This window comes from Micrasema longulum, unplaced genomic scaffold (assembly GCF_059751315.1).
Source record: "Micrasema longulum isolate JH-2025_06_02 unplaced genomic scaffold, ASM5975131v1 h1tg002586l, whole genome shotgun sequence".
NCBI classification, from domain to species: domain Eukaryota; kingdom Metazoa; phylum Arthropoda; class Insecta; order Trichoptera; family Brachycentridae; genus Micrasema; species Micrasema longulum.
Window position 1 is genome coordinate 64,409 of NW_028279722.1, and position 53,155 is coordinate 117,563.

Sequence of the window (53,155 nt, forward strand, 5' to 3'; positions counted from 1 at the left end):
CAGTCATCAATAATAATGAAATCATAATTAAGAGCGGGATCTTTAAACATAAGCGGATCTTGTTATTGAGACGCAATCTTGCGTTACGCCGCTCTGATTATATTGAGTATGAAAATTTGAATTCATTACAATATTTTTTCGATCGTTTGAAGAGTTGTCCACCACGATTAAAGCAGCAGCATTTGTAGCATATAGTCATCATCAGTGAAAGAATTCGAATTGAGTGGGCTCTAGGACCGTCTTATAAAAGTATATTCCATAATCACTTTTCTTTTTGATGGCATGATTTGACGTATCCAGGGGACCAATGTAACTCTTATGTTATCCAGTTACGTTTGCGAGGCATCTGAAATTATCAAATAAACCTTTAAAAACTGTTCAAGGGGGATAACGAGAACAATTCGGCCGCTATTACGACAAACTTTAATTTTTAGGTTTATGGTTAAAACTTAGTCGATAATTTAAACGAAAAAGCTGTCATTACAATTTTTTAACGATTACTTTAGTGATGATTCTAAAAATCTATGGCAATAAGTGTTTTGAATACTCACACTTCGTACGCGAAGATCGGAGAAAATTAGAAGTTCGAAGTAATAAACTGTTGTCCGTCCTGTTTGAGCACGATATACCAACTAAGATGTGATGCAACATGCAACTAGATAACTTCTAACTTGCGTACAAGAGTATAGATCCCATTACCCCATGGCTCCTATTACCCCGTGCTCTCCTACATACTAATCAATAAGAGTAAATTAAAATAAATTTAATAAACCTGTCGGTGTTGACTAGTTGAAAAAAACAATTAAAAGGTGTTTTTAAACCAGAAGATATTTTGAAACTGGCACCTGAAGCGTAAAACTGATCATTTTATCTTCATATACAATAATAAAAATGTCACCATTAGGTGCGGAATGGGAATCATGATGAATGTCATTCTGCCTGTATTTCTCAGAATAATTAAATATTGATTCACTTTCGATAGACTTCTTTGTTCTTGATGTATTTTATGGTATTTCTTCGATAGTATTTTTATTTTAATTTTAATATGTTTCTCGATCTTAATTAGGTTTGTGGCAGCGCCAGCGTGGTCCACTCACCCTTGTTACAATGACTGCAAATGCTTTGACCACCATAAGGACTTAACAGGAGAGAATTTATTTTATTCTGTATCATTTATGCAAAATTCATTTCTTTTTTTCTTTCCTAGAAGTTGATTATTTTTTTATATTTTTGTTTTGTTTTTTAGTTCTTTTCTTGGAATTTAAAAAAAATAAATTAATATACTATGCATATAATGTGTAAGTTATCACTACATTGCTTTACGGAAATGAAATATGTTTTTATTTGTTTTATATGGTAGAATTGGCTCAGCACTCTTTAGCCATTTTACTGGAATAAAATATATATATTGTAATCGTATTTTGGTAAGATAATAAAATTATCAATATTATTTATTATACTAACAAACTATAAAACTAATATTTGTTTTCTTCTTGTTTATTTAATGGCGCTCTATAAGTCCACAGACATGGGTCGTTCCTAGTTGTGTCACTATAAGCTGAGCCTATGTACCTAATAAACGCAAATAAAAAACAAATTAGTAAATATGTTTCTTTTTCAGACATAACATGAATAAATAAATATAATATATAAATACCAATCATCTGTCATTTGCCTGGTGCTAAAGGTTAAATTTTATCAATTAAAAAAACTGAGTCGATATTGTATAATAAATACCAAACGTCGAACATAAATACCTAGATTGATTTGATAAAATCTTTAAGAGAGATTATGAATTTTCCGAAATAAATTATTGACCAATATTTATACAAAAATGCTCAAATCCACTTGTAAACTAATAAATTTACCACGGTGAACGAATTTAAGTATGTATTACATATATTTAGTATAATATAAACATATTTTTTCTGAAAATTAGTCGTATTATTAAGTATACCAATTAAGACGGCAAAGAGTGTTTACCATATTCAATTATAATCTCGCATAGTTACAATGCAGAGAGATAAACGTAATATTATATCATTCTATTATTGTACCTTGCTTTGAATCACCGATTGTATACCTTTCGGATTGACGAAAAATTGTATTTCGAAAACATAATTTTCGCAACGATTTTAACTGTAAAATTTAAATTTTGTATAAGGACTTCTATTTGATGACTTTCACTTGTAAACCAATTATTTGTCTGTTATGTGGATAAACGTTTATTTAAATGCACTCTTTAAAGGAATTCTATCACAGTATAAACGATGCTCATAATATTAAATATTTTAAAACACATTGAGTTATACCCTAGTCAAAACGTAAAAACAAACATCAACGAGAAATCATAATTTTGTAATAACATTGAAAAAGTGCCAATTAACAAAAATACCTTTAATCGATCATTTAAAAACTTAAAGTAATAAACAAAGATTTTATAGTTTTCTAAAGTTTATAGTTTTTTTATGTGAGGCAAGAAAACTACTGTATTGTACAGATGTATTTTTTAGGCAAAATAATACAGTTAATCAAATTAGATTTTTGGATTAAAAATGGATTTAAGTATTATTATTCTAGCTACATTTTTCAAATCACCTACACACATGGTGTATTTATTCACTGTAAAGGAACTCTTAATGCCATTGGAACTCCATATACTATGTACAACACAGCATTGGCAACATGCTCTAGGAAGAGACCAATACTGCGGATTTTTCCCATAAATTCATCAAACAACGGAAGTTTTGTTTTTTTCCTATTGATATTTTGACCGAAATCGTCGCTGTCATGTTTGTGTTTAACATGGACAGTATCCATTGTGGTATTAGTGTACGTGTACATGTAACTAGCTGGGGAGGATCCAACAGTATGTATCCTGTGGAAGGTTCCAGATTTCACTGCAGCACTTTCTCCTTCGGTAAGATGAATGGCCTTGCACTTCCCGGGAACCCGGCTAGAATCCTTTTTTTTGCTAATATGGGCTTCGTAGAATACTTGACCTCCTAGCACCGTCAGCGTCACATTTGAAAGCTCAGGAGCAATGTAATTCTCCAGATACAACCCTGTAATGAAGTTAATTAAAATGTGGAATGAAAATTTAACTAATTATCGACGGGAAATAAATAAGTGTGGCTAAAAAAGATACCTGGAAAATCAGCAACAAAAAAGACATCAGAATATTCATTCCACGAAGCAACGCTCTCTTGCACATCCGCCATTGTTCTCCTCCAGCTATTTAATTCCACTAAAAGTGGCATTAACCAATGCACTTTACGGAATGGTGACCAATCCACTTTTAATATATCGATATTTGGATCGAACATTCTCTGCTGAAACCTGCCGTTGAGCGAACACCAGACGTCGAAATAAATAGATATATTTTTTGAAGTGAATCCATCCGATTTCCTTTCATTGTCTTCTTCGAAGAATTCACAAGTTTTCTTATCCGAAGTACACGAAGTATCGAGTTTTTTATTGTACTTGCTGGAAAATGGTTTCCTCGACAGTTCATCTTTCTCCAGTTTATGAATTAGATTATTCTCCAGGCATTTGGCGTACTGATACATCATGTCACCGTGTTTTGACCATCTTTGATTTGGAGTCCATGCTTCGGGATCTAGAAACATCTCGTATTTCGACTCGTTGTCAACTATTTTAACCAAAACCAAAATGGTGTCCCATGTGTGCACCATCATGTCCCAGGAATAACCGTAGAGGCCATTTGTCCAATTATTGAATCCCTAAAAAATAGATGTTATTATTCAATAAAGATTATAGATAGAATATGCGCGATAAGTTTATAAAAATCAACACCTGCGTTATGAAATGTGAATATGGTAAAAATCCTTGAAGTCCCATATGTGTCATTAACAAGACGACAACAATTTTTTTCTTCAAGATCTTCTTACATTTGCAATCTACAAAATTGACTTTGCGGCTATCTTTAATGTCAACATTATCCAGTTTGACTTGATCTCTTACGTCATTATTAGTACTTGTTTCTGGGCGGAATTTCTTTACTGCCAGATCTTCATTTTCTTCGAGTTCATTTTCCGATTTATTACTCTCATTTCGTTTAAAAATTATTACTTTTGTCTTATCACAGGAAAGATCTAATCTTCCAGCCGTCCGAAGGTCGGCCAACCTTGAAGTCAGATATAATATTGGTTTTCTATATATCTTTTTGATGCGTGAAGCCGTTTGCAGCACGACGCTGATTAAAATTTTTGGCCAGTTTGGTGGGCAAAAGAGTGGCATCGTGGCCAGACAAACCCACGGAAACATGCCTGAAATGAAGTAACGAAGGGTATACCCAAAAAGGTTGTTTAAAAATGACGCACTTAAAAATAAAAACTTAAATTAGTGTATACCAATGCTGAAGAGTCTCGAGTTCATGAGATGAAAAGATGCACAGAAAATCATCGCTATTGGTCTGGTTGGGCGGTACATCATCCAAAAACAAATTGTCAAGTCAAATACAAATGCAAACCAGTGGACTATTAGGAAGTCGATATTATCGTTACTTAGAAATATCCTGGAAAATACAAATTTCGGAATTAAAATAACTACTAAAGATTTTGATGCTTAATTATATTACAATATAACTTACTTGATGGGATCGAAAACCCAATGGTGGCTCAAACTCACCATGGAGTATCCAGAAAGCCATTCGAATCCCGTTTTTTTAAACCAGCAATAAATATAGAATACACAGTTGGTATTTTAGTATAAAATAATTCCAATAAGGAACGGGCTTCTCTCTCTTGGTTGTGTCGACGTAGGCATCGATTGAGCTGAAATACAAACATTAGCGAATGTAGTTAATAATAATAATAATAATATTTATTTATTTTGTTCATTAACGCCCAAAAGGCATTTTAAAAAAATAAAAATGAAATACATGCTAACATACTTTTATAAACAAGCAAGCATATATTATCACGAAAAAATAAGAAATAAAAATATGTATCTATGAAATGCGTATTTGCCAATACTACAATGCATTTTGATATAATAGTAAAAAATAAAAAACAAGTATAAGGTAATAAAAATAAACAAGTAAGTATTTTTTTTAAATTTATGACATTGAATTGTCAAATATGCTGATAAGTTGTTCGTACAGATAGTTGTTGGCTTCAGTACCCAGTAGCAGTATACCAAACAGTCCGAAGAGGTAGCTATGATTGTTCCAGTAACTTTTGTCCATCAGTAGAATATACCAGAAAGGGAATGTAAACATAGCAGTACTTAGTCTAAATTTATACCCCAGAGTTATTCCGAGAGCACCTGAAAAATACACAGTCTCAGGTAAATAAAATATAAGGTTTATTGGACATTCGTACTATCTGTTTACCTAATTCTAATCCAGTTAATTATTATTTTAATAAATCTTGGTTCTTATGATTCACCTCTAAACATATTTCAAATTTGGGTAAGTTTTCAGTAGTTCCTAAATAACCGTGTTGCTAAATATAAAGGAGGTCGTGGTAGTACTGGTAGTGCAAGGGGCAAAGTTTGAATTGCGTACAATCTGATACGGATTTCGCAACACCACTGGACTTATCATATTTTTAAAAAGGAACACAAAAAACGGCCCAGCAATCGCAGCATTTATTTAACTATTTTTATTACCTTTCAACAAACTAATATTTTACATCGATTCTGATTCTGATTCCCGAGTCGAGCTGGGAAATATTTGTTTAGTAGATGGCTTTTCAATGCAGTAGTTTATATTCCCTGTTTTAGTTTATATTCTGTCACCTGAAGCGTTAGATTGATCATCTTTCTTTCTATATAATATATATGGCAAATTATAGTTAAAACGCTTGGTTTGGGAGTATCGATGCAGTGCCTTATGCACCGTTGGGTGTGGATAAGAAAACTATACAAACGACCTATTGTAATTGTTATACTTTTATAAACGAATACAGAAAAATAAAAATCGTAATAATAAATTCATAGTAAATAATTCTGAGTGATGCAGAGCCGATTTCACCATGTAAGCCAAACGAAACAAAAACGAAATAAGAGAAGAAATTAGAGCAAAATTATAAAGAACGGACAATAAATCCCCATTCAAATCCAGAGTTTTGTCGAAATAACAGTTTGAGTGGAACAGCATTAAAAACATAATATTATATTTATAATAAATAATGGAATGAAACTTTAATAAATGTACCTTTATTACTGTATTATATTACACAAAATAAAATACAAAACTTGCATGTATTTAAGGGGATTAAAAACGCTAAATTATTGAATCATGAGACATGCGTCGTATTGAAGCGGGACGCCCATATATCTTATTTTGAACATCGGCGTCGTAAGAAATTATTTCAAAATGAATTACATTCCAAACACGAAAAGAACTGCAAATCATAATAACGAAATTACCCAGTGTAGATTAAACAAATCAATCACTGGGGGGGGGGGGGGGGGTATCGTACTTTCGCTAATGAAAGTCAGTTCTTTGTTATCAGTTCTTAAATTCTCGACCCATATCAATCAGTGTTCACAATTTCACCCCTGCGAACCCAAGATCTTTATTTCTTATTTATTTCATAATTGAATACACCTTTTAAATCCCGAGAATAATTTGATTTCATAATTGACGCAAAAGAGTTGATATTTTTTTACAAAGTGATTGAAAAAAAACAGAGATTATGCATTTGTCGAAATGCAGATATTGTTACATTCTTTTTTACAATGCGCTTGTAAAAAATATCTGTAAAATATTAAGCATTATGTGTGTTGCCCGTTTTTGGAACTCCTAGATAATGGGGAATTTCTCGTGACGATTTGAGAAAATCATTCTCACTATTTTCTTCCAAATGCATAACTTGTTTCCGCGCCCCTGACTTCATCGCCAAATGTTCTAGAAACTCAATGACGAAATCTCAAAAACGAACAAAACGGAACATTTTTCTGTTATTGTCTACCAAATACTGATAATGTACGTAGTCTGGTCAAAAAGTATCGCGAATTTTGTGATTTTTCAAAAATAATTAATTTTTTTTTTTTTTTTTTTTTTTATTATTAAAAAGAAATATTTGCGTTCTTATAATTTACGCAAATATTTAATTTTGAGGGCCATTTTCAACGAGTTGTAAATAACTCACTATTAGAAAATGGAAATCAAGTTGAGGTAGAGTGGGATTCGAACCACGGACCTTTGATCCGTGAGTCCGAGACACTAGCCACGGGACCACAACCCTGAATATCTATTTTGTCCCCTTCAAAGTAATCCCCAGAAGATATTATACACTTGTCCCAACGTTTTTTCCTCGAAGCACTTCAAAAAATCATTTTTTGTGATCTTGTTTAGCTCCTCCTTTGATGCCGTCTTTATCTCCTCAATCGTAGCGTAGCGTCGTCCTTTCGTGGGCCTCTTCAGTTTCGGGAACAAAAAAAAAATTAACAGGGAGATCTGGGGAATACGGTGGCTGCGGCATTATTAGTGTGTTGTTTTTGGGCAAAAAATTTCCCACAAGAAACGATGTGTGAGCAGGGGCGTTATCATAGTGCAAAAGCCAATTTTTGTTCTTCCACAAATCCGGGCGTTTCTGGCGGATTGCTTCGCGCAAATTGCGCATAACTTGCAGGTAATATTCCTAATTGACCGTTCTACCCTGTGACAAGAACTCATGATGCACCACGCCCCTGCAATTGAAGATAACTGTAAGCAAAACCTTCACATTCGACCGAACTTGACGCGCTTTTTTCGGTCTTCGCTCGTGCGGCAGCTTCTATTGGGATAATTGAGCTTTGGTTTGAACCATAAACCCATGATTTGTCACCAGTCTGACCCTCGGGAGCAAATTTGGGTCGTCACTGACAAAGTCGAACAGCTCCTGAGCAATGTTTTTGCGATGCTATTTTTGTACGAATTTGAGCAATTTTGGTACGAGTTTCGCGGCGACCCGTCTCATGCTTAAATCATTGGAAAAATCGAATGGCACGAGCCAATTGATATGTTGAGATCCTCAGCAACTTCTCTAACGGTTATTTGACGATTGGCCAATACTATTTTCTTCACTTCATAAATGTTTTCGTCTGTTGTTGACGTGCTCGGGCGTCGGGCACGATCTTCGTCGTTCACATCTTCTCTGTCCTCTGAGAACATTTTGTACTACCGATAAACGTTGCTTCGGTCCAAGGTAGCTTCACCATATGCCAGTCAACATTCGGAATGCGTCCGCGCACTTAATTTTGTATTTCACACAAAATTTGATACAGATTCTTTGATCCATTTTTTGTAAAAGGCAAAATTGAAGACGAGCCAAAACATGTGCAAGCAAAGCAGCTGTCAAATATTAACTAAACATTCAAAGGTTAGAGACACGAGAACAACATAATGCCACAAAAAAATCGAATATACGTAACCCGTGGAAATTCAAAATTTGCGATACTTTTTGAATCTCGTATAAATGAAATATTAGCTACCTAGTACTTTATGACATTATATAAACTTTTTGCAGATATTATGTAATACAAAAATAATTTTAAATGATTTAATAAAAATTTAAAAAAAAATAAACGCATCATGTTGCAAAAACATTATTACAATTCAGTTATTAATATTCAAGTACGATGTATCTTATAATGCTAATATTGATTTTATTTGCTCATCTACGTTGAAGCACGAGTTATATATGCAAATAAAATACAATAATAAATAAATGCCATGTACAATTTATAATATGGCTTTATTATTAGGAAAATATTGTGTAATAAATGTCTTTGTACGTCTTTGTATTATTTAAATGAAAACGGCGTTTTTTTTTATAAAAGAGAATTAATGTATTATAATAATAAATTTGCATGGAATTCAAACTATTAGAATAATTACGTTTTTATGATTAAAATTTTATTTGAGTTTTAAAGTAGATAAATACTGAGAGAGACGAAAACCCTTTTTTATTAAAAAGAGTTACCACAAAACAGAGATAAAACTTGATGTGGTATAACTAAAAAAACAGTTTTTTTTTTTTTTAGGAGCTTTCTGTTAGGTTGTATACCTGTTATGAAGAATTACTCGCATTAATTTTTTGGTGTAACTACATCGAAAACACGTTTTTTTTTGTTTTGAGCACTTGAACTGAATTTTAAATTGTCCACCAGTTACTGGGTTACATTCTGACTGTTACCGTCAAAGAATTTTTTAAAAAGTACTGTACAATAAAAAATATACAAAAAATGTGGGACATGCCAAAAAAGTGTCAGGTCATGTGTTTGGTTAGCGTTCAATAAAGTAAACGAATTAATATTCGGTATAAAGGAAAATCATTATAAAGAATAAATAAGACCATCACAAAATAATATAAAAAGTTACAAAAATAAGTTTTAAAAAAGCAAACAAAAACACAATTTTTAGCAGCTGAAAAAATATATTTAGAAATGAACAGGCTTATAGTTGATAAACGTATTTATTTATTTATTTTTGCACCACAACAGGCCAGGAGGCCCAATTACAGTGGTGAATTACATCACAGAAAACCCAGGCTTGAGAAAAATCACATTTTAATTTTTGTTTTCTCACCGGGAATCAAATCCGGAACCTTTCGTGTGTGTGTCAAGCGTCTTGGAGGCCGCCAAATAGATATAGATTATTTAACTGAAAATCTTTGGTAGCTACCTACTTTATTTATTCCCATGTTCCCTTTTTAAGTGTTACTATATACGAGAGTTATCAATATTGATATTTTGTACTTTTTAATGAAAGGATATGAGTTTTTAAATTGAATTAAATTAAGAATTCTGATAATTCCAAAAAAAAAATTTTTTTTTAGCAAGTTTTCCATCACAAAAATCAATAGAAGAAACGGGGATATATGGATGCTTGGAAAATACAAAGAACAGATGGTGTATTTTTATAAATCAACCAAAAACCAAAGAACACTAAAAAGAAGCAAAAAATGATATTAAAAAGTCAGTACTTCCTGAAAAATCAACTGTCGTTGGTAAAAAGAAGTTCTCTTAGGTATTTAATAAATTATGTAGATATTTAAATAAATATGATTAATTATCAATCTTCTAAGAGCAACTTTTGTTTTTATGTCCCATTGTCCAGAATGTGTAGATTAGTCAATTCATCAGACAACTTGGAATCCTATAGGATAGATCTTTCGGCTTTTCGCCAATCTCTTTGCCATTAAAACAGCGTGGGATGTAGATGGATTGTGCATGGGTTAGCTCGAAGTCTTAAGAAGAATGCTGATCGTGGTCTTGAAAATATTGTACCTTTATTTTATTGCCTATGTTTGTCTTTGCTACATTATTTTTGTTTAGTTTCTTGTACAAATTATTATTCTTCAGATAATTGTTGTTATTGGCTTAGGCCGTATTTATAATAATGAAATACATACCGAAATAATATGAAATTAGGTGAATAATTACAATAGGGTTTATAACCTGTCATTAGCTGGTTTAAGTGACTAATTTATACACTGAGCAACATTGATTATTCTGCCTATGTTTGAACATTTATGTTTCCTCGACTTTTCCAACTGTTGATTTTTCTGACGAAATAATAATGATTAAAACCATAATATAGTCTGATTTATTTATTGGCAATAGGGAAATATAACTTTGGAGTGTCGACAAGATGGTCTGACGACATAGTCGCTGTGGGGGGTAAAAATTGGCTGCAAGCAGCAACCGATAGGAAACGGAAAAAAATTCTAATGTATGAAGTCTATGTAAAAACTAAAATATGTTATACGCAACTACTATGGGAAGCAGGATATCAAAATGACATAAACAGACTACAAAGACAACAAAATAAAATATTAAAGTTAGGATATGACCTTCCCTATCTAACTGCAACTAGAGAACTTTTTAAACAAACTAAGCAATTAAATATAACTGAACTCTTTCAACTAGAATCATTAAAATTTATCCATAAATTAGCCACTAATGTAATTGTAGACGAAGAACTAAAACTTGTAAAAAATTACAGTCAACATGAACATAATACGAGAATATCAGACAAATACCATATACAACTTTCTAAAACAAGACAAGGACAATCAAGACTAATGAACCAGGGACTGAAATTATACAATAAACTACCAGACAAAACTAAACAAAAGACTCAGACAAACTTTTTAAAAGACGTAAAAAATATTATTTTGAACAACAGAGTATGAATGAAAAATGTATATATTATTCTATGTAAAATGAATGTAATAATCCGTAAGGGTTTATAAATAAATTTTCAAATAAAAAAAATAGAAAGAAATGGAAGAATATGGAAGAGGCCTATATCTAGCCGCGGAGGACAGAAGGCTGAAAAAGCAGAAGAAGAAGAAAGGTCTATGAAATACTGTCCAATAAAAAAAATGTTACTTATTAGTAGCTTAAAAAATATTTTGAAATATTGAATTTTGAATTTCCGCAAAAACGGCCATTCCATTGGCCAGGCCCCTAATATGTCACAAGTCCTGTTTATTTGTTCCTGACCATTCAAATTTGTTTAGAACATTGTCGCGAATCTTGACGTCACAATTATCAAGGCCAAACATGGCGCGTTTTTCTAGTGACGTATTAAAAAAATGTACTATAACATTTCTCCACAATACCGATATTGATTAAAAAAAAAAAAAACTAAATCCATTCCATTTAATATGTATTTTTATCGGTATTCGTAGTTTGTGGATATATCTCTATTCTTGTTGGGGATATAGTAGATACACCGCCAACACATGTTTTCAATAATTTTTCCCGCTCTGTTGCATTGAAATATTATATATTGTATCTCTTTCAAAATATTTTTTAAATGTACCTACACTTGAGATGATGTTTAGTTTTATATAAATTATCCTTACACTGTATAATATTTACCAGTCTAAAGATGCCCATTAGAGGGTGAATGTGTTAATTGGTCTAATAAAGAGGTGGAAGTGTACCAAGTATTTTATATTGGGAACTTATATTTAAATAAAGGTTATTATATCATCAAAATAAAGTCATTTTTACCGAGTTGTTATGCTTACAATAATTGGCGCGCGTGCATGAGAAAATATATGAATATTCAATGAGAATGCGAAGTCTGTATTACAGACTGAGTGGTGTGGCGGTTTACCCTCTCGGCCTATCCCTACGAGGAAAACGTCGCGATGGTTTGTTATTAATAATCTTCAACGCTAACCACTCCTCAATCCAGTAAAACCGAGAGATTTTTCTTCTTCCTTATATTATCTACTGACGTTGGTTTTTACCTCAGAGTAAGATAACATACGACAAATTTTGTGTTTTACGTATATATTTTTTTACCAAGCCACATGACGGCGTATACGATGGCCATGTAAGGTAGGGAGAGTCTGCGAAGGGGTATGAGGGGGAAATGGCAGGAGAGAGGGTCCCCCCACCTCAGATCAAGCTCTGCCCCGCCCCTTTCCTCCGCCCCATCCACTAACATCATCAGTCCTGAAAAGGGCACACTAAATCACATTTTATTACAAATTAAATGGATACTATCCTTGTCGTGTCCAGGCTGTCCAGGCGGTGAGTGCGAAATGGAACCAGAACCCCGGAGGAGTGGTTTCGAACCGATACCTAATCTAAATGGAGATAAATTCGCCTCGTAGTATAGTGGTTACCATGCTTATTTAAAATTCTGACGATCTCGACAAAAAATATTATTAATCATTAAAAGTTGGTTTTGCCCCCCCAGCAATATTTCATTGTCTTTGGACTGGCACCTGAAGCGTAAGACCGGTCACCTTACCGAGATACGCTTTAATCAGTGTGGGTACACGTGGAAAGTGCCCTATTCACTACCAGGTGCGTTTAAGAGTATGATGATCTGACCTATCAAACCCTTTTTTTATGTTATTAATTGAATCGGCATTCACCTCGTGACACTTCATTATAAATATTATGAAAATAAAACTTTGTTATTAGTGTTATTAGTCAAAGAAGGAATAGTGTGTTAGAAATACCACATTGTAAAACGAGGCTCGCACAGAAACATGCGTATTTTATAGGCCCAAAATTCTTTTTTTACTCATATTATTATATTGATTCCAAACTTTCAAAATTTTCCTTCTTTTAAAAAACAAGCACTATCCTGGATTCAAACTAAAAATATGAACTCCTTTTTTCTATGATATATTTTGTTGCTCTTTAATAATAAGGAATATGTTTATGTTTTTTTTTTTTATATTTTCTATTTCCTTTTTTAATTACTATAAAAAAAACAAATAATCTTTACAGAATATTTTATTTTCTCTTTCTTATGTTGCAGAAAAATATTATAACTGTCTATTTATTATAGGAGTAAAAATTAATTAACATTTTCTTGTATACCACGAACAGGCCATGCCTTTGTGGGATTTTTTGTTTACTATTTTTACTATTAATATGTATTTCATTGCTATGTAATTATCCTTTATGTTTGAATACTCTGTTTTACCTATTATGTATATTGTAAAAAAAAAATTGGTACCCGGAACCCGGTTATCCGGAATCCAGCCGGACACCGTTAACAAAACGTTATTTTACTCAAAGGCATATTTATTTTTACAAATAATGGCTAACGATTTTTAGATCCATATGTATGAACATGACCATGTATATATCTTGTTAGCAATGTATGAATAATAGAACGAATAATATTATCAGTTATACCAAAATCTTAAGGCAGGTCATGTCAAAAGCAGACACAACTGAAGGGAATGTACTCGTTTGACAAGATGTATAAATTCGAGTTTTATGTTATTTGCGGATGAATTAAAACTTTTCTTAAAGGTGTCAACTTTGGACAATTTTTGTCTTCTCCGAGCGGATATATTATATGTTTTATTACAAAAATTAGATTTAAATCGGTCGTGTTTTTCTATAAAAAAAGACTCCAATGGATTTTACATTATAAATTACCCAAATCGCACAACATAGCAAAACCGCCATCGGTTTTATGTTTCTGTTCCATCCATAATTAGATAGATACAGCTTCATAAATACGCATCTAAAGAAAGATTAAATAAAAATACTAAAACTTTTCTTATTATATGTATATGTACCTACTCTGAACGCAAAAAACACACTAAATACACCATAATATGACTACAAAAGCATAAACTCGCTTTTTTACTGATACTACCAAATGTATTTTTTCTTCAAACACTGATAAAAAACCAATTTGAATAAAAATATTGCCTAGTGTTTTTTTTTACCCTAATAAACATAAAATATAGCGTCAGCGTATAAAAAGTTCCTTAATATCAATTTTCCCATTCAAAAGGTTGTAGGTAATAGCTATAAATACAATTTAAAAAAGTCAATTAAAAACTATTGAAGTTCATCGTTCAAATTCAGTACTCCGGGATTAATAATGATTTATAACCGTTACCTTTTCATAAATTATTTTATGTTTTTGCTGCTATTGATAAGCGCATTCTAATGAATGTGTGATTATTTAAAAAAGTATTATACCTATTACCAATTATATTTTTCTAGCAAATCCGAACGCGAAAACCAAATTGGTGAAATTATTTATCATAAAAATAAATAATAAAATCGTAATTAAATCAAAATGTTTTTAAAGAGTATTTATTTATAGTCCTATATATTTTATATAGCTTGATTAGAATTACAGCTGTCAAACTAATTTCATTAGTGATGGGAAATTACTGATCATTGATCAAATCGATTTTATCAGTTATTTCATGCAATCATGAAACTCTGTCTTCGAAAATTGATTTAAAAGACCCAAAAACAAGCCTATTATGGTGTATTTAACACAATTATTCACCAAAAAATGAGACATTTGTACTTTTTTCATGAACAAAATCAAATGAATTTTTTTTTTATTCGATCAATTTACATGAATCAATTTGTCCAATATCTAACATTTTTGCAAAATGATGTAACCTTGTAAGAACGTCGTTAATAATTAAGTTTTTTTTAGTTTAAAAGCTGATTTTATACATTAATGTTGATTGATGTTTCAAGCATTGTATTGAAAAAATAAATTAACACGCCAGATACCTACAAATGATTTTTCGTGTGTCAATATAAATAACTCCTTTGACGTTACTACAAAGTTATGTCGTTACTTTTTCTGACAACTGTCATTTTAATCATGTTACATTTTAAGGACTGTAGATAGTTTACGAGTCAATGAACTATTTTGTTATTTGGACCAAAAAGCGTATCACGTAATATGTGAACATATTATGCTAGAAATAGTCATATAATTTAAAGATGGGAGGACATTATTCCCTCGTTTAAGGGTTAAATGGTTTGAGGGAAAGGAAGAGTGAGAAAGAGAAGAAAAAGAGCAAAAGAGATAAAGAAAGGGAGATGGGTGTCTATTATTGAGAGCGATAGAGGGAAAAGGAGAGAAAGAGAAAGGTTCGCGGGTAATTATTCTACGATAAAATGAAAATCAGTTTGTTTGCTGTTTTCAAAGGAAAAAATATGCACTTTCAATCTGTAAAGAAAATTTTGTGTAAATAAACGAATCGTACGAAAAATATCGTATGATAATAATTCAACAATGCGCCCGGGTCTCCCTTTAAAGATAAAAGAGAAAAGTGAGAATTTAACCACTGCACCACGAAGGCCGTTTCCCGTTGCATTTCCCGAAAATTCAACCTTTTAATGTTATAACTATCACTAACGAAAATGATGTGGTTTCTCCAAATAATTGTACAAAAACTAAAATGGACAAGCCAAAGGCGAAAGGAATATTGTAGTTTGGATTTAATAAAATTCATATCCCTCGGTGGAAGAATATTGAAATCATTAACCGTATAATTAAAACAACCTTTCTTGTTTCTCATACGATAAAAAGATTTTTGAAAAAAGTTAAATTAAATTCACAATACAAAAAAAAAACAATGGAACCGGTCAATAGAAGTTGTCACTATTTTGTCTTGAAGTCTTGAATGAAATGAAAGATAAAATTGCATTTTACACAATACATTTTATTTTTTGTTTATTTATATATATATGGTTATAATTTGCATTATTGTTTTTCTAAATTTTATGTTGTATGAACTAAAACTCGCACAACATCATGTAAGTAATGTCTGTATAAAATTATTTCGTATGTCAAATAAAAATCATATTGTCTAAAATTTACAATTTAAGCATGTAAAATAATTAATATTATTATATAGCACGGGACATTTTAAATTTACCTCTCTGATATTTTTTGGTAAACGAAAAATAGGTATTTCATTCCTTAAATATAATTATTCTAATCTACAAGTTTCTTACCGAACAACATTCTCGAAACTCCGAGGCTCGAAGCATCAGTAGGTTTGTATAAACGCTCTACAATAACTTCAAAAGTAACCTCTTTGTATCGATAACCAGATGCTTTAAATAAAGCATCGTCAATCTTTTTAAAAAGCATTGCCATGGTAATTATTTAAAGAAGGTACCAAAATAAAGAAGGCACAAACATGTTAAGTCCTGTTTGCCCTAGAGCTGGGTATTAACTAAATTGACTTTGCTAAAATACTGAAAGAGGCTGTGATTCGGGAAGCGCATAATCAAAATGGCGTCCATCTTTCCCGTTGGCATGGTAACTCAAAGGGGTGTATTTCCTGAATTCAGCTGATCGACTGAAAATAAGTATTGCCATGTTATTTCTTACTTCAATTCCATACAATTTAAATCGCTTCGTAAATAGTTTTGTAAAGACAAATTGAACGTAGTTCTGCAGAAAGCTGCCAGTCCACAATTTTGCAAAAAGTAGATATTGGTGTTTTTGGGCGCAGTATGGTCAAATCTATGTTCTGCTAAAAACAGCCAGACCGATTTTATACAAAAAAACTCTAATAATCAACTTCTGAAAATAGTGTCGATCACAAAAACGGCATTTCTTAATTTGCAAAAAACACCCACACCACTAGAAAAATCTGACGGTACTGTAAAAATCATTAAAACTGGTCAAATACATACTTAGATTCTTGTTTGTAATTTTAAAAAAAACTAATATATTCATGGTTTATCATTGGTCAAAGTCAAAAACATTTCAACTGTTGTGTAGATTGATTATTCACTCGTTTCATAAAGGTGCTACTATCTTAGTTTCACTTTTCAATGACTGGCTGCTTTCTGCATAACGACGTTCAATTGTGTCTCTATTTGTGGGATAGTGGCAAAAATCTTCCGAAAAAAATAAAGTTCGGAAAATACATTGATGAACCAGAAATATTTGACTATTATATACCCATTATAAAAATACCTGCTGTTTTGGTTCTCGATTCTTAAGTTTTGTTTATTATACCTACAAGTCAATGTTTTATTCGAGTGAACCACTTCAATATTTTTGGAATAATGTAAGAACAGTAGTTGTTTTTATTTTATTTATGAATTTTCCTAAACGTTTATCTTAAAATTCCATTACACCCCGCGGCTTTGCTCGCGCGGTATTAGTTTTGTAGTTTATCAATTATAATTTTCTTGTTGGATGGATTGAATGATATTTTTTCGGGTTAGAAAGTAGCTTGTATCAATTTCCGGTCTTTCAACAATCGCTATGAAAAAAATACGACCATCCGCTAGTCTACATGGCGACGTAGCATCGTTATTCTGTTCACAAATCCAAAATCCTGCTACAAAACTAAAACGAAAAGCAAACTAATCATGTGATTTCAAATTGATTCTTTTTGACATCCCACCTTATCGCCTACTCATTTTCAAATAATGTTGCTCATTGTTGATATATTATTTATTTTCTATGGATTTTTATAAAATCGGGATGAAAAATAAGTATCCTATTTTATTTCTCACCTCTCCGGCTATCCCTATACAAATAAATATGCCAATAAGTCCCTCAGCCGAGACGAGAAGGAAAAAAAAACAAACACACTTTCGCATATATAATATAATAGTATTTTATTTTAATGAATATGTTTTTTACATACACTACACACGTTTTGTCGTCCGACGATAGTTACATTTTTTGTTAGTTTTTTAATTCTTGGATTTGATTTAATATGAGTCTGCGTGGTATAAATTAAGGGCTAGTATTTTGTTCACTTATAGAGAGGCGCCTCGATATTAGGATTTATTTCGTACATAATTGATAGCTTAAAGATGTCATTATATTTCCAGTAAATGAGAGCTTACGGGTGAAACTGCCATTAAAATAATGGTTCATATTGTTGTTCATCCGCAAGTGACAGAATCATTTACATCAACGCTGTGAAGTGCAGGCGATAATGCGAATATTAAACGAAACTTAGGTTAAGAAGACTTAAAATAGCTTGTAATTGTGAAATTACTTCCCACGATTCTTTTTTTTAATACAATAATGACAGTGATAACATGTCTACGCCTTTGCAATCTCCGCCTCCCACAATTTTCCTCCCTTTTACCCCCGCTTCGTCTAGTCTGCGTGGGTGGGGAATTATTTTTTTTGTTCAAGAGCTCAGGCGCCAATTTTTTCCGGATAATTTTGCGAAGGTTAAAATTATTTTTGATTATTCATATGACGCCAAAACAGGTTTGCGATAGTTAGGTATTTTTGAGTTGAGATTATAGATTTTTAGATTTGGTACAGTAAAAAAATATTTCTAAAATAGTAACAGGACTGTCTTTGCTACGTAAGTATTTTTAGTAAATTGAAGTTGAATTAGTTATATTCGACTTTATTCCTAAAAGAAAAGTTTACTTTAGTATTTTAATACATATTTTGTAATAATAAAAAGTCACGTTTCGAGCAAAACACTTTTCAATAAACAATAAAAAAATAAAGATGTCTTATTTTAATCTATTTTTTTCCTTGTGCTAGCATTAGGTACCAATATATAACTATATATCAAGTAACTTACATATGAGTTTTAAATTAAAATACTTTGTACATTTCCACTAGCATTAGGTACCTACCAATACCAAAATCTATAAAACAACTTTATGTAAAAGCTTTGTTACTATAAGCACGTAAACATAATTCTCTACCTTCCGTTACAAATACGAGTAACCACGTGAGATTACATTTCTAATTCCTCCTCAAAGGTCTGTGTATGGATTTTATAATGCAAGTTTTGGTCCTATGTAGGGATACAGGAAAAATAGGTACATTTATTCTTCCCCCGCGACATCCTGAGATTATAGAAATTATATTTCTCACGCACTGAAGCATATGGTTTTCAGATGCATACTCTTAACGACCTTTTTAAATAAAAATACACGATTTCTGCATTGCGTAAGATATTAATATTGGTCCCAGGGGGCTTTACTAAATAGTTAAGTGCCAAATGCATCAGAACTCTGAGTATATTACATTCTGTGGAGAACGTAATTTCTACCACCAGCTAACTAAATTCAATTCGTACTATGTAAGTACATAACACAATCATGAGGTTTTTTCTGCCAAAACCCTTATTCCAAACACGAATAATGTGAAGGTTTTATATTTATTTCCTCGCATAATAAAGCTGATGTATTTCAGTTAGTGCAACTTAATAATATTTAGAAGCTGGCGTTTTTTACCGTTCATTTTTAAAACTGTTTTTTTGGTTATCTTTCATGCCCAAGGGATATTTAATATAAGCCTTTAGAGGTGTAGATCCAAATCTTTGATAAATAAATAATAGGTATTATTTTATTGTTATTTATTGTGGCTTGACACGGGCATAGCCTAAAAAGCTTTAATAAGTTCATAAAAAATTAATTTTGTAATTTTGAATGAATAAATAAATAAAATAAAATAAATATCCATAGTGGTGGGAAAACGAATTCCCACGCGGATGCGGGGCGAGAAATTGCGGGGGGCGAAGCCTTAAGGCTTCTACGATATTATTTAGAGGAGTGGACTGTATTTCAATTTTAATGAAATAAGTGAATATCCTCGACATGCGGTATGCAGGGTCAATTGGTCACAATCCCAACGAATGAGATGGATCAGGAATGGATATCACTAACCTGGTTCGTTCTTGATGGAATTGCGGTGGTCTGACTAGTCTATTGCGAGAGGCACCAACACTAGGACAGGCTCCCGATCTGGAGCTGAACACTGGTGGTTAGTGGAAACAAAGTTTATGATGCGGCGCACGTTCAACAAAATAAACGCGCGATTCACTACACAAGGTCTTATTGTGGCGGATGATCAAAGGATACTGGGTAGGAAGTGAACAGTTGTTGTGAGTAAAAAGGATGTCGAAGTGCGACAATATTTTAACAATACATACCCACATCATTCGCAACCACATATAATTAAATATTATCTATTCTGTATATGTAAAAATGAATGTATGTATGTTTGTCCTTTATAGACTCAATAACTACTAGACCAATTTACATGAGATTTTTTGCAAAATAATCTAATTTACGTGAATGAGGTTTGTAAATAATAATATCTTCAATATGTTAATCAGAAAAAAGTTAGAAGCGAATATGTGTTTTTCATCGAACTCCCAGGGTTGCATTCGACTAAAATGCATATTCCAAAAAATTCGGAGAGTGCTGTTTTTTTTTGTATTAAAAAAGTTTGTATTTTAACGTTTACAAACATCAATTATTTTTATTGGATACAGAATTGATTATTTCCTTACGATTTCTAGATTTCTACATATAAACTTATTTTTAATGGATTTTTAGTAATGCTTAAATAATTTGAGCTGACATTTGATACATTTTTGGAAAAGGGATTCTTACACAAAATGAACCACTGTTGGTAAGTAGCGCAGAGTTTGACATTAGCAAAAATAATTCTATATTTGAAAATGAATTATTTTATGTTTTAGAATTCAACTATAAACGAGTACCTAAGTACCTACATATCAATGAAAAGTATTTTTCCGAACAGTTGTTGCACGCTTTCACGACACAGTAATTTTTCTTGTATTATTATTTATTTATTGACGGACATATACAGTCTATTCCAACAATGGTAAACACATTATATATACCAAATACAAGTACAAATGTAATAAAATACCAATCAATAAAATTAAAGCTAGGACCAAAAAAAAAAAATTACTACCCAAGACAAGATCTGGTCCATAGTTCTTTCTTTTTTTTTGGATTCGAATTAAATTTCGAGGTCACGTCAAAACCCGGCTGGTGGTTAATGAATGACTAAATTCGCGTTGAGCATGAGTTGAGTGTGTTGAAAATTTTAGAATGCTCAGGGTAAAATGCGGTCTGACTTTTCTTCACTAACACGTATTCCTGTATTTTCTTCATGGATTATGGCACTAAGAGTAGTAATTTTTGAATGATTTTAATTTGAACACGACGAGGTTTCTTAGCCAATCACATGAGGAGATAAAACGAAAAACAAACCTTTCTTACGAATATATAAATAGCTAAAAAAAGTCCAAAATAAATAACGTGTATTTACGAACAAACGTTCGTTCGACCAGCTAATAGCAGGCAAGCCAATGTTCAGGCAGGACAACATCTGTCAGGTCCGCTAGTTTTAAATAAAAACACAAATTTTGAATGCATCATTTATTGTTACCATTAATAGACACTAATGCCTTTGACATTTGAAAATACAATAAATATGTACTGTAAGATCCACACTATAAACTATTCAAATTTTAACACATCTCTCGATGTTTATTGTCAACAATAATTGTCTTTGGATATATACATTGCTACACAATAAGTATGTGGATATACATACTGAACAAGAAATGGTGTGTTAGGATAAATAATCAACCAATAAAATAATTCTTATGATACATGATCACAATCTCAAAATAATTCTTATATGTGTGTAGTAAATTTGAATACCCAGGAAAACATAATAAATCAGATTTTTAAACTTTACCTACCATTTGAAAGTTTTATTTTCTTGTACATATATGTAAATTGCACAAGTTTTATTGTGTAACAATGTGAAAATCACATTTAAAATTTAACATACATAAATTCTCATGCATGAACCTAACCTAACCTAATCGATACATATCTTTATGCACCTGTGCCTCATACAAAATCTTCTTGTGGAATTTGAATAGTTTCGATGTTTAAAATTAATTGTGCTACAAAAGTAAATAAAACCATTCACAGATTATAATTTAAAGACATAATTTCCAGAAAATTATAAAAAAAAATCTATTTCCAATTGCTGAAATTAACTGAGATAATTATGGTTTGATAAAAAATATACAGGTCAAGTTTCAAATAGTTTAAAAGATACAACAACTAAAAAAAATTGTTCAATAGAACAAAATCCAGAATTGATGACTTTCATCAGTCAGATCATTTATTTATAAATAAAATCCGAATGAAAGTAATAGCTTAGCGATAAAAAAATATTATCATAATTTAAAGGAATCTTAATCCTTTCAAAAAGCTCTATTTGTAATAAAATACGATACACATTTTTAAACATTTAATAAGATTTTTAAATCAAGAAGAAGAGGACTTTTTATTGGCACTTGATAAATATCTTATATATAACTTGTCAATAACATTGAAGCGAAGATTCTCAGAACCTTAATTTTAACAGTGCATGCATAATAATTGAGTTCATTGACAGTAAACTTCAAAAAAGTCACGTTAAAATCAAAGTGTCTGATAAAAATACAGGTACTGGTTTTCAATTTGTTTTAAAAGTATCTATTTGTACAGAAAATTCTAAAATATTGATATTATACCTTCTATAAATTTGGGCCTATACAAAATCAAAATGAAATCTTAGGAGGATCTATGCTACTCCAGAGCATGGAATATTTTAAACTGATAAGGATTTGCGTGAATATTAGAATATTCAGGAAACCGTCAATGAACTAGATAGACATTAACCGTTCATACAATTATTTTGTTTAAAGTTTGCATACATAAATATTTTATTACACGTGAAGTAGAATTTCAACATTTAACAAGTTCATATAATTTGTAAGAAGCCACAACAATAACATTTTTTTAAATTCTACTAAAAGCGCACACTACTTTTAGGTAAACTACACAAATGGCAATTGAGATTTTAACTCGTCTTCACCGGAGCAGTAAACATCCAAGTATTTAGTTACACAAATTCATACTTTCACTCATATATTTAGGTCTAATATGGTTTGTGTATGTGAAGAAACATACACAACCAAAAATATTGTCAGGGTTGCTAAACTCGATTATTTAATTATCAAATATAATTTAGTAACGACACGATTTTGTAAGTAATGTGTTTATCGAGCAACTGAGTAAATGATATGTGAGCGATGATAATGAAGACTGTACTGGCACAATGCTGAGTAGGAATGTTATAAAACCCCACAGTAACGAACAAAAGCACTCAAACTTTTGCCCATCTCGAGATGAATAATGGAATGACATCAACAAAACATACTTCACAGATACAGATTGAAAATCTTCGAGTAATGTCATAATAAATCACTTTAGTCATTTTTTTATTATTGATTTTTTTGTAAAATAATTTGAGATTTTTTATGTATTAAATTACAGCTGAAACGCAAGTCAGAATCTGTCAAAAAATTAAATAATCAAAAAATAAAATTAATTTTTATGTAAATATAAATACATACAAGAAATACTTGAACAGCAAAAGATTGCGGTGTTCAACACAAGTTAAATGTCTAAAAAATGTATTCTATAGGAATTACTGTCACAATATAGTAAACCAAAATAATAACTCAATAATCTCTCTTGAATGTAATCCAATTAATACTTAGCATTAATACCATAGCATTTTGGTAAATTACTACATTGGAGATGACTAGTAACATAAATTTAATATAGATATCTCCAAAATATTTGTACACATTTAATCTAGAAGCGTTGAACCTAAATCATGATAAAGTGCAGCGCATTATAGTCCGGCTACTACTCCTCCGGGAACCGGAAGGTTGGAGTGCTCTCCTGACAGGAAACTGTCCACCGCTCGAGCTGCTTGGCGCCCTTCGCTAATGGCCCACACCACCAGAGACTGCCCTCGTCTGCAATCTACGCAAGAAATACTCGTTTATTAAAAACATTCAAACCAGTTAGCAAAATTTCCCGGTGGGAGTTCATTGAAATTGAAAAATTTAATTTTTAATAAACTTTTGACACTTAAATCCACTTAGTTAGCTTTACCAATAACCGGTTTCATCGCTCTAGCGACATCATCAGACTAGTACTGTTTTAAAATAGTTTGCACAAATTTAAAAGGCTGAGAAAATTAAGTAGATGCGGGGGGGGGGGTAAGGTATTATGTAAAAGTAGTTTATTATTTATTAGTAGAAGGTTATTTTCTGAATGTAGTTTCAACTCGAAATATGTGGTTTTTGAGTTAAATATGCCGCCACATGATAGAGTTGTAATGGTTTGAGCATATTTAAACGCACGTCGACTGTCAAAAACTGTGATAACTAAAATTATAACTTAGTTCTTTTTCAGTTAAGCGATTAACGGTACTTTTCATCCTACACTAATATATTTTATTTAATAATCTTGCATGCTGTATTTATTCTTTTGATCAGATAGTAAATATAAATCTTGTTCGGATGGTAAATATTTATGAAATAGAGATACTTTAAGTTATAATGGTATTTCACAAGCATAATGGAGAGAGGAAAGAGGAACTGTCTCACTAAATTAGAATAAAATAGGGGTTCATTTTAACAGGTCCAGATAAATATTTGCAAATTTAATAATGTGTTACTATTGAATTGTAACTAGTAAATATAATTAAGAAAAGAAAGCTAAAGCTACAAAAGAGTTCGTATCATATTATAAGGAAAGGTTGAAGGATAACACAGTGTGTACAGTAAAAAGAATGAATTAATTAATAAAAATTTGCTCTATTTTATGTTTGCGCAGAAAATGCATATTCTCCTACACTAAATTCATACTATAATATTTCATTGTCACTAACAATGTTTGTACATAATATTTTCACATGATTTGTTTTGTAAAGGTTTTGAAATATATTTAAAAAAAATAATAAACTACATGTTAAACAAATCAACCAATTTTCGGGTTGAAATTTTTGTTCCTACCAACACGAAAAGTCACGTAATTTAAATCAGTTAATCACAGGACGTGTATGTTCATTCTAATAATCGATCAGGAAGACATTGGCGATCTTTAAAAATAGTTGTATCATTGTTTTAGTCTGGCATTGTGTTTTAATAAGGGAGGCCTTGTGAGGAAAGCGAATAAAATTGTGAAACAACTAAAATGACTCCGAATACCTAAAATGTGTTGATTGGTCACCTAGGAAGAGGAAAAAAAACCATTGCCCATTGTGAAAAACGTTACGCCTATGACAAAATTGAGAAGATTTTGATCGGTGGAGCAATAAAATTAGGTGTAAGGAAACTATGCATACGGGTTACACTGAAGAAAGTCTAAGGAACAGAACAAAATGTGAGCAGAATTTGCAGCTAGGCCTAGGCTAAGTATAGCTAGACGGATAGCTATAATTGAGGCTAATTTATATCTGATAGAAAATCTATGGTCAAGGCTGATAGTGATGGTATTTCGAAAAAATCTAAGCAACAAGAAAGAGCTGATCAAAGCCATCATCCTGGCCTGGTTCCGTGTTATGACACCTAAAGATTTGCGATGCCTGGTGCACTTGGTGCCTTGACAACTCGAAGCGGTTCTAAAAAACAAAGGATATTCAATGAAACTAATTGTTTTGCATTGACTTCAGTGTGTTTGTAATTTTGTCTATTTTTTTTTTTCTTCATATATTAAAAGTTTTCCTATAAAATTTATTTTTAATGATTTTTTGATAAATGATCCTTTGGAATTATATGGAAATGATTATTAAAAACACGACTTTGAATAGAATATAAAATGTACGTGAAAATAAAGTTAGAATGATGAATGGATGTGAAATTAAAAAAAAATACTAAGTGTCGGAATAAATATCAGTACTGTAGGAAGACAACATATCAGCGTTTTTAGATTGGCACACCTATTGGATTAAATTAGCATCGAAAATTATGTAACATTAAAATTACCTCCAGCAGCAAACACATTGTTGATTTCAGTGGAGTAAATATTGGGTTTCAGTGTTTCGATGTTGCTTCGACTATCCAATGGCAAATCTGAAAAATTAATTTACCACTTTTAACTGTCACATAAAGGCGTTTTATTAACAAAGTGGCCACAAACTAGTCAACGACAGGTCATAAGCCCTGTAAATGCCTAGACTTCCATATTCCCTTCTCAAAAATGTTTTCCCTCTGTTGCAACAAATTTAGAGTTAAATAATACTTCAACAAAATGGCATTTGATCAAAATATTTCAAGATCAAGATTTACAATAAAATTTATACAAATAACATTAAAAAAAACCTTTTATTATTTGAATCAGGCCATCATCAAAACTGCAAAAATTTGTAATATAAATATTTTGTTGTTGACTTACAAATTTAATTAAAAGAAAATCAGGGTAATTCAGCAGCTCATCATCGGCTTATGAATAGATATTCAGTTATTTTATTAGACAACTTCTGACTTACCCAGTTCAGTAGCGATATATCTCTCAGGACCGAGGAATCCCATGGCCAGCAGCACGAGGTCGGCCTTATACACTTTCTGAGTTCCATCGAGTTCCTTCATCTCCCAGCGTCCTCCAGCACCCCGTGTCCACTCCACTTCCACTGCACTTACGCCACACACATTTCCGGCACCTATGGAAATCAAACATTTTATATGTAATGCCAAGAATATCGATCGTCCAGTTCATTTGTCCAACATCTCCAAATTACAAGTTCAGAGATAATGAGAAAATAACTGTTTTAATGAAAACAGAAAATTTAATATCGTCAATTTGTGGATACTTTTTTATATTTATTTATTTTTTATTTAAACAGCTGTTTAGTGATTGCGTATATTGGCAATATGTCTACCTCATTATTAGGAAATTTTGAATATTTTTGAAGTGAATTAACAAACAAATTAAATTTTTCATAATATTATCGCATTATAATTTTAAAAAATTTAATGTAGAAGGGAAACTTTTAATAGTCATCATAAGTGTTCCTAAATACTTCTAACTTATTGGATACTTCATTGAAATGTGTATGTACATAATTTAAATTAGTTATTAGCTGTAGACCATGTAAATTTTGCAATTGATATTTACAATAATTTTATAAAAAATATTTCATTACCGTCATCCAGGAATTCTTTGGTAAGTGTGGAATACTTTCTGGGATCATTACCAAATTTAACACGAACTTCTTCATGGCCATATTCGACTCTAAAAAAAAGTTATTACATCATGAGCTGTGTAAGATTTGTTATAATATCCAATAACCATAAAAAATAATAGATAAAACAGTAAAGGCCAAACCGTACTAGAGCGGCACTTGGCGGCAAGACCGCTGAAGTGCAGCGACACCGTAGTGCAGTTTGAACTTAAATAGAATGTCAAATTCAAATTCATATTAGTAGTGCAGATCCATAGATATTTACCGGAAGGTTCGTGGCCACTGTGGCCAAGGATTATCTTGACCTCTTTTAGCCTTTGGCTCTGGTAATATCTCAAATGTTGTTATTGTCTTTGCTCCCTGGCGAAGGGAAGTAGCGATGCAATCACACCTAAAATATTCAAATATATGTAGAACTAGGAAAAAAATCATAAGGGAAAATATATTTCTGAAGTAAGTCAAATTGATATTTATGTTATTGTATTACATAACCTAGTACGAATTATAAAATTATTCTCTTTCTATGAGAAATAACAGTTAACAAAACATGTAGGTATCAACATTACAGATTCCTTGAGGTGATTTTTAGCCAAAAAAATATTTCGTAATAAATAACCCTACATTTTTATCAGCTAAAATAATAAAATATAATACCCTGTATCTCCTCCACCAATAACAAGTACGTGTTTATCTTTAGCACTGAGTATTGGGTTGGTGCTAGGGCGCCCCTTTTGCCTCTTCTGCCAATCCTCTAAAAATTCCATTGCAAAGTAAATTCCACTTAGTTGTCTTCCTTTGAGTGGCAGATCTCGAGGCCATGTAGCTCCGAGGCAAAGAACAATGGCGGAATATCTAGAAGGGTTACAATTAATGTCACATTATAGCGCCTAACCAGACATCCAATATTTATAATGTTTTGACAACCAAACTTGCATTGTTAAAAAAAGAACTAATATATGTACATCTAATATTTTTTTATATAATTATTTTGATTAGAGTCGGCAAGCTTATTCTGATTGTATTCTGAGATTGACTGGTTGTTAATAGAGAATTTAATATCACATACTACCTGATGTATGGGAGCGAAGTATGGACTTGGAAAAACAGGGATGAAAGTAAGCTGAATGCTGTCGAAATGCGATCTCTCAGGCGAATGTGTGGTAAAACTATGTACGATAGATGCACAAATGTTGAGATCCGTACATTATGTAAGGCTGAGACAAGCATTATCGACAAAATCAAGAAAGGAGCTCTGCGCTGGTTTGGACATGTAGAACGAATGGACAGCGAGAGAACGGCTAAGAATATTTACAATGCGAATGTTGATGGATGCAGAAATAGAGGAAGACCGAGAAAGACATGGCATGACCAAATCCAACAAATACTTAAAGATGGACATGTCAAAAGTCGGAATAATCGGCGCGCGTGCATGAGAAGATGTATGAATGTAGAGGAAGCGAGATCTGTATGCAAAGATAGAGTGTTGTGGCGTTCTATCCTCTCTGCCTACCCTTACGGGGAAACGGCGTGATGGTTTGTTTGTTTGTTTGTACTACAAATACTGATAAAATTATGTAAAATGGATTTAGAAAAATATTATAAATTTCAAAATCAATATGGACATTGTGGAGATATGTTTTCATACATAACTTTAAAAATGAAATGATTAAAAAATATGTCCCAATAAAAACGCGACATGTTTGGCCTTGATAATTGAGACGTCAAGATTCGTGATGATGTTCTATTTTAATTTAAAAGGTCACAAAGTTCAAAATTTACATGAATCGTGACATATTAAGGGCGTGGCCAATGCAATGGACCGTTTTTGTGGGAATGCAAAATTATAATTTTGAAAATATCTTTTATGCTTCTAATAAGTAGAAAAAAAAAATATTTTTACTCAACAGTGATATTTCCCTATTCTCTCAAAATTATTACTGAAATTGTGTTATTTAAAAATATGATTAAATTTTAGGTTGCGAATTGCAGTTAATTGTACGACAAATTATAATATTGTTTAGATTTTATGATACAAAGCATGACATAACACAGTCCTTACTCATTGGCCAATTCTTTAGCTGAAATATCTTTTCCAACGTTAATATTGGTCTTGAAAACAATTCCTTCCTGTTTCATCAGTTCCACACGACGACCCACAACTTCCTTGGAAAGTTTCATGGAAGGTATTCCGTACTGCAGCAGTCCACCAACACTATCATTGCGCTCGAAGACTGTTACCAAATATCCAGCCTATAATTAAAAATAAAAATCGAACAAGTTTTAAATAATATATTAATGTGTTAACAGGTTAAACAACATATTATTTTATAAAGACTTATATAGCATACGAATTACGATACGTGATTTGGGTTTTTGATAAGAGAAATAACATCAAATCGCTCGATCAAAAAACCACTTGTTTAGCATACATTAAAAAAAAAAAACAAAATACAATAAATCTTCTGCAATACCACGTAACCTGTTTTTTTTACAAAAATGTTTTGCTAAAACAAATTTGCCATAGGGACTAAGAGTCATTAGTTTTGAATTATTGCTGTTTTTACTCTAAATAATGATCGTTTTTACAATACTCCAGCGTATTTTTGGTTGATTAAAATCTTCAGTAATACATTATTGGTAAAATCTTAAGTGGGATCCCCTGCTAAAAAAAAAACAATTGATAGTTACGCTGTATTGTAATATATAGTATCCAATTATTTTGCAATATGTAACTTTATAGAAATCTTATTCCATTATTATGTATATTAATTTAGAAGTAAACAAAAAACCAGCATAACAGTTATAGTAAATGCAATATCTAATTAATGTGAATTTTTACTAAGAAATATAAATGTTCATGGAAGCAGAGAGAGAGGGGAGGAAATTAGAGTTGGAACTATACAATGTCTCTTCCATTTTATGTACGTTTTATGATTTTTTTATATTTCTTTTTTTCCCCTCTCCGTCTGTATTCATAATAAATTAATGTGAAATTTGTAATTGGTCTTACTTTTTTTAATTGTTCTCTTGTACCTTGTATTTACAAAAAAGACTATGATTTCCATAATAAATAAAATATTGTAAGATTCAATGACTTCTAAAATTGCGCAAAGTTTTTATTTTGAATACTCATATTTTATTTGTCTCGTGGTCTAATGGTTGGCGCATTTGCCTACCCAAGAGGTCTGGGGTTCGATTCCTGACATGGTTAAAATTAAATATTTATTTAAAAAGTTGTTTTTACGCCCAAAGCTTAAGACCGATCATTTTACATTTATGTAACAAAAATAATCGACTTTTGATTGTGTAACTCGGATCCTTTTTTTTAAAAAGCTTTTATTTATTTTCCTCATAGTTTTGTGACGGGTATCTTTAAGGAATATGATTTGATTCATTGGAAAAAAATGATAGTGATAAGATACACAAAAAAAAACAAAAAATATAATAATGATAGTTGTGACAAACATGAATAACTATTTTCATAATCTGATATTTCATCATGTCATTTTATTAATCCTGATTTTGTTTTTATTTTTATTATTGTTATCTTCAGTGGAACGAAGTTAAAGTCTACTCAATACAATTTCATGCTACATATTATATCAATATTCGATAACACCTTGAATATAACAAAAGCGACGTACATAATTTTCAACTTTAAAAAAATGAATATAATTATGATCGAGCTATTGTTGATGTGTAGTTGCATTGCCCTATGCACCATTAGGTGCGGATATGGGCATAATGATAATGACATATTTTACAAAGCAATTTACAGAACTTACTTTGTTTAGTTGATGTGCACAAGCCATTCCGGCGGGACCAGAACCGACAATACCCACAGTCTTTCCATTACGATTAGTGGGAATCTAAAATATATTACATTGTATAATATTGTATATATTGCATAATTACAAGCTTATAATATAAAAACCGGTTTCTAAAAATATTAAATCTTTTTAAGTAAGAATCACTCACCTCAGGGAGAATCCATCCATTTTCGAACGCATTATCAATGATAGCACATTCGATATTCTTGATAGTGACAGGTGGTTCAGAGATTCCCAGGACACAGGCTCCTTCACAGGGTGCGGGGCAAACTCTGCCAGTAAATTCTAAAATTTATTGTTGAAAATACAATAACCACATTTATGGATGTGAGTAAATATGTGAATCATGTTGGTATTCGTAATCAACTAAGCCAGAGATAAATTGTGTCTATTTACTAATTAATTTATGGTAAAAAAAACTTCAATCAAAATTTTTGTTTAGATCAAAAGTAAACTCAAGTGGTATTTGTGAAGATTATTCAACATTTTCGATTTCTTCTCACTTTCATGACAAATCAAATGAAGGTGACATAATTTTAGTATAAGAGATAAATTGTTTTATTTTGTGTTATTTTAAACATTTAATACCTGGGAAATTGTTGGTTTGAAGCAACTGCTTAAGCGCTTCCTTCCAGTTTCCTTGGAAAATTAGGTCATTCCACTTGGGGATAATGTTGCCAAGAGGACATCCATGAGAAGACTGACAGAATGGTACTCCACAGTCCATACAGCGAGCAGCTTGAACTTTCAGCCCTCGCCTCACATGAGGCTTGTCATACACCTCATCCCAGTCCTTTAGTCTCTTTTCGGCAGCTCTGTATACCACTGTTTCACGAGGATACTTAATGAAGCCACTGAAAAGAAATATTCATTTTATATATGTCGGTAAGCAAGTATAATACAAAATAAGAAATTAATTGGAGTATTATTACCGTGTTTTGTCAAGAATTTTTTCCAGCCGTTTTTTCTCAATAGACAAGTCCTTGACGGATTCCTCGATATCCTGAATAGGTGCTGATGGCATCGTAATTGGATGCACATTGTTTTGGACTGCCGGGACAGGTTGCAAAGCCATTTGTTTAAGGGCCCGCTGATACTCGATTGGGAACACTTTGATGAAGTTTTTAGCAGGCGCCGGCCAAGTTGACAAAAGATCAGAAGCAATAATGGACCTTAAATACAGATTTAAATTCATCAAATTGGTATAATTTTCAATACTTTTACTAATTTGGAAAATATTTCATTACCCAGTGTATTTAACAAAGTCCTCTAACAGTTGTTTGACATAATCCATATCCTCTTTTATGTCTAATGGATAAAGGTGAACCATCTCCTTATTACATTTTGAATTGAATGAACCATCCACATCCAACACATAGGCAATACCACCTAAAATGATAATTTTAAATACAGTAAGTTCTCGTTACACAAAACAGTATCAAGTATCATTGTGATAATTGGCGATAATTTATTTACCACTCATGCCGGCAGCAAAGTTCCTTCCAGTGAGACCAAGAATCAGGACAACACCCCCAGTCATATATTCACAACCGTGATCACCTACGCCCTCTACAACTGCAACACACCCAGAGTTGCGGACGCAGAAACGTTCAGAAGCTATTCCCCTGTAAGTCAACATTTATCATGGTTTTAGATTTGAGATTTTAGCTCGAGATGAGATATAACATAATTGGATGCATTTTAAGAATGAAAAATAATTTCAAGAAAATCATGATACCTGAAATAAGCATTCCCAGTTGTCGCACCATACAAGCAAACATTTCCCACAATAACATTCAAATGAGATTCAAAAGGCGATGTTTTCGGAGGATAAATTATGATGGTGCCACCAGAAAGTCCCTTTCCTAAAAAAAAAATTTAATGAACTGAAGCACTGCTGGAAGAATATATTATGTAATAAAATTTTCATTGATATTTCAGTGGTTCCTTACCAACATAATCATTAGCATCTCCTTCTAGAGTAATGGTAACTCCTTTGACAAGGAATGCACAGAAGCTTTGGCCAGCAGAGCCTTGAAGGGCAATGTTGATCTTAGTTCCATCGGGTAAGCCTGGCTCTCCGTATTTTCTAAAAATGAATTTCAGATTTTAGGAACTTAAATCTCCATACAATAAACTGATACAGATATTTATTTGCTAGAGTAGCTTACAATGCGAGATGGTAGGATAGAGTAGAAGCAAATGCTCTGGCTTCGTTGTGAATCAGCATTTTGATTTCTACCAACTTTTTAGTACCATCAAGGATGCCTCGACACTGCTCAATAAGCTGATTGTCAAGCCTTTTTTCCAGTTGGAAATCCTGTAAATAAGAACAAAAAACTAATGTTAGCTCCCCACTTTTCATTTACATAGTGAAAAACAACCAATAACAAATACCCAAATTAATTCTGGCCCACTCAAAAAGCAATTCTTTACTAGTATTTGTTAAACTTGGTTTAGGAAAAACATAAATGGAAATAATTATTTTTGTAAATGCCAAAATTTACCTGGGACTCTGATCCTCCGACAATGTTTACTCCGGGCCTCATATGAAGGGCATTCTTGAGGATAAGACCAAGGTTTAACATTCTTGCTTTAGGATTGGAGTTATTTTCCCTCACTTTGAGAAGATCTGTGCGCCCAATTAGGTCTTGGAACTTCCTGACACCCATAGCTGCCATGTGCATACGCACCTGACAAAAAAGATATACGTGAACTTATGCAAATAAGTGTACATTTAACTGTAAAAATTTACAAAGTGGATTGAATTAATTACCTCTTCCGCTAGCATGAATAAGAAATTGACAACATGTTCTGGTTTTCCTGCAAATTTCTTCCTGAGGACAGGATCCTGAGTAGCAATACCAACAGGACATGTGTTCAGGTGACATTTACGCATCATTGTACATCCTGTAATTGAGATATAAATTTACAACAAACAAGGTCCGTATTTTTTTTTGTTGATTCAAAATATTTCCTTTCAAATTAATGATATTCTAAAATTAATTTTTTAAGGTTCTAATGAAGAAATTTACAATTTGTTCAGAAAAGGAAATTACCAAGGGCAATGAGAGGGGCTGTACTAAAACCGAACTCATCTGCTCCGAGTAGTGCAGCAACGACAACATCAAAACCAGTGCGAAGTTGGCCATCTGCTTGAAGTACGATCCTAAAATAAATAATGTGCATTATTGTCAAATTATTAGCAACAAAAATATTACCTATGCGCCGCAAGCACGGTGATAGGATTCTCGGGCCCCTGGGCAACGAGGGGTACAGGGTCTACCCCCCCTAATTTGAACTATATATTGAGAATTTTTTAAAGGAAGTTCAGTGGTTTTTTTTAATTATTTTATTCGTTAAAAGACCATTAAACTAGACAAAATTTTTGAAAATATTTTTTATATATCGTATTATGGGGGCTATGATTTCTTAAAGTTTTGTATTTTTTAAATTACTTCGCGTGTGCCGTCTCAAGTTCTCTTTCCTTCATCTGAATGAGTTCTGCTAATTCGTCAGTTGACTTACAGTAAACCGAAAACTTATCACAACTCTCTTATCATTGGTTGATTCCGAGGAACTAGCGGTGTCATGCAAAGCAGTTCATTTTTATTGAAATCATTAAAATTATTATTTTCATACATTTTCAAGAAACTTCACTGCACAAATTAATGCTTTAATTTTTACTGCGCGTAAGAATTTCTTTTTATTTCTAATTTTCTGTAGGGCTGAACTTCCTCATGAATACGCTGTCGTAGCGCTAGTATAACAAGAAAAAAAAACTGCAGGAGATTCAAAACTTCTAATATTTCAAAAAGATTCTAGGGCCGGGTTGTTTCTATTTTTATTATCATAGTAGTAATGCGTGTGCAAATTTAATAAATAAATAAATAAATGTTTTCTTGGTTTTGGCCCGGGCTCCCTAAGGTACCGGGCCCCTGGGCATTTGCCCCCTCTGCCCCCCCTGCGCGGCCCTGCCTATGAGTATTCTTACTTAATATTTTATTATTGTTGCTGAGCTGCTTTCCTATTGTAAAAAAACCTGAAATATTTTATTATTCGTACAAACCTTGATCTCAAGTTGTTGAGTACTAACACTTGATGAGTCTCAGCCACACCTAACTCCCAAGGTAAACCTGCACTCCTAATACCAGTCCAGGAACTAGCGCCAGTTCCTCCATCATGACCAGAGATAACAATATGTTCAGCTTTTCCCTGTATATTAAAAAAGTGGAAGTAAATTTTCCTGAACATAAATTATTGCGAAAACACATTTTGATACAATATGACAGCGTTTTGAAAATTGAGAAAAATTCATGGGAGATAATGTCGGAAGCGTACTAAATTTTAAATACATGCACAGAAAAATAGTTTTAACCTTGGCAACACCAGACGCTACTACACCAACTCCCACTTCAGATACAAGCTTGACACTAATTCGAGCTATGGGATTGGCACACTTCAAGTCATAGATAAGTTCTGCCAAATCTTCAATCGAGTAAATATCATGATGAGGCGGGGGAGAAATGAGACCCACTCCGGGAACAGAGCAACGTGTAGCAGCAATGTCAGGAGTCACTTTATAACCTAAAATAAAAATATTAAAATAAAAGATAAAAATCTCTTATATTTTAAATAAGTAAAGATAATTTATTAAGTAGAAATGCATTTATTTGATTTTAAAAAAAAGCAATAGAAATATTGCATTCATTACCTGGTAATTCTCCGCCTTCTCCGGGCTTAGCACCTTGAGCCATTTTGATTTGTAAGTCATCAGCATGAGCGAGGTACGATGCAGTCACACCAAATCTACCGGAAGCTACTTGTTTAATAGCGGACCTTCTATTAAATTCCGGATCCTATAAAAAACAAATATTTGAAAAAATCTACAATATCTAACCACAGAAGAACAGTCCATTCATAAACTTCTTTAGAAGTTCTTCCATCGTATTAAATTTACCTGATTCAGATAACGATCAGCATCCTCTCCACCTTCTCCAGTATTCGATTTTCCTCCAATTCGATTCATGGCAATGGCGAGAGTAGTATGAGTTTCCAGGGAAATTGAACCAAACGACATAGCGCCTAAAATAAGTTCATGAAAACACTATAAACTTTTTTGTTTATAGTGTTTACTATAAATTAAATGGAAAGCACCCATAAACAATTCATACAAAATTGGAACATCCACAGAGTTGGTCTTAAAATAAAGGACTGCATATCAAGAAACTGCGGTGACATTTCAAATAGGTAGGCTATGGTTAGTAAATAAGTAATGCAGTCCCCTACTAAGTGGGGATGATGAAATAGTAATGAGGAAGTTCAGTGGTTTTTTTCAAATTTTTTATTTGTTAATAGACTGTTACTACTAAGTCAAAAAATTTTTTTTTTAATTTTTACATATCGTATTATCGGCGCTACGATTTTTTAAAGTTTTGTATTTCTGAAATAACTCCGCGTGTGACGTCAGAGGTTCATTTCCGCTTATTCTCATTCAGTTTTTCCTATTGGTCCAGAAGCGACAAGCAGACCGGAAATCTTCCATAGCTCTCAGATCATAGGTTGATTCACATGAACCAGTGACGTCATTTAAAGTAGTGCGTTTTTATCAAAATATTTTTTATTATTTTTTCTGTACATTTTCAAGAAACTTTGCAGTACAATTTAATGCTCTCATTTTTACCCCGCCTAAGAAAACATTTTTTGTATCCAATTTCCCGTAGGGCTGAAGTTCCTCATTATGTTAGTAAATACACGCCCTCAAATAAAATATCAAAGAATCATTCAAATATTACATATTTTGTAGTCCGTATCGTTGTCCCATTTTAAAATTACGCTTTAAACTCGCAAGCTACTCATTTAAACAGCACAGAAATTATTAAATTTGCTCGAAGGTACTCAACTAATTTAACCAATTTTATATGCATGCAATATAATAATAATAATTCATTTTTAAAGAAAACATAGGCGCTCATTGACAAAAAACAATCATAAGAGTTCTCAGGCGCGTGTAATAAAACAATAACTATCCACTTCCTTATTGTTGGTTCCCTTTTTTGCAGCGTGCCTGAGCAAAACAAAACTAACAAACATATCCAATTATTATGAACTACTACTGAGGGATGCGGTAATGGCCTATCAACCGGGCTAAAATAAATACACTTCTAATAAACCAATAATACTTGAGAATGTGTAAATGTAAATGAGAAAAAGGCTGCCGTAATTGTAATGGCAGCGTATGAAATGCACACACTCAGCACACGGGAATTTTTGTCGCGTAAACTGAAAATTACACACTATAAAAATTAACAGTTTTCGTTAATAAAACAGTGCATTATTTAGCTTATTTAAGAACTTAATATTATTAAATATTGTGTATTTATCTTTATTTATTGTTAAAAATATACACAAAAAACTAAGAAACAGAATGCCTAGTAGGTATGGCATGCTCTTGCCAAATATTCACATTTTTAAATTAAAATTGCCAAAATACATGTTACATAAAAAAAAATATACAAAAAAACCAAGAGAAGGAAAGCTAATGAAATAATTTTGTACCTGTGGCAAATCTTTTCACAATCTCAGAAGTGGGTTCTACTTCATTAATGGGTATAGCTTGATCCAATACAGCGAGTTCCAACTGACCACGAAGAGTGCAGTCACGAATGGATTCCATTGAACTTTCCCTGAAATATAATGAAAAAATTTGAACACATTTTTTCTACAGAATACATAATTCAAAATAATAAATATGGAATATGTAAACATTTTCTTTACCTGTACTTGTCATAAGCGCTGGAGTTGTTGAGAGAAACAGCTTCTTGCAAATTTGCAATAGAGTTGGGATCATTGACGTGCTTTTCACCACCGGCCCTCCAGTGATACATTCCTGGTGTCCTATTTGATAAACGTAATATTAAATGAATATATCGATAATTAAGTACGTAATGTATGAATAAACAAATAGGAAGATTATTTTTCTTACCTCAGAATAATTAAATCAGCCCTATCTCGATAAGCAAGACTGTGGCGTTCCAATATTTCATTGGCAAGAACTTCCAAATTAACACCACCTGTAAGTTTATGATTATAATTAGAAATAATTTAAACACCCAAAAAGATATAGAGAAAACTTTTAGTTCTTAATAGATATTTAGAAATATTAGAGTTTTTTTTTTTATAAAACAGAAGATAATCAATAAATTTTGTATTGTTAAATATTAAGAAACATAATAAACTAATGTATTACCAATGCGAGATTGGGTTCCTTTGAAGCAACGTTCGATGACATCATCGTTCAACCCAACGGCTTCAAATATCTGCGCACCTTTGTAAGACTGCAATGTGCTGATGCCCATTTTAGCCATCACCTAAATAGAATAAAATTATATGAATATGGACATATATTTATTTAATATAAAGGACGTTATAATAATGGTCAAACAAGGGAGCAGACTTGGGATAAAAAAATAAGACAAATTTCTTGAAAATTCATGGCGTTTTCTATGCTAAAAATATTCACCTTTGATATTCCTGTCTCAGTTGCTTTAGCGTAAGCTTGGTATATTTCATCATCGGTTATGGATTGATCCAATACTCCATCAGACCGAAGAGATTGTGCCAACTCAAAAACAAGGTACGGGCAAATGGCATCAGCTCCATAACCTTATAAAAACAACAAAATAAATTAGTCACTAATAATTTTTAATTTAATTATCATCATCGTAATTTTCCTATCTATGTCCAGCGATGCACAGTAAACTGTATTGACATTCTAATTGCAGTGTATCTAAATCATTTTTGTTACATGGAAGGTAAGGTATTAGGTTCCAGTCAAGGAACAAGGAAAATTTGCAGAGGAGATTCACCTTTACCAATACTTTATATCCACCCTGCCAGGAATCGAATCCAGGTCCTCGAGAGTGGTAGGCGAACGCACCAACTGCCGCACAACGAGGTGGACTTAACTCCACTTGATTTTCATTTTCAAGACGAAAACACTTGTCCAGGGTTCTGGATTTATTTCACACACATAACTGCAATCCTCAGCCACTTTGACACAGAACAGATTTAACTATAATAGGTTACCTAGTAGAACACACATGTGGTGGACCTCTCTGGCTTCAGCTGTTTCCAATATCAAGCCAACTTTCATTCGCTGTCTGGTCTCAATAAGATGATGATGTACAGCTCCTGGAAATTTAAATCATTTACAAATAAAAACGATTTGTCTTACAATTTGATATGACATAATAAATAACCAAGATAAAAGAAGAATCTCAAGTGTTAGTTTTTTTTCGCTAACAAAAAACAAAATGTCAAAATTTTGTAAAAATTAAATTTACATTGAGGAAGTTCAGTGATTTTTTAAAGTTTTCTAATATTTTCATTACTTTGCGTGACGTCACTAGTTCTCTTCGGTGAGTTGTTCCGATTGGAGGGCTGGTTTCTCGGAAACCGGAAATCTATCACAACGCTCTGTCTTTGATTGATTTATTTTTATTTATTTATTTAATTTTACGATACGCCCAAGGGGCATTTACAAAAATTATACAGGTAAGTACAAACATAGTAAGTAATAATTTAAAAAATAAACAAAAAAGAAAAAAAGATAAATATGGATAGAAGAAAAATGTTAGAATTGAAAAGCAAATTGTGAATAACTTGTAAAGAATTTAAGCAAAAAACAATGGTATTAACAAATTAATGTTACAAACAAATTATAAAATTTAGTTTACAGTAAGTACATATGATTTAGAAGAACTTGTGACGTCATTTTATGTAGTTCATTTTTAATATTTTTTCATATATTTTCGGGAAACTGCGGTACAATTAAATGCTCTAATTTTTACCGCATGCAAGAAAATCATTAAGTTTTAAAAAAACCTTTATTTCCAATTTCCCATGGCACTGAACTTCCTCATTGTGCAGTTTCAAGTTTACATCAGATGTTTGCCTAATGACCACTAATTTATGCCTAAACATTTTAAAATTGTGTTTACCAACCTAGAGCTAGCAGAGAGCTAACTGGTACCCTGTCAGGGCCAGCCCTGCGATCAGATAGTACAATGAGTTGATAGCCAGCACGGCTAGCTTCCTCTGCTTGCATGCATAAAATAGCCAAAGCTGTTTCCAAACCACTAGGCCCTTCGGTGTAATCGTATGATCCATCCAACACACGACACTACAACCAAAAGACGATTTTTTCAACAACAGGAAAATACAGATACTAAATGAGTAGAAAATAATTTACACATACATATTTAACTAATGAGAAAATGGTGATTAACTTATAATTACAATGCTCATTTAAGTCATTTTAAATTTAGTTTTACACACAAAGTAAAAACATACCTTCCATCCTCTGTGTTTCGTATGCTTGATGACTTGTAGATCGGGAATTGAGAGAATTGGCTGAGGCAGGAAAAGACGATGCACGAACTGAGCTGATGGTTGAAGCAGATTACCAACTGGACCAATGGGGCACATGAGAGACATCACCACCTTTTCCCTAAAAAACATAAAATACTGTACCCCATATCTTTATTATCTATACCTTAAAGTTATCTTTATATTTTATAAATATAGTTGTAATACGACATATATTGATGTAACTCAATTAATGCTATACACATAGAATTAATAATAGTCCAGAAGGAGCAAATCATATTTGAATACATCAAACTGTGTCAAAAAAATCCCCAACTTTGCCCCACATGCGCGAAGTCGCCGCGTTATGTTGCCAGATCGCGAAAAATATAATCATAACACAAACGTAAGATAATTGCATTAAAATAAAAGCAATTTCTCTAAAATGTTATTGTACACGCGGAAACATTGATTGGCACAGCAGAGTAGATAAGTAAAGGGTCATTTAATAAGAGTAATTCAATTAATGAACTTTGAACATAAAAAATAAAATATTTTACAGTAAACGGATATTACGGTTAAATGATTTTTTTTTATAGAGTTCTTACCTAAAAGGATCAATAGGAGGGTTAGTCACTTGGGCAAAGAGTTGTTTGAAGTAATCATACGGAAGAGGTTGAAATAGTGAGAGGCACGCCAAAGGTATGTCATTTCCCATACTTCCAAGAGCTTCTTTCCTATAAATAAATGTTTAAAACTAAGCATAAATTTAAATTGACATGGCATATCAAGAAAATAAAATCATTACATGAAATATTATAGGTCTTTATTTAATAAAAGTAATAATTTATTAGAGTAAACACAATACAAGAAATAGGATCATTTTAAAGATAAATATTATTTATGTTGTCTTGTACGTATTGTTTTAATACTTGACATGATCTATCAAAATTGATAGCTAAAAAAGCTATTATTTAATGCAGAAGTTTATTACTTGTTTTGAATCATTGGTAAAAGAAGCATGTTAATGGTCTCAATAGTATAGCCATAAAGAGGGAGACGTTTATCTGCCATGCCACTACAAACTGTTCCATATCCATTAAGTCCATTAATACAGGCAACTCCCTTGGTGTTAAGTTCATGCTCTTTACGTAAGTCATCCATTACAATCTGAAAGCAATGCATATTCGTTATTAATTAAATGATGCAACAAATAACCTTCTTTGGATATATCGATTCGAGAAAGATTCTAACAACATATGAATCGTACATAAATGTATAATAATATCGTTGGTTCAATGATAAAATCACAAATCTGCAATATCATCATTTTGAGATTTCATGATTTGAAATTCAAAACTGGTATTATAAATCTATTTAAATTGTATTGAACCAGCTTTATAATACTGTCGTCTGATAAAATGTATGAAAAGAATAAAAATCATAAAATTTTGCCACTTTAAAATGACATTCAAAGTAAATAAACATTAGATAAAATCAATCATTTAAAAAAAAAATATTTAAAAAAATATATTTAAATGTTTTATATGACTAAAACATAATACTTTTTGACCGACAGATTATGCCACTTAAAATTGACGACTTAGGTACATTGGTATTCATAAAAAGATATAATTATTTCATTTTAAAAATCATTAGAATTTTTAAAATAAAAAAATTCTAATGATTTGAAGATAAATAGATTGCACAGAAAAGTTATCAAAGCAAGAAATTAAAATATTTGTTTTTGAAAATAAACACAAACATTTCAAATCACACAAATTATGTGGTATTTCTTTTAACACTAGAAACCTAACCTTGGTCGCATCGACGAATACGAGATAGCAAATATGCTGAATTTTTTTCCCCGCACGCCGATGAACGTATTGTCGCTTGTCAACTCAGTGCTTGCCACGGTCTTTAGGGAGACAATTATGTTCAACGGGTAAGTACACAATTTTTCGACATATTGCAAATCTACTCGTCATTTCGACTAATGGTTAGGGTTTGTGTGTACTTTTAAGGAACAAGTCACAGTACTCTTTCTGCAGTTTTCTTGCTATGGCTTCAATACGATTGCTGTCTGATGATGATATGTCGCATTTATTATTAAAAGAGGATGGAATCATCTGACAACGAACAATAATACAATGTTGATGTTGATGATGTGCAAAGTGATATTCAAGACGACCGCAACCCGTCCGACAACGAGGATAACCAACTGAATGCTCAAGTACGATTCTCATCTGGTTTACTGGATCATGTGCTGGAAGCCTATACTATCGGAAGATGTCTCCGGTAATTCAAGAATCTTGACGCTATCACAAAGAAATATCCACAGTTGGAACTGTCATGTTAAGGCCACGAGTGAAGTGCATACTCCAGGCAGAGCAGCTGCAATAAATATTGTACAAGTTGCCAGAGGACCAGCTCAAACTACAAAGAGTAGATTCATTTTTATTATTCAACCAATTCATGACTAATCAGATATGAGAAGAAATTGTGAAACGGACAAATTCGGAGATCACCAAAAAAAACAAGCCTAAACCATCAAAAGTGGTTTAGGTTAGTCAAAGTCCAGCAATGATCCTCAACATACATAGACACTAATAATAAGGAAAAGAAAAACATTTAGTCTTTATTCCTATAAAAAAGGCGCATGACGAAGACTTACTGCTCAAAATGTAACACTGCAATTTGTGATGAATACATAGTCGATTTTTGTAGTTTCTACAGTTTTTTCGGAGTAGTGAGAATCTTATAATTTTAGTTCGCCAAAGAAGAAAAAGATTTTTTACATGATTTGTTTTTTATAAGTATATAAACTTAAAGTTATGTTCTGCAAGTTCTAAAAATTAGTGCAAGACTAATTTTTATTTTATTTTTTACAACATGTTTTTAACTAAATTTTTATAAATATTTTTTTTATTAATATAACCTTTGCTTTACATGTGTTTCTAATAAAAATACCAAAAACATATGTTTTTAATTATAAATATTCACCTAAAAATTGTTTGTCGAATCAACGAATGGTTAGGGTTAACGGAGTTGGTACGAACTTAGGGTGTTCAGAGTTAAATTATGTCTTCAGCAATAGCTTTAAAAATTAAAATATTAAAAGTATTTTAGTCAAAACCCTTTTTTATGGAATGAGTTTTTTTAGGAACATAATTTCTGCAATATGTTTTACTGAAATTTTCGTGTTCAAATCGACCGTTTGAAGGCCGCTGACAGATGTGTTTTGCGTGCTCTACATTCTGATTCTGTTTTATTTCATATTAAAGTATTTCATCACATATTTTTTAGATTTGTACAAACCTATCGAGAGAATATATACAAATCTATTGTAAACCCACAGCCATCACCAACCTGCCATTTGTAGACAGCAATTTACAGTTTATGAATTATTTTTAATCTATGACAGCAATCGGCAATACTAGGGACTTGGGAAGTGACGTCATTATTTCTTATTGTGACATATTATAAAGGTTTACCTCTTCAACCATTTTTAGAGATAAAACACACTTTCATACCTAGCTACACAATGCAAGCATATAGTACCTACAAAATAAGCTATTAATCATGCAAAAAATATGTTTATCTCAGTTTTACATATTTTTCTTTTTGGAAAATGAAGTATGAATAAGTACGTAAGAAATTGACAAATATACAATGTTGATTTACTCGCTTCTTCTTTAAATAGTACTATTTTACATGATTGGTGGGAAATTAGACAAGTCAAATTCAAGACTACAGCCTATTCGGTCCAATTTAAATTAGTTCCGAATAAAATTCCTGTATAAAATATGTCCGAAATGCAGATTTACAACTTTTGGATTAACCTGGCAATATAATGACTAACATGGCATCTGATTAAATATTGCACAAAAGTATTATTGTAGTAGTATTGCAGTAAAGTCATAAAAAATCTGGTATAACAGCAAACTTGTAAAAAATCTGAATAAACAAATTATTAATTTTATACGCTACACATTAGTTAAATAATTAGAATTTTTGACTTACCATCTGTAAAGATTATCAGGTATGAAAAATTGAAAAGAGAAAAAAGAATGCATGTGATATTATGTAGTTAAAACAATGTATACAAAACAGGGTTTTCAATGGTTTAGTTGAAATGTACATTGATTTTCAAAGTTAAGAATTAGATTAAAAGATTACATATACAGTGAAACCTCTATTCATCGTTTTTAAGGTGACCTTTTTAAATAAACTATGAATGCAGGAATAAGAGGTAAATACACAAGGAGATACAATAGGGTAAAGATAACACTCTCCTAATCCGCATTACCATTAGCAGGTTAAAATTGTAAAAAGGATACAAGTTTCAGGGGTAAATAAATTTATTTAAATAATAAAAAATATATATAAGAAAAAAAAAAAAAAAAAACTTGTCGCACTGGAAATAAAATTTCATGGACATTTGTTTTTCGGTCGTTTTACGAGTATTTCCATAAGTTATTAGTACATAATTGGCTTTGCAAATTACATTTCTTTAGCATCACTTATTGAATAACAGCTTGCAGTGACCGACTGAAAATTTTCAGCTAAAACCGTAACCGAAACTTTTTGAAATATGTTAGAAGTCACTTCAAAACACCCAAAATTAGGAGTTTTAATTAAACCTTACGAGTTGTTAAAATGAGAATTAAATAAAATATATAATGAAATGAAAGGCATAAATGTAATGAGTAAATTTGTTTATTTTTAGCGCTTTATGCTTCGTAGTTATACATACATGTTTTTTAAAATTATTATTCTTTTTTTATTTATGCACACATTATATACATACTTTAGTAATAAAAATAGAAACAACCGGGCCCCGAGAATCATATCACCGGGCCAGATGTACGCCATAAGAGCTCTTATTAACTATTAAGGAATTACAAAAATATGGATATGAAACATCTTAGAACTACTAACTATAGTCAACAAATAACAATATTAGTCTAGTTTTTATTTTTTTTGTTAGACAATGGCAAAACAATAACTAATTATTTGAACGCACAATCAAATATCTCTAATTGTGCTAATTTTTCACCCGAGTACAGCCGAACGTAATACGACACATTCCGACAACAGGTTTCAGCTGAGCCGAAGTTTCAGTCAATTTTGGACCGACACCGAAACTGCTCCAGTAACTCGTTTTATAATCCGAAACTGGCCGAAACCGAAACTTCGGTCAGTCACTAACAGTTTGTCACTGCCGTCAGCGCCGATGAAGAGGATCCGCTGCCTGTACCTTCATTTTCAGAAGCATGCATAATCTTTGAATGATTGAAAACTTTCTGTTATTTCAATAAGTTTCGATTTCGGTTTTGGCTGAAAATTTTCGGCCGGTCACTACAAGCTGTTATTCTCCCTCTCTCTCAAATGTTCCGTGCATTGTTACGAGTGCCATCAAACATTTAGACAGAATATGTGAAGAATGTAGAGATTAATGCGATAAAATGGTGGACAGAGAAACCATTGATGCGATCTATTTTTGTGTGTTTTCTATGAAATTAATTCAGTGTTAGAAAATATAAACGACACATCCGGGAAAATGATTATTTAAGGAACGATAAATAGAGAGGTTTCACTGTATATTTATGTTAGTAATGATACACATATGATGAATACATCTTTAAAGGACGAAATGAGATAAGGTAGTGAAATATTAGTTGTGAATACCATACCTGTTCTGAAAGCCACTGAGAATGGGGACGGCTCGAAGATATATGAAGTTTCAACTCAACATCCTGAATCATTTTCTTTTCTTCAGTGTCAACTAGTAACATACGACCGGGTTTCAGTCGGCTCTATAAAAATAATAATTATATTATACATTTTATTCCACTGTACCTGGCTTTATTTTGACAAAACTTTCTAAGATACTTTAATAGCTGTTATATAACTCACCTTTAAGATAACATTAGCTGGATCAACATCATAGACACCAACTTCTGAAGCCATCACCAAAATATTGTCGGTAGTTATATAGAATCTAGATGGCCGCAAGCCATTACGATCCAAAATAGCACCTGTGAACAATAAAAAAAAAATACTCATGTTAATCAGAGCTCACAAGGAAAATAAATAATTTTACTAAAGTAAAGGTTTATTTGTTCATAACAAAAACTGTTAATCAATGAATTATGAACATGATATTATATACACCATTGTGGCTTTAGTAAATATTTCATAATATTATATTCGGAATTACGTTTGAAATTGAGATCTGATATCGAAGAGTCAATGAGTATTTGTGTGAAGAGTTTTGAGAGAACTGATTCTTTCCATTTCGAAAAAACTGATTAGTCAATTATTAAAAATTATTTTCAATTGTCGTTTTGTTACCTGAGAATTGTTAAATGTTTTAAATTAGGTAATGTCAGCAGAAAACTTTTTTTTAAATTTGAAAGTTTATTAAAGTTACCAATGTATCGTCCGTCAGTGAAAGAAATAAGAGCAGGTCCATCCCAAGGTTCCATAGCGCATGAGGCCCAGTTGTAGAAGTCTCTTTTGGCAGATGGCATAGTGATGTCATTTTGCCAAGCTTCGGGGACCATCGTCATAACTGCCTCTGGTAGGGGCCTTCCTCCGGCACGAACCAAAAATTCAAGAACGCAATCAGCGGAGCCAGAATCAGATAGGTTTGGTTCTACCACCGGATAAAGTTTCTTCAAATCTAAAAACAAAAAAAAAGTGTTGTTTTATATAGGGATGGGTCTAACTTTAATTTTCCTGATATTATAATAGTATTATATTCTCTGTTATTATCATAATTATGGTATTCATCAACTTTTTGTGTCAAATGATTCTATAATGCAATATTGTTCAATTCTGACCAAAACAGTGGAATTATTGATGGAATGCACACTTTTTTTATTTTCATAGTTTATTATATTAATATATTTTTAAGGAGTAAATACAATCGACCAGTATACAATAATTATGGGAAAATAAGAAAGAAAATAAAATTACCATCTCCAAATAGTTCACTCTTCATAACACCTTCGCGAGCCTTCATCAAGTTAACATTTCCACGAAGTGTATTGATTTCACCATTGTGAGCGAGAACTCTGTAAATATATATGTATATTTATAGGCAATATATGATAGTATTTAAAATAAAATATGAACAAATTAATGATCTTTAAGAATGATATATAACAGAGTTTACCTCAAAGGGTGAGCTCTTTCCCAGCTAGGGAATGTGTTGGTAGAGAATCGGGTGTGTACAAGAGCTAGGTACGTGTCATAAGCTGGATGGCTCAGATCTTTGAAATAAACCTGTGGACATAGGAACATTTATCAAAAGATTTCATAAGTAAAATTACATGTAAAGGTAGGAAAATAATTATTATGTTTACCCATAGTTGGTCAGATGTTAGGAGTCCTTTGTAGACAATCGTCTTCAAAGAAAGACTGCAAATGTAAAATCTGGCTCCTGGAATGGTTATTTCATGAGTTGCTCTCTTGCGTAGGACAAATATCTAGGAAAAAAATTGTTTCATCAATACTCCTAAAGTTCATAAAAATCTTGAGATGTTGAGTGTACAAAATTTAACAGCTTTTATGTTAATATGATAATTATTTGATAAACCAATTTACTAAAGTCAAACAAGATAAAAAAAGAGGAAGTAAATCATATATGAATATATGTACGTACTATTTTATAATACACATTTTAAAACCTTTTTTGTGTGGTGATTTACATAAAAACATGGGTTACTATCCTCATGTTCATTTGCCGGGGTAGGGTTTTCAGTGTGTAAAAAAATATTTTAATTTAAACATTGAATTGAAATTACCTAAATGACAATTAGTATATTATCAAATGGTGATCTGTCAATATGTACTACCTTAACAAATGATATTTTACAGAAGTGAATTTGGACTAATTTTAAGTTTAATTTTAAACATTGCAATTCAAATCGTTACTTTCCGATATTGACCGGTATTTATTTAATGAACTGTTTTATTGCGCTTTGTATAATTCATTACAGTTGAGAAAAACATTAAAAAAAATAATTTGTTAATAGACTATTAAACTAAACAAAAATAATATTTTTTTTAACCTTTATACATCGTATTATAAGCTCTATGATTTTTAAAAGTTTCGCATTTCGGAAATTACTCCACGTGTGACGTCAGAGGTTCTTTTCTGCTTATTCTCGGTCAATTCTGCCAATTGGTCTGTTAACGGTAAGTAAACCGGATATCTTTCACAGCTCTCTTATCATTAGTTGATTCATATGTGAACTAGTGACGTCGTTCAAAGTAGTTAATTTTTATAAAGATGTTTGTTTTGTACATTTTCAAGAAACATTGCCGTACAATTTAACACACTAATTTTTAAAACATTTTTTGTATCCAATTTCCCGTAGGGCTGAAGTTCCTCATTCTAAATCACTATCGACATTAAGTGATATTTGTTAGTATTTCTCGGTGTCCACTGTTATAGGCATAATTTGTAAATATTAAAATATTTAGAATAACATTTTATACAAAGATGATATTTTGATATAATTATACGGGTACCTGTCGAGTTAGTTCTTCCTCAGTTTTGAAGTTTCCAGTGATAAACACTTGCCGCATGAATGGTTCCGAATTCTGAGCCACTTGGCCTGAAAATATACTTTTAAAATTACAAAGTGTCGTTTTACGAAATTCAAAATACGACTTAAAAATTGAGAATAAATAAACTATTGTATCATTTAATTTAACAGAACTTTTTTTAAAACACAACCTGGTTATTGCTATGGTGAAGTAAAGAACTCACAGGGTTGAGAAACTTCACATTGGTGTTCACATAATATGATCCCACCCGGAATAAAACCAATTTCTCGTGCATAGCGCAAGCATTTTAGTTAGATACAACAAGAGCAGTATAAATCCAGTTTCAATTAAAAATCTACAATATAAGACATTTGTAAGTGTTTTTGAATATTCATTGGTATTCCAGTATATTATGATAATATAATAAATGATTCAATAACATCATTGCAATAAGAATATTGGCTTATAAATAATTCAATATCCTCAAGGTAAATAAATCTATATTTACTCAGCATAAGTGTTCCACTTATCGTATGAAATACATAAGAGCTCATTGAGAGGACACAAATCTAATTAACATGTTAGACATCTTAACACTAATGCCAGGTGATAAATCATGTGCATGTTTTACATAATTTTAATACTAAATACTTTTACGTTATATTTTATAATTATATAATTTGTAAAACGATACTCGAAGAAATGCGGTGTAATAAAGAATACACAGGCTACAGAAAAAATAAACACTTGTTATGATTTCAATGGCAATTAAACCTGGCGTCCATTGCCTGAAGTAAGGCAAACTAAAGCACCAGATGGGCTACAACTATTACTATGTGATACAGCACTGGAGTTCCAGTGTGAGTGCATATCATCGGTGATACTGCAATACTGTGGAACCTTTTTTTTTACGAAACTGTTTTACTTAAGTAAATTTGCTTTAGGAACTAAGAGCTGTTAGTTTAAAAATTAGGGCTATTTTTACTCTAAATAATGATAGTTCTGATACTCCAGCGGTGTTTTTGGTTGATTAAAATCGTAAATAATATATTAGGGGACGCTTTTTAGGTTCTTCTGCCAAAAATATCGATTGATAGTTAGCGGTATTGCAGCATCACTGACTATATGTTGGCTGTTTCTGTGATTTTTGCTTGCTTCGCGCATGGTTTTAAATTCGGTCTAAAATATGAATCCCCTATAACTAATTTAAATTGTAATTTACTATCAAGCTAGAGACCAATAAATGACATATTATTCCTTTTCAAATTATTAAACAACATAATAAATTCAATGCTTTATGGCAGGTTAGGTAGCAGCGGATACATTAACACCAATAAGGTGTATCTGTATGCTGCATAGTTACTTCATCAATAGCTAACAGCCTCATCCCATCTCCGAATATTGATGAAATCGTTCAGGCGGTGAAATATCTGAAGAATGGGAAAGCAACTGTTTAGCCTCTTCACACTTTACTTTCAAATGAAGAACATTATCCGAAGCATTAGATTAATGGCATGATCATTGCACTTCACAGGAAAGACGATTCTTTAAAGATTAATATTAGCTTGGAATAACTCTGCTGAGCGTTTTAGGAAAAATTCTGGTACACATATGAGCAGAATAAGTGCTCTTTTACTGCAAATTCTGAAAGTCAAATAAACTGGTAAGTCGTGTGCAGACCATATCCACGATATCAAATGTATTCTCCAACAGAGAAATTAAATGAATTTAGTCCTTAGGTGTAGCTTCCTTGACTATGAGAAAGCGTTTTACAGTCTGCTTCGACCCCTCTGAAAAATTCTCGAAGTGTACAGAGTTCTTTCCAAGGTCATTGCTGTTATAATGGCGCTCTGCATAGACAGTAATTGTGTGAGAATCGGCAGCTCTTTGCCTGATTAGTTAGGAGTCTCCACTGGAGTGTGGCAAGGTTGCGTCCTCGCACCGTTCTTATTCGTTGCATTTTATATTATGTAAATCAATATCACCTATAAAAATGAATTCCCCACAAAGCTGTGAGACTTGGAGTATGCAGACGATACAGATCATCTCAAAAAATATATTGGTGACTTTCAGAAAATTGTTGACAGACTGTTGGAAAACTCCGCTCGTCTGGGTATTAATGTTAAAACCAAAAAGACCTAAGTTATGTGCAACAAATCCTGTCCTTATTATTTTAATTTTCAGGAGAAGACTTTATATGTGTATATTCATCATGATGTACTTATTCATGTAAAGCCCTTTGGGCGTTTATAAAATAAATAAATGGGTTCCTGGTTCAATTCTTCAAAATTCAATTTAAAGTTTTAAGCTATAATTAATATTTTGGTGTTGTGATGTAAGAAAAGCAATTTGATAAGGTACAAACCAATGGTTGAGTTATTCGTAGGGACAGTTCTCCAACACAGAATGGAGATCTTGAGACTTTCAGCCAAAACCCTGAACTTCTCCTCCATCTTCTGATGGTGGGACTTGTCGAGGTAAAATATTCCAGTGGCATATTTCCCGAATGGAGGCAAATCTATATGAAAAGTCTTTCTGCAAGTAAAAAAAAAACAATAATATGATATAAGTAGGTATGCAGCAATGACATATAATTAAACAGACACATTTAAATGGCATTTCAATTTGCCTTCATTCTCTAATGAACAAATAAACCTTCATCTTGATAAGACGACGCTAAGCAGATGAATGCAGTTGTGATTGTATTAAATGAAAAAATGCCTTAATTACATTTTTACATATTTTTTTTTTGCATCACAACAGGCCAGGAGGCCCAATTACAGTGGTGAATTACATTACAGAACAACCAGGCTTGAGAAAATTCAGATTTTTATTTTTTTGTGTTCTCACCGGGAATCGAACCCGGAACCTTCCGTGCGTGAGTCAAGCGTCTTGACCACTACACCACGGAGGCCGCCTAATATATACAAATATTTAATAACATTTAGTTCAAACTCAACCACAAAGTTAATGCTTATTAATAATACGAACTAACTGACTTTAAAGGTGAAGAAAACTCATTTCTTATATTATATTTCTGTAGTCAATATAATCCAAAAAGCTTTTTTAACTGGTTCTTTGTGTACAAAACATCCATGTTCATTTTAAATATCCAAATAGTTTAGTAATAACAAAATTAGCAAAAAGTTCATAGATTTAATACTCTGAATACAAACGTTTGTCTGAAAAACAGAACAGAAATAATATAGTTTTATTGGCTTAAAACAATTGGGCGGCTGGGATTCTAGTTCTCGTTTTTAATTGAAGTAAAATATGACAAATTTATGTAGGTGAATACGAGCTAAATAATAATGATATTATAATATAATGTGGGTGTCCAAAAAAACAATAAAATAAGGTACTTGTGTATTTCCATAATTGTAAATAAAATATAATCGTATTATTATTTTTAATGAAATTGGTACAAGTTAAATCATTCATTAGGTACCTAATCATCATTACCTACACTTATCACTACATTAGTGAACCAAATTAATTAATAATAAATTGATGTTATATAATATAGAGTAACAACAAAGTAATTCAAAATGCACATTTTCAACATTCCTACATTAATAATTACCACACGTTAATGCGGTTTTTCATTAGTAATTTTATTTACCTAAACACAAAATAAAGAACGTTAAAGGCTCCGAATTTGAGCTCCATCATCCTATTTGCGTTTTTTTAAATTGTTAATTTATTGTTTATTGAAAAACCATTTAATGAGAAAAAAAGAAAAAAAAAAGTTTTTGACTGTCAAATAAAAATCCCATAAAAGGAAATCGATTGGAGATTAGTCAGTCTCATGGTATACTGTTTAGTGCGTTTGCTTTCTTTAAATAAATAATAATAAAAAAACACATGCTAATACAAGAAAAATCATTCCACCCTTGGTCATTTTATCGTCTCGTGTGGATTTTTACGATTGTATGAAATGGGCCGTCCTGTATCCTGCGGTCCTGTGAGTGTACTAGACGTGTGCGCCGATCAAACAATTAGTCGGCGTCGGCGTTAGCCGCGTGAGGACCTAAAATAGCCGGCGGAATAATCGGCGTGCTCATTAGTCCACGTAAATGCAGCAGAAGAAGAAACCGTTCGGTCACTGAGCAGCATACGGATTGGCTACCACGACATATTCTGCAGTGTACCCGCGCTGAGGCTGCGTTATGTGTTCTGGACTCCTGCGCTGCTATTCCGAACGCTCTCGCGGTCGTAGAAAACATTTTTATCTCGCGTATTTTGTATGTAAATACGCGACATAAAAGCTTTTTCAACGGCCGCGAGAGCGTTTGGAATACCACTCCTGGGA

At 32.0% G+C, this 53,155-nt stretch overlaps 2 protein-coding genes across 2 annotated transcripts; both read right to left on the reverse strand.

Moving 5' to 3' along the window:
• Window positions 1–2,382: 2,382 nt before the first annotated feature.
• Window positions 2,383–16,430, reverse strand: GC (gamma-glutamyl carboxylase). The gene is given in 9 exon segments (XM_088240760.1): window positions 2,383–3,065; window positions 3,149–3,743; window positions 3,817–4,289; window positions 4,374–4,537; window positions 4,613–4,693; window positions 4,695–4,796; window positions 5,124–5,289; window positions 12,277–12,429; window positions 16,228–16,430. Coding segments are annotated over 9 exon segments (2,325 nt in total). The 5' UTR covers window positions 16,373–16,430; the 3' UTR covers window positions 2,383–2,619.
• A 4,972-nt stretch (window positions 16,431–21,402) lies between these two features.
• On the reverse strand, window positions 21,403–51,398 carry LOC148271915 (uncharacterized). Its single transcript, XM_088240758.1, has 41 exons — window positions 51,209–51,398; window positions 48,826–48,911; window positions 47,655–47,777; window positions 47,465–47,574; window positions 47,266–47,363; window positions 46,718–46,969; window positions 46,201–46,322; window positions 45,978–46,100; window positions 41,276–41,451; window positions 40,890–41,018; window positions 40,267–40,423; window positions 39,919–40,096; window positions 39,001–39,105; window positions 38,435–38,577; window positions 38,162–38,282; window positions 37,898–37,985; window positions 37,690–37,809; window positions 37,471–37,598; window positions 35,873–35,997; window positions 35,627–35,771; window positions 35,291–35,499; window positions 34,982–35,127; window positions 33,972–34,081; window positions 33,689–33,822; window positions 33,420–33,605; window positions 33,084–33,232; window positions 32,865–33,001; window positions 32,651–32,777; window positions 32,389–32,537; window positions 32,160–32,301; window positions 31,845–32,084; window positions 31,501–31,766; window positions 31,061–31,197; window positions 30,868–30,951; window positions 29,142–29,332; window positions 27,737–27,934; window positions 27,348–27,473; window positions 27,044–27,132; window positions 26,390–26,560; window positions 25,887–25,973; window positions 21,403–23,877 (listed from the first exon to the last, which is right to left on the reverse strand). Exons 1-41 carry the CDS (start codon window positions 51,294–51,296, stop codon window positions 23,744–23,746), a joined length of 5,829 nt encoding a protein of 1,942 aa, XP_088096884.1. The 5' UTR covers window positions 51,297–51,398; the 3' UTR covers window positions 21,403–23,743.
• Window positions 51,399–53,155: the final 1,757 nt, after the last annotated feature.

What these genes read in the sequence shown, in the direction of transcription:
- LOC148271915 (XM_088240758.1), bottom strand. Translation starts at nt 51,296, where the DNA reads ATGGAGGAGAAGTTCAGGGTTTTGGCTGAAAGTCTCAAGATCTCCATT. An exon ending in GCTGATTTAATTATTCTGAG is followed by an intron (nt 37,810 to 37,897) that starts GTAAGAAAAATA and finishes TTTATCAAATAG; the next exon opens with GACACCAGGAATGTATCACT. An exon ending in AGATGCTAATGATTATGTTG is followed by an intron (nt 32,778 to 32,864) that starts GTAAGGAACCAC and finishes TTTTTTTTTTAG; the next exon opens with GAAAGGGACTTTCTGGTGGC.